At 35.3% G+C, this 72,089-nt stretch overlaps 2 protein-coding genes across 2 annotated transcripts; both read right to left on the reverse strand.

Moving 5' to 3' along the window:
* Positions 1–17,061: 17,061 nt before the first annotated feature.
* Positions 17,062–20,934, reverse strand: LOC131019022 (uncharacterized). The gene is made up of 2 exons (XM_057947709.1): positions 20,400–20,934; positions 17,062–17,153 (listed from the first exon to the last, which is right to left on the reverse strand). The coding sequence occupies exons 1-2, from the start codon at positions 20,932–20,934 to the stop codon at positions 17,062–17,064; spliced, it is 627 nt and encodes a 208-aa protein (XP_057803692.1).
* Positions 20,935–32,475: 11,541 nt separating this feature from the next.
* On the reverse strand, positions 32,476–42,915 carry LOC131014528 (MADS-box protein SOC1-like). Its single transcript, XM_057942521.1, has 8 exons — positions 42,454–42,915; positions 42,170–42,364; positions 37,786–37,864; positions 34,530–34,591; positions 34,282–34,381; positions 34,135–34,176; positions 33,997–34,038; positions 32,476–32,843 (listed from the first exon to the last, which is right to left on the reverse strand). Exons 2-8 carry the CDS (start codon positions 42,349–42,351, stop codon positions 32,715–32,717), a joined length of 636 nt encoding a protein of 211 aa, XP_057798504.1. The 5' UTR covers positions 42,352–42,364; positions 42,454–42,915; the 3' UTR covers positions 32,476–32,714.
* Positions 42,916–72,089: the final 29,174 nt, after the last annotated feature.

Raw genomic sequence — 72,089 nt, forward strand, 5'->3', positions numbered from 1 at the left:
CGTGGTCTATCCTAGGCTTTTAATTATGTGATTTTAATGATGTTTTAGGTTTTTTAAATTTTTATGTATTTTTTTTATGTTTTAAATAGGTTTTTTAAATTTTATGTTTAATCCAGTATTTAAATATGCAATTTAAATTATGCAATAAAATTTAAATGAAAAACATAAAATCAAAACTAATATTATCAAGTAGGCTATCAAGGAACCCCAATGCAGCACTACCTACTCAATAACACAAACACTATCAAGTAGGCTATCAAGGAGGTCCCAATGCGGATGCTATAATATTTCCATAAACAAACTATCGGGCAATGCATTAGATATTTAGATCTACATTATTCATTTAACATCAATCAAGAGTATGAATCAATTTCCAATTAATATACGTAGAATAGTTTCCACAATATTTCATCATTATATAGGGACAAACTTAGGTGAAAAACCCATATTATATAAGCACAATATAATCTAAATTATTAGTTTTATAAAAAAACTCAATCTCATATATTATTAATCTTGTATTATTATATAAACTATAAAAGATTGAAATTGTAAGAATAAATTAATTGTGAGGGATAAAGGTGTTAGAATTATCACTTCTTCCTCTTGTCATTTATTTTTCACCATATTTTCATCTAAAGAAATATCCATAATTATAAACCTTATATATTATTCCCTTCGTGTACGAAAAAATTATCGCAATTTTCTTTTTGGCTTGTATACAAAAAATTTGTCCCTTCTATTTATAGTGTATTGTCCACACAATTCCACCCTTATCCCACTAATAATTTCACTAACATTTTATTAATATTTGTATCGTCCACATTGTAATTTTTTTTTTGGGAAGGGAAGGGGCATGTTTTATTCAAATCACATTAAAATCGAAATAGTTAGAATGTGTTTCGTCAAAAAAAAAAAAAAGTGGGATGGCGAAGATTGTCGTAATTGGAGAATAAATGGTGGCGCAGAGCGGGGATGGTGCCTGAATTAATTGTTGAAAATGAAACAAGAATAAGGTGAGTGCTTATGCTGGACGTATTCCCGACAGTGGTAGCCCTAATATATTAATTACTATATCGAAGAATTCAATCTTACTCAATAGTACATATTGTATGATTTGTGATGGGCCATTCTCTATTTTGTATTTCATGTTACCTTTCCAACCACTTTTATCTAACCACGTGTGGTTAATGTATAGTTCAAATTGAGACCAGAATCATGAAAGTTTAGCTATATACAGAATTAGATACTTTTTAGTTTTCCTGCTTAAATATTCATGTGCTTGTTTTCGAGGAAAAGAAAGTACTTGATCGTCCACTATATAGCCATATATACTAGTATTACATCCATGGGATGCACCGAGTTTACACTTAATTATCAATATATTGAATGTGTTTGATTTGAGTGATAAATAACTAAATATCTATATTTAATCAAGTTTTAACAAAAAATGTTCTAATTAACTGCAACAAATGCACATAAAATATTATAATTAACAAAAAATATATTAGAGTAAGTTTAAATAAAAATAAATTCCAAATATAAATAATTATATTCATGTGCATTTATATACATGAATATACACGATTTTAAAATCAAATGAACAAAAGTATATGCAAGCTTATTATTAAAGAGGTTCTAGTACTACTACCATTGGTGTGATGCACGACAAATCATAATTAAAATACATGGTATTAAATTAATAAATATAAATATTAAATATAATCAAAAGACATAATATTAAATAAAAATAAATAAAAAATTGGATTGCAGTTAATTACACTTTTAAATAACCAGTAACCACCCTCACGATTTTTCTCATTCTATCAACACATACATTTCATTTAAATAAATAATTCTTATATTTACTTAGTGCAACATTACAATTGTTTGCTAAATCAAAAATAACTATTCAGACTTTATGTGATTCGTTCATAATTTAGTTTAATGTGAGAAAGATATATTAGTTATCTGTGTGTATTATATATATATATATATATATATATATATATATATATATATATATATATAGGGAAGGCTAAAATAAGAACGCTTCTTAAAATATAAATTAGGAATCATTTTCAGCCCTTAGATCATCAAGATCTACGGTTGATTCATCACCTTGTTGGATAAATTCATGGTCCTGAGTTCGAATCCTAAAGGTAGCAAAAAATTATTTTTCGCAATTCATGCCTTTATACAGTTTATTCATGCGTGTTATACATAAAATTCATGCATTTTTGCTGGTTCGTAATTCTTAAAATAAGGGTGGTTTATTGAATAACCGCCCCTATATAGTATATATATGGTATAGGCAAAGGTTCAATTGAGAAGGTATAAACGTAGTGAGAAATGAGAATTGAGAAATAATCACAGCCCTTAAGCTTGGAGAATATCACGGCTATTATCATTCAAGATATCTGGCATGCTGAATCAATTTAAATGATACAATGGTAATATCTTATACATGCTAACCGTTAATTACTATAATTATGTGATAAGAAATCTTACTTATTTTAGGCAAATTTCTATCATCTTAATCTTTTGATATTTTGGTTCAAATAATATACATCTTCTTCTTTGTCTGACGCTTTGTGATACCAAATAATATGCATTCTTACATACATTACATATTGCTTTTGAACTTAGTATTTATATTTATCGAACTTATTATTTGAGCATACGTATTTTTTTTTTTTTTTGAGAGGAGAGCATACGTATTTTGATTAGTTCCCTTAAATTGTATTTTATGTGAATTTGATAAACGATGGGAAATATAGGTAATTAAGGGAATATATATAATTTGATAATTTGATACAGAGTAAATGTCATTTTTTGTCCCATCATTTGGCCGAATTATCGATTATGTCCCAATTTTTCGATAATATCTAATTGGTACCCAACCTATCAATATTTTTTTAATTGTGTCCCGTAAAAAATTCCCGGCGTTCGAAAATTGACGTGGAACGCCGGAGTTTGATTACATGGACTTATTAATCCACTTGGAATTGCCAGGTATAGTATATTTTAATAAAAAAAACTTAAAAATTCAAAAAACCTCACATGTCACCCCCTCCCCCCCACACACACCACCTTTCCCCCCCTTCACACCCTCGCCGCCTCCGTCGACCTTTCCCCATCCTCACCTCTGTTGAACCTCCCCCCCCCTTCCCCCACCTCCGTCAGACCCTTTTCGTTCTCTCACCCCCACAGACCCTCCATTTTCCCCAACCAAAGTCGATCCCTAAATCTCCACCGGCGCTGAGTCCATCGGATATGCAGAGGCAGCAATCTTCAGAGAAGATAATCGACGATGGATGCAATCCTCATAGGAGAGACGCAACGGTGAATTCAAGTTTGAAATCAAGGCGGCTCACGACTGAGGGTAAGTGTGTAATGCAGGGATTGGTCGAAGCTGTTGAAATTGGTCGAAATTGATAGAGGGCACAACTGAGGTAGGGATCTAGGGCTCAACAACGAAGGTGGCGATAGAACACCTCTCGAGCGCCGCCGTGTTTGTTGTGATCATGACGGCGAAGTAGTGGTTGGGCTCGAGCATCGGTGGAGGAATGCTCGAGACAGGGATGGAGCCTAAATTAGGGATTTTGAGGTAGTCATTGTTGTGGGGCGGTAGATGAGAGAGAGAGGCCATGAGGGAGAATAATCTGGTAGAGGTGGAAATGGGTGTCTAAATTGGGAGGGAGGCGAGGTGGAGGACTCAGATAAAGATAGGGAGATCGACGGCGGCGGCAGCGAGAGGAAAGAAAGCAAGGGTTGGAGGAGATGGATTGAGTTGGTGATGCGCTCCATTGGATAAAGAAAGGATCGTCGTTGGTGAGTTGGGATTTCTTGTGAGGAAGGAGGTGGAGTTGGAGGCATTTGATGCGTGGGAATATGGCGAAGAAGTTGGAGAGGCAGTCGGATTCTGCTGCACTAACGGTAGGTTCGACGGTGATGATGGTGGCGGTAGCACTGCGGGAGTGGAGGTCAACGGCGAGGCGAAAAAAGGCGATGAGGTGGCCCATTCTGGTGCAGAGGTAGGAAGATCAGAAACCCTAATGGAGGGGTAGGAAGAGAAGAGGAAGGGGATGACGTGGATTATGTTAAGTTATTTTTATTAAAACATGATAAACCTGGCAATTTCAAGTGGATTAATAAGTGCACGTAATCAAACTCCGACGTTCCATGTCAATTTTCGAGTGCTGGAAAATTTTTACGGGATACAATTAAAAAAATATTGATAGGTTGGGTACCAATTAGATATTATCGAAAAGTTGGGACATAATCGATAATTCAGCCAAACGATGGGACATAAAGTGATATTTACCCTTTGATACAATAGGAAATCAGGTTAAATAGCAAATACCGTTAATGTAACGCAAATAAATAATTGTTAGACGTTAATTATATTTTGGACTCTCAAAACCTAATTTGAGTTCGTCCTGTTCATTGAATCACTGATGCTTTTCTGGAAATTTTTTCATGGACTCCATAGGTATGTTATGAACTTCATTAATGTATGAGTATTATGTTACGAACTTCATTGAACTTCCCAGTTTAATTTGATAAATGATTCTATACGAGTATTATGATATGAACTTTATGAACTCAATTAATGAACGTATTATATATTTACGTTGAACTTAATTTCATAATTTGATGAATCTGCAACTTAGAATATTTAGAATGATTCAAATCCTACTTAATATACTCAATATAGTGTCACCTCTGTTGAATTTCCAAAGCCAATTGAATGTTGCTCACCAAAAATTGAGTATGAAATGTCGAAAATGACGGAAACTAATTAGATATGAAATGATGCGGTGCTATAGAAGTTACATGGTTACCCCCAATAAAAGCAAAATTCATTTAAAATGATTTTGTCAAATTTAATTTCACAATTTTTCCTAATTTCATAAATCGTCAGATTAAGCAAAATGAATGAACCAGATTGTTTCTTATTTCTTAATCTTAGAGACCTTTTATGTAGAATTGAACCCTATATATATATATATATATATATATATATATAGGGGTGCGCTCCAGTGAGACCCCTATTTTTCGTGAAACACTGAGGACAATGAATAAGACATATCTACTGATGAACAATGGCCACAAGACAGTATATACTGATGAATAACGAAATTTAAAAAATTGGTAATGAATAAGACATATAAACAGAAGAACAAGGCGTATTACCGATGAACAATGCAGTATATACTGACGAATAACGAAATTTAAAATATTTCACTCCCTCCAGGATTCGAACCCTGAGAAAAAAAATTCTCCCTCTAGATACAATGTCAGCCATAGGATTGATGAAATAAACGCACGAGATCGTGTCTCAGGTCTCACTAAAAATAGGGGATCTCGTTGGAGCGCTCCCATATATATATATACATATATATATATATATATTGTTAGGTCCGGAGGGTCTCGAATAGGTGTATGGGGGGGGAAATACACCTATAGGCTATTTTTGTTCGATGAACCAAAACGAAACTTCAAACACAAACTGACTCAACCTGTTTACTGAAAAGAGTTTTAACCAAAACAGGGTTGACGACTGATACTGAATACTCTTCAGTAAGGAGTTATCAGTTAAGTCAAAGACTTTAACTAATACACGTAAAGCTTCAGTCGAGTTTGATAAACAGAGATATGTTATGAATCTTACTGACTATCAGATGATAGATCAGTTAGACTGATAACACACGCAACGGAAAACTTTTATTTCGTAATAGCCTGTGAGTTAAACACGTTGCCAGTCGTTAGGTTTCTCTTTGCAATTAATCAGTTTTTAGTTCAAAAAGATACGAGCGCAAGTAAGAAGGTAAAAACTGAAAGCTGTAAATAACACAGAGATTTTTACATGGTTCGAAAAACACTTCCTACATCCACGGTCGGTTGATCAGACAAACAACTTCACTGGGCAAGTGCTTACGGGTGCACTGCAAACCGATGCTCGTGCTTGCGGGTGCACACAATCGAGACGACTGAAGATCCAATCTTCAGTACCAACATACCTTGTTGGATTTCTCACTCCTAGCACACACAGGGCACTAGGACCTCACGGAGACAGAACACCTGTCTGAACTCCTTTTCGGCACAAACACTCAATTCGGTTGGTTGAATAGAGGTTTGAAAACTTGCCAACTAAACCACAAAGAACAAGTTCATTGCAGTCAGTTTAACCTAGGCTTTGGATATACAATATTTGCCTAAGGTCTAAGAGAATATTGTATGTAATCAGCAGTGACTGATTTTTGGCTTTGTGATTCTCTTCTTCGATTCAAACTTTGGAGATGCATGCTTGGTTTAGCTGAGTAACAAATTTGGCAGCGTTTCAGCTTATGTTGTTGAATCGGTGAAGATTGAAGTGATCCTCGAGCGCTATTTATAGGAGAAGTCTTGAATAGATCCGTTGGCGAAGATGGTCTTCAAGATTTCTTCCGTTATAGAGTAATTTGAACTTGGGCTGAGGCTTCAATCTTCGAGGTTCCTTATTTGGTGAGAACGGCTTCTTTGAAGAGCAGGAGATGCGACATCTCTGAAAAGGTAATCACCAAAAGGAATGGCCTCTGCAGAGAAAGGACGATCCTGAGATCTCTGCATTTAATGCGGCTGTACTTCTGGAGTGTGTGGCTTCCTTTGAACGTTGGAGGTTCAGTCCGAGGAAGAATGTTTAACTGATACTTGACTTTAGTATCAGTCCGTTGAATCCACGTGGCACACATTAAGTAATCAGTCGAAACTGATCCTTCGACTGATACTTCAGTCGGCATCTTCAATCTTCAGTCTTCAGTCCTTCGTTCTTCAGTGTTCAGTCTTCATAACAACAACTAAACTAGAAAAATAACTCTTAACACTTAGAAACTATTTATCACATGATGCGTCTTATTCTCCACTAACAATACAATTAATTATCATTACTTTTTAAGTGAGATTCTTTCTCCATTATAATAGCTATTTTTATTAAAATCTGTGTCGTCCCTTATTAGAATTATTTTTTGTAGACGAAGAGAGTACATCGCATAAATTTGAATCTCATAAAAAAAATTAAAATATATTAATTTTAACAATTGATACATTATTATTAGAAACAATAGGGCCGAATGGCCCTATTCAACATACAACATCAAATTTTATCAATCATTTGAAAAAACATAAATTTTGGCCATTTTTTGTATGTCATGACTATTCTACCCTTCTCTCTCTCTCTCTCCAGCAGCTACGCTCTCTAATCTCTCTTTCTCATCTCTCTCTCTCTCTCTCTCTCTCTCCTCTCTCTTTCTCATCTCCCTCTTTCTCTCTCCAGCGGCTGCGCGGCAGCGGCGCTGAGCAGAAGTCACCGGAGCTCTCACGGCTTGAGCAGAATTTGTCGGAGTAGAGGATGAGGCGGAAGCGGTGGAGGAGATCCGGTCCTCTGAAATCGGCGGCGTGGAGGAGGGACTGGTCAGGTGGCGGAGGATGAGGCGGCGGCGGCGGCAGATCTGATCTGATGAGGCGGCGGTGGATCTGATTTGAAGAGGCGGCGGCGGTGGATCTGATCTGATCGTTGCGCCGCCTCCTCTATCGGCAGATCTGATCTCCACCTCCTTCGATTCCAGCCATCGACAGATCTGATCTGATTTGATCTGTGCTGCACGTATGGCACTTATGGCACTATTAGTGCCATAAGTGCACACTTCCCCCTAGGGTTTAGATGTTCCATATAGGGTTTAGATTATCCATTTGAGGTTTAGATGTTCCATATAGGGTTTAGATTATCCATTTAGGGTTTAGATGTTCCATTGAGGGTTTAAATGATGTTGTTTCTGTATTTGTGCTGCACGTATGACACTATTAGTGACATAAGTGCCCAAAATGACTATTTTACAGTGCCAACGGAAATCCAAAATAAAACCAAAGTAAAATCTTGGCACTTATGGCACTAATAGTGCCATAAGTGCCTAACTCGACCCGGCGCGCGACCCGCGTGCCTGATCCTACTCGGTCCGCCTCATTAAGGGTAAAAAAGCCCAAATCAATAAAAATGACCAAATTTTGTGTTTTTCCAATGTGTGGCCATAAATTGTATTTTATGCTTCATTTTGATTACAAAATTTTACTCTTATTATTATACGGGCGACTCTTGTAAGCGACAATGACTATCAGGAGTATTATTATACAGGCGATGACCGGGTGCCATGTCACCAATTTTCCTTTCTTTTCTCTCTCTTGTTTGTTGCCTATATCAACAATTTTTTTTCTCTCTCTCTTGTTTGTTGTTTCTTTCATCCCTGCACTTTCTTCAAAACTGGTTCGTTTCTTTTTCTTCACCATCAGAGCAATCGCCCGACATTGAAATGCATTCATAATGTCCTAAAACTCAGAATACTTTAAATTCACATATTATAGTAATGGCCTGAACAAATCAAGTTTGAAAATTATACTACTAATACTATATATCTTGCCGGAATCAAATTTTAATATTACTCCTACATAACTTATTTAAATACAAATATATACTTCAAGGCATGAATAAAACATAAAATCCACATGTTGGAGTCAGAATGAGAAATCAATGACCCAATTCTCAGAACAAATTAAAAAGTTTGAAGCATATAGGTCAAAGTTTCATGTTACGAGGTATGTCCGATTCTGCAACTTCAAAATAAAATCCCAGTTTGGAAAGCAATACTATTGTGTCCCTTGCTTCCTGGTATGAGGCGTTTGTCCGAATGCACCTAACATTACTCACTACTGTTAGAACCGGGTACACGATCGAGATATTACAAAATGAATATTTTGAGATAATACAACTCAAAATAATTGAAAATATTACAAAGAAAATAATTTGAGAAATTACAACTCAAATAATTGTATACAACTGAAATATACTGTATAAATAAATTATACGTATAAAATAAGTCGAGTCGAGATGAATCTCTTCCCGCAAGAAGATTATCGCCCCGGTAGTGCTCTTCGGTTTGGCGTATCTTCCCCAAAGGTAAAACGACTTCGTCTCGTCGGATGTAGCACCACAATCCGACGAGCTCCGGCGAACTGAATAAGGATCGAAAACTGAGCTAGAGGTTGAGGTGGAATGCAGAATATGTTGTGAGTTGTGAGTGTTATTTGTTAATTCTGAAGCTCACAACACACCCATATTTATAGGTGTTAAACCTAGTGTGAACGGAAGGTGTGAACGGAAGGTGTGAACGGCCGGTGTGAACGTAAGGTGTGAACTGCCGGTGTGAACGGACGGCAGTCAACTCCGGCGGCTGCGGTAGGTGGCCGCAATCGTTGAACGCAGAAGTTGAAACTCATTTTCCCTCTTCAACTTCCAAACTTTGACATGCAATATCTCACTCACCGGAAATCGGTTTTGAGACTTCAAGTATATCACGTTGATCTACTCGAGGTGTAGATTAACATCCAATAATTATTTTAATTAAATAATAAATATTTAATTAAATAATAATTTTCAGATATGGCATATAACCATATTTCCAACAATCCCCCACATGAGTGAGAAATCAGTATGCGAAAGTATGCAGACACTTAGCTCAGTTCTCTTAAGAAACAACATTGCATTTGGAAAGGTAGCTTGTGGATTTGAACCTGCCATAGTCAATGTTATCGAGTATACCGGCGGCCTAGTGGATATGGTTCCTTGAACTAGTCCTCCTCGGTGTATACTGAGTCAACAATATTGACACAATATTGCTTCAATCCTTATTCGTTCTCACGTTTGTGTCCATTACAGGCCTTGGAACACCTCTTTGGATTCATAAGTGTTTCAATCGAAGCGGCCCCACTTCACACTTACATAGGTGACTCTTAACTCAAGTATCCTGCTATACTTGTCCTCTTCGAGGAGTTCTAGAGTCATTAAAAGTCAAAGACTTAACCTCACCACGTGCAGGTTTCCGAACACTCACTGTTCTACAAGGAATAGGCAATTCGAGTGTTCAACACACGGATTTTCATAGCTTAGTTGTCCCATTGAACCAAGTTCTTGGGATCCTCCAGTCATCATGGTTGGGTTGCCACTATGATTATCCTTAATTTGTGGACTTCAAACCCATTCCCCCTAACAGTTTATACATCTGATCTCGATGGATACTTTTTGTCAAAGGATCCGCTATGTTATCAATTGATCTTATATAATCAATTGTGATAACTCCACTAGTGATCATATGTCTCACGGTATTATGACGTCGACGAATATGTCTCGACTTACCGTTATACAAATGATTTTGTGCTCGTCCGATAGCAGCTTGACTATCACAATGAATTATCACGGACGACACAGGTTTCGACCAACATGGAATATCCTCGAGGAAATTTTTAAGCCACTCGGCCTCTTCACCAGCTTTATCCAAAGCTATGAATTCTGATTCCATGGTCGATCTAGCAATACATGTTTGCTTCTTGGATTTCCAAGACACAGCACCACCCCCCACAGTGAATACATAACCGCTCGTTGAAAACGAGTCTTTGGCATCAGAAATCCAATTTGCATCACAGTACCCTTCAAGTACAGAGGGTTCCCTAGTATAATGAATCGCATAGTTTTGAGTATATTTCAAATATCTCAAAACCCTTTCAAGAGCTTTCCAATGTTCATTACTAGGGTTAGCTGTAAAGCTGCTCAACTTGTTGACCGAGCATGCTATATCGGGACGAGTGCAATTTGTTAGATACATCAGGCTCCCAATAATCTTCGCATATTCTAACGCGTCAACAGGTTCTCCCTTGTGTACACTCAAATGCACATTAGGTTCCCATGGTGTCTTAGCTATTGGCTTGTCAAAAGCGTTGAATTTCTTTAACACTTTCTCAACGTAGTGAGATTGTGATATAGTAATACCATCAGGGCTTCTTAGAATTTTAATTCCAAGGATAACATCAGCTAAGCCCATATCTTTCATGCTAAAATTTTTACTTAGCATGCCTTTGGTTTCTTGAATCACTCGGGAATTACTTCCCATGATGAGCATGTCATCTACATAAAGACAAACAATAACATATCCGTTATTAGAATTCTTAATGTAGATACATTTATCGCACTCATTGATTCTGAATCCATTTGACAACATTACACTGTCAAATTTTAAATGCCATTGAAGCGGTGCTTGCTTCAACCCATATAAAGACCTTTGAAGTTTGCATACTTTGTGCTCTTGCCCAGGTACTACAAACCCTTCAGGTTGCTTCATATATATTTCATCTTCCAACTCGCCATACAAGAACGCAGTTTTCACATCCATTTGGTGAATCTCGAGATTGTGCAAGGCAGCAATAGCGATAAGTATCCGAATAGATGTTAGTCTAGTCACAGGTGAATAGGTATCGAAGAAATCGTACCCTTCTTTCTGCCTGAAACCTTGAACGACAAGTCGGGCTTTGTACTTATTTATAGTACCATCAGATTTGTACTTCTTCTTTAGGATCCATTTGCATCCTAAAGCTTTAGCACCAGGTGGTAGATCTACTAGCACCCAAGTATGATTCTGCATAATGGAATCAATCTCAATATCGATGGCTTCTTTCCAGAGAGCTGCATCTGAGCCAGACATAGCTTCTTTAATCGTCACCGGTTCGCCATCTAGCATAAAGACAACATAATCCGGTCCATAGACATTAGCTTTTCTAACTCGTTCCCCACGTCTTGGTTCTACATCCATAGGTTTAGACCTTGGTCTTTTCCTATTAGGTGGTACAGGATTAGAACCCGTGGCATCATCTACTTGAGTAGAATTACTAGCTACTTCCATAGGTATAGAATCTGTAGCATCACCATCTACTCCATCATTAGAGTTCGATGTAACTTTATCCTTGTTAGGATAGATATTTTCAAAGAATATAACATTCCTTGATTCTATCATTGTCCCAACATGTATATCAGGTATCTCCGATCTGTGCACTATAAAACGATAGGCACTGCTATTATGTGCATAACCAATGAAGATACAATCCACCGTTTTAGGTCATATTGTAACTTGCTTTGGTAAAGGCACTTCTACCTTGGCTAAACACCCCCACACTTTGAGGTATTTATACGAAGGTTTCCTTCCTTTCCATAGCTCATAGGGAGTTACATCTTTCCCTTTGAGTGGAATCTTGTTCAACATATAGTTGGCCGTCAAGACAGCTTCCCCCCACATGTTCTGGGGTAATCCTGAACTAATCAACAAGGCATTCATCATCTCCTTAAGAGTTCGATTCTTGCGTTCAGCAACGCCGTTAGATTGTGGTGAATAAGGTGCAGTCGTTTGATGTATTATACCACTTTCGTTGCATAATTCAGCAAACGGAGCTACATATTCTCCACCTCTATCACTTCGAACCATCTTAATTCGACATCCAAGTTGATTCTCGGCTTCATTTTTGAAGTTTATAAAAGCTTCAATAGCCTCATCTTTACTTTTCAATAAGTAAAGGTAACAATACTTTGTGCAATCGTCTATAAAGGTGATAAAGTACTTCTTGTCACCTCTAGTTTGCACGAACTTTAAATCACAAACATCTGTGTGAATAAGTTCCAATGGTTGAGTGCTCCTTTCTACCGATTTAAACGGTAACTTAGCCATTTTGGCTTCAACACAAACTTCACATTTTTCTTGTGAGTTGTATTCATCAACTTTTAGTAAATTCATTTTTACTAATCTCTTTATAGCATTTAGATTAACATGTCCAAGTCTACAATGCCATAAATCAAAACACTCAATCAAGTAAACAGAAGAAGTTGATGCATCTGTATTGATTTTAGCCTTGGCAGGCTTACAAGCTCTTACTCCAAGTTTGAAAAGTCCTTCGGAGGCATAGCCTTTCCCTAGGAACTTTCCCCACTTGCGTATTACAACATAGTCAGATTTGAAAAACAATTCAAAATCCTTTTTCGTAAGCCTAAAGCCCGAAATTAAATTCTTTCGGACAGTTGGAACGTGTAATACGTCTTTCAATGTGATCTCCACGCCCGACGTGAGTTGAAGAATCACATCTCCCATGCCAAGGACTTGGGATGTCCGCTCGCTAGCCTCCATTATCGTTTTGTTTTCCACTTCCTTGTAGTTGTGGAACAACTCACGATTTATGCATATATGGACGGTAGCGCCGGTGTCCACGAACCAAGCGTTAGGATTGTCCACATGATTCACCTCGGAGATCATGGCAGCAAAGTCATCGTGGTTCCAATCGTCGAAGTCCTTCTCGACGTTGTTCACGTTGCTCTTTGCCTTCTTCCGCTTTGGCTTGCGGCAATCCTTAGCCATGTGACCTTGTTTGTCACAATTAAAACACACACCATCAAACTTTGATGGTTGATGTCCGCCTTGCTTCCCTTTACCCTTATTATTAGGGTTAGGACGACCACGTTTGTTGGAGGGACCGCCTTTCTCGGTGAGATTGGCCTTTGCCTCCATTGGAGCTTTTCCCTTTTGATCACGACTTCTCACGTGATCCTCCATTTGAAGCTTGGATAATAATATCGGCACGGACATCTCCGAGCGCTCATGCTTCAAAAGGTTTTGAAATTTCCTCCAACTAGGAGGTAATTTCTCTATGATGATTGCAACGAGCAATGCATCCGCCAAGGGCATCCCTTCGGCTTGAACCTCATGTGAAAGATTTTGGAACTCTTCCACTTGGTCCATCAATGGTCGGGAGTCGACCATTTTATATTCCAACCATTTGGCAACGACATACTTGGTAGTATTCGCCTTGTCCACTTGATACTTTAGATCAAGGGCCTCCCACAATTGTTTCGCCATTTCCTGAACCTTGAAAACACGGTAGAGCCGTTCGTCCAGAGACATGAGAACGGTGTTACGGCACAAGTAGTCGCCGCGGCACCAGTTCAAATATCCGGCACGAATTTCTTGGCTCGTCTCCCCTTCACTCGGGGTTGGAGGTTTATCCTCCATCAAGAATCCGGCAAGCCCCACGGTTGTGAGGTAGAATAGCATATTTTCTTGCCAATATTTGAAATTCTTGCCCGAGAACGTTGATGGTTTCTCGGCAAGACCAATAGTTCTAGATGTTTGCAATGGGGTCATGGTTGACGTTGAAGCCCCCATTGATGCAAACGAGGAAAACATTGACGACGTGGTTGAACCGATGGTTGCAGAGGTGGTGGAGCCGTCCATATTGACGTCGGTGTGAGCCATTTCTCGAACGTGTATCAACGGCAGAGAAATAATCTTCTTGCGATTGTTAGAACCGGGTACACGATCGAGATATTACAAAATGAATATTTTGAGATAATACAACTCAAAATAATTGAAAATATTACAAAGAAAATAATTTGAGAAATTACAACTCAAATAATTGTATACAACTGAAATATACTGTATAAATAAATTATACGTATAAAATAAGTCGAGTCGAGATGAATCTCTTCCCGCAAGAAGATTATCGCCCCGGTAGTGCTCTTCGGTTTGGCGTATCTTCCCCAAAGGTAAAACGACTTCGTCTCGTCGGATGTAGCACCACAATCCGACGAGCTCCGGCGAACTGAATAAGGATCGAAAACTGAGCTAGAGGTTGAGGTGGAATGCAGAATATGTTGTGAGTTGTGAGTGTTATTTGTTAATTCTGAAGCTCACAACACACCCATATTTATAGGTGTTAAACCTAGTGTGAACGGAAGGTGTGAACGGAAGGTGTGAACTGCCGGTGTGAACGGACGGCAGTCAACTCCGGCGGCTGCGGTAGGTGGCCGCAATCGTTGAACGCAGAAGTTGAAACTGATTTTCCCTCTTCAACTTCCAAACTTTGACATGCAATATCTCACTCACCGGAAATCGGTTTTGAGACTTCAAGTATATCACGTTGATCTACTCGAGGTGTAGATTAACATCCAATAATTATTTTAATTAAATAATAAATATTTAATTAAATAATAATTTTCAGATATGGCATATAACCATATTTCCAACAACTACCAATTACAAATTCTCAGGGACCACTGCTTCATTAATACTTGGAATTAATTGGACATCCCAAATTTATTTTGAAATATTTTTGGATTTTGGAGTTTGATTTGTGGGAACGATTGGATTGAATATATATACCGCATGTGTTTCGTCAATTCTTTTTAGTCGGGTGATGGGGAATGGAACTCTACACTACTACAAATCCTCACTAACGATCCAATTTAGCAACCAAAAATTTCGGGTGGTTATGAATGTGAAATAAGCGATTGATTAGTAATTGAAATAATATTTTTAATTTATTTAAATTGGAAAAATGTTTACTGTTCCCTCCAAAAAAAAGGAAAAATGTTTACTGTTGCTATTCGATCATTTATATTATTTTTTTATTATTTAAGAATCGGTTATTATTAATTAAAATATTCAACCATCAAATTTTTATGGTATTATCATTAATTAATACGTATTCCATCCGTTCACAAAAAGTATGATATTTTTGCCATTATTAGTGTCCACCAACAGTATGATATTTTTCTTTTCAGAGCATGACCCAATATTTTTTCCTTATCTTTTATCCTTACAAATACTTATTATTTACCAAAAAAAAAAAACTCTTTATTCATATCAACCTCCCATTTCATGCAATAGCGGGACTCTTCTTTATTACATAAAATCACCACCCATTTTATTAAAATGTGTGTCCAAAAATGTCATATTTTTAATGGATGGATGGTGTATATAGCTATATGTGTATATAATTAATTTGATTGAAAAATTTTTATATTTAAATTAGCCACCAATCAATTAACTAAATTTTATTTTTTATATGATAAAATATTATTATAAAATTTAAATATATTTTGTTATCAATACAACATAAAAAGTCTCGATATATCATGAATGGATCTTGGTGAAATACACGTCCATACATATTTGTAAACATAAGAATATTTGTTAATATTTTTTTTATGTACATTAAAATCTTTTAAACATATACATTTTTGTTTTTTCTTCTTGCAATAAAATAATTAATATTTTCTTACAATATATTAACTATTTAAGGAATATGAATTTAAATCTCATTTTTATTTTTATAAATTTAATGAAGTAGTTCTAAAATATTTTTTCAAGTACAAAATTATAAAATATACATTAATTTAATGTATTGATAGAATGCCAAAATTCAATGATGGAATCTTGTTGATGGTCAAAACATGGTTTATGAATATCACAAGTATTCTAAGCTGATGTAGTTTACTAAACAAGTCGAAGGCTATTAGACCCAGCTGAAGATTCAGCTGGAGTCCCAATCTGATGGGAAAATCCCAACCTGAAAGATCAGCAATGCAGCTGAGCTGATTCAGGTTCGTGCCCAGGCCACAGAACACGAGGACTTTGTTGTAACCAATGCTAAGATGATGGAACGAAGCATCAGTTTATAACCTAGCAAACTGACTAAAGGACAACATGCCAACCAGTTCTCATATTCTTTCATGTCACGTCACGTCAACCATTTCGTCAAAAGGCTCAAATCAAAGTCAGCCTCTATTCTCCAAAGCGTATACTTTTTCGAACATTGAATGCTTGTAAATATGCATTAAATGTGAAACTCACTTTTCAGAAGAAAGTAAAAGTATGACTGTTGGATGTTAACATCAAGTACGGATGTGCAGATCTTTCATCTCAGTCACTACAACGAGAAGAATGCAAAGAGAACAACGTATCATAATTTGAAGAAGGCTCTGTCCAACGGCTAAATTCATTATTCGGTCTATATATACATCAGATAATAAACAAACGCGTGGTGGTGATGGTGGTAAACAAGAAATTTCTGTGTATTGATAAAATTCATTAATTCTTAGAAATCAACAACCTCCATGAATAGGAACTAGAACTTTATTATAAATTTCAAGTGAATAACTTGTGATTATATTTGTAGTTCCTAGACTAGACATTTTCAATGTAAACATATATCCTAAGCTTAGCATTGATCTTCAAAAATTGTTCTTCCTTGTAACAATGTGTTCATTTAGTTGGATAAACCCTCTCCCCCACCCCAACCTCTCACAAAGTTGTATAGATAAAGTGAAGAAGTAAGGAGAAGTCGACGAGTAGTAAGCTTCGAGTGATAAGTTTAAAACTAGGCGAGCAACGGGATCGCAACAACGTAAATTGTCAACGGGACTGCAACAGTGAAAATTGCTATGTATGTGATTGCAACCACGGAAATTGCTAAGTCAAGGTTAACGGATTACCCTAAGGTTCAGGATCGTAGATGAAATAGAAGTTGCTTCGAGCCACGTAAAAATATTTGTATCTTGTACCTAAGTTTTCTTTTATTATCATGTTGCATGCATGCTTACCTTGCTAAACTTACTATTGTTAAGTAAATAAGGCTTCGGTAAAAGAAAATCAATTGTGCTTTACAGTCTGAACTTAGGTTTCAAACTTATTTTATTTGCAAAACCTTTCAGGAAGCTGACCTCATACATTATAAACTGCACCTGCATAAATTGTTTATCAAAACCACATCAGATTGACTAAAGTCAATTGATGTGAAAATCTAAGAAAAGATTTTTGAACATAGCGAGTCTCGTAGTCCACCAAAATTCCGCATGATATATTGAACCGGATCTCGCGTTTGTCTAAACTGCTAATAGTTAACTTAGTTGATGCTTTAGTAAGATTGCTATTAGTTAGGAGACTTTTTATTTAGTTACTGACTCATTATCAGCAAATTATTCAATACTCTAAGAAAACGAGAAAACAACGAAAAGTTGATAGCTAGTGTATTCATACCTCCTCCCCCCATACACCAATAATTTTATTACAAATTATAAACTCTAAAATTATTTATATTTATATACTCTCTCCGTCTACAAAAATTTGCCACAATTTCTTTTTCGATTCGTCCACCAAAATTTTTCCACTTAAAGCATCTACAGTGGGAGGCGCCACCATAGCGCATCCCCTCTCAAGTGCATTAACTCTATGAGAGTTGCTATAATCTTCATTTTCATTTTATTCCATTTTTACTCTTCTATTTTAAAATTCAACATTTCATTAAAATTAAATTCCAACATTACATTAATTAAAATAAAATAAAATACAATAATAAAAATTAAAATTACAATAATTTTTTTATGGCTCAATCGAACTAAAAAGAGACCAAATGTGCTCCTTCAAATCAGATTTTTTTTTAAAATTAAATAGTGCGTGCTTCCACGCACAAGCCAAAATCGCTGAACGTGCCGGCACGAGAAAGAGCAAGGCACAAGCTATCACCCATGCGTTGTGGGTGCTCATAGAGCATTTCTAATGGGAGGCTCTAAAAAGTGTCTGTAAGAGGTGGTCATTAACTTAGAGCCTCCACTCTCTATTCCTTGGTTTTAAAATGGGCTCTAATTTCTCCACTTCTATTTTAACTCTTGAATTTTCAATTTCAACATTTTATTAAAATTAAATTTCAACATTACATTAATTAAAATAACATACAATACTTAAAATAAATATTGAACTTTAAAATAATTTTTTTTATTAAACTTAAAGTTTTACAATTAGAATAATTAAAATAAAAAATTAAATTAAAAAGAATTGAAAAAGTTTTAAATTTTAAAATAAAAAAATTAAAATTAAGTAAAAAAATTAAAAGAATTTAAAAAACTAATTTTGTATTGTATCCCACATCGAAAAGTATATATTTCTCTGCAATGTGCAATACACTATAAAAGAAGAAGGTACATGAAATTGATTTTGTATTGTATCCTATGTCGAAAGTGCATGCTTCTCTACAATATGCAATACACTTTTATAAGATAAGGTACATGAAGTTGATTTTCTATTGTATCCCACATCTAAAAACGTAAGTTTTTTTTTATAATATGTAGTACACTATAAAAAATGAAGCTACAATTAATTAAAATTAGAATTATACAAAAAAAAAAGATAGATGAGGCGAATGCATGCACCCCGCATAATTACCTTTGCACCCGGCTCTCCCCTACGGCTCCGCTTTGAATTAGCCGATGCGCTAGCAGTTGTGTGACTAAGCGAGTGGCTCGATCTAATGCTGGATTAATTGTCCACTGAAGATGCTCTTAATAGTAGAGTCTATACAAATTACTTCACTCACATTTAAAATAAGATTTTTAGTTCACTTACAATTTTACTTATTGTATTTATTAAAATCTATATCATTTATAGTGTGACTTTTTTTATGGACTGAAAAAGTATTTTTTTTTTCTTAAATACTATTCCATCTGTCTCATAAAAATATGCATAGTTTTTTTTTTTCGTTCGTCTCATAAAAATATGCATACTTTATTTATACTAATAATTCTTTTATTAAATATCATAATTAATGTGAAATTTTTTCTTCACTTATACTCTATTTTATAGGATTTTTTAAAATTCATGTCATTTTATACTTTGCATATTTTATGGGAGGAATGGAGTATAAATTATTTATCGCGCAAGTTTAATAAGAAAATGATAATAAGTGGACTCATAGCCTACTTTCGCATGACATGGACCCACAAAAAGCTATGATTATTAAAACTATTATTCGTACAAATTGTTAAGTCCAAATCTCACGGAGCTCTATGTCAGTCCTATTATACGAAATAGGCTGCATAATCATTAGTTATATTTAGTCAATTTCAACTCTCTCTCACATTTTCCCCCTTTATTATATAAATTTGATTTTTTAAGCGTAGTGTTGTCAATATACAATTATACATGCATATATAAATGATAAAATTACACTTTAACACCTAAGACGTTTTTATAATACTCCCTCCGTCCCGTTCAAGATGCTACATATTCCTTTTCGGGCCGTCCCAACGAAGATGCTACATTTCTATATTTGGCAAAAATAAGGAATTTTAAACACTTAATTAACACTAATTAAGTATTTCTTTATTATATTCTCTCTCTTACTTTATCACTTTATTACCTTCTCTTTCTTACTTTATCACTTTATTACTTTCTCTCTCCTACTTTATCACTTTATTATTAGAGCATCAACAACCCTTGCACCCACTCCAACAATGGTATTGCACTCACTTGGGTGCAATAAATTTTATTTTATTTTTGATATAGTTTTATTCTAGTTTTCATTTTAAATTTACAATAATTGATAAATTTAAATTTCATTGAATTCAAATTCAAATCCTACATTGATTGAATTAAAGTTGCAATACAAGAAATTAAAATCCTAAATTACTTAAATTAAAACAAACATAAAATAAAAAATCCTAAAAATCTAGTGGATGTTGTTTCGTTGCTTGATCTCCGCCACCTTGCACATGTGAAACGCCAATTCGTCGGGATTCATTTGAGAGGTGTCCCGGCTCATCAACATGCTATCGGCGAGGTCACGTTGAACTTGGGAGAACGTTTCCATTGCAGTCACCATATTCGCCATGTACCCGAGAGCTTTTTGGTTATCCTCCGACGTCTCTTCGGCCTTTTTCTTGCCTTTCCGTTTGTCTCTCTTGGCCGCCTTTTGCCCTTGGGGCCGGGTGGAGATACTCGCGTCGCTAGAAGTCGTTGTGGGAAGACCGTCGGAGCCCTTTAATCGTTTGTCCGAATGGACATCGGAGTGGACATCCTCGCCGAGACTTGCAAATTTCTTGGACTCGCGCAAGATCTTCCATGCATGCGGATACCGGAACGGAACACGGTACTCGGCTAGCCACATTGCCTCTGCTTGCTCCACGATTTGACCATCACTCATGCCTGATTTCCATTGATCGTGACATCTTTTGTGCATGGCCTCAAACCTCTTGGAATCCTTCGCCACCCGTTGAAAGTGAGATTTGATTTGCGAGACGTCGCGTGAAATAGATCCTCGGGGCTTTTCAGCGTTGTATTGGGTGCAGAGGGAGCCCCAAAACTTCGCCCCTTTTTGGTCGACACCCACCACAGAGTCGTGGGTGTGCTCGAGATACAAACGACAAATTAGCACCGTTTCTGGCGGATAATAGTTGCTACGTTTGGTGGCCGCCGGCATAGAAGCAATCTCCTCCACGTCGGGCTCGGGGTCGGCAACGGCGGCAAAGCGGGGGTTCAAATTTGTGGCCGCCGCTTGAAAGGCATTCGATTCTTGCGTGAACGGCGAGAATCCTTGCCTGGAAGCATTTGATTCACCGGGGGATGGATTTTGAGGGTGTTCACGCCAATAGTTGCTCCAATCGTCTTCCATTGCTATTTGTTGAAATAATATAAGTAGAAGATGAAGAAGAAAATGAGGAGAATGATGAATGTTTGAGGTATTTGTTGATATATATATATAGAGGTGCCAAGAATTAAAAAAAAAAAAAGCCAACGGATACAAAAAAACGGATAGAAAAAACGGCTACTGCCGATTTTAATTTTTTTTTTTCAATTTTCCTTTTTTTTTGGTTTGAAAAGGGGCGCGTGTAAACACGCCCCCTCCTTCGCTCCCACAGCAGCCTGGTGCGTTCCATCGCCCCACTCCTTTCGCACCCGGGTGCAGCAACGCCGCTGGGTGCGATAGGCCGGGTTCGATCCGGCCTTCGCACCCAGCGTTGGTGATGCTCTTATGCACTTAAAACATTAATCTACAACTCCTTAAATCCCGTGCCGAAAAGCAAATGTAGCGTCTTGGCCGGGACGGAGGGAGTATATCAATATCATATTTCCTCCATCTCATCCAAAACATTTTATCTATTTTGAGCACTGGTATTTTTTGTTTAATTATAAAGTGAGTTGTTTATAATAAATTTGAAAAAAGAAACTAATTTTGAGGTATTTATATCAAATTAAGTAAGATTGAGAATGTAAAGATTTTTTTTTTTAATCACATATTGTGAAATTTATAAGTTATATTGAGAATATTATTATTATTACTCCCTCCGTCCGCTAAAAGTGGACCACTTTGGCTGGGCACGGAATTTAATAAAATTGGTGATAATTTTGATGTAGTAGAGAAAGGGTCCCACCACTTTATGAGATGTGTGGTTGAGATTGAATTTGGAGTGATTTTTTTGTAAATAAAGAGTGTTTGTAAGGATAAAAGATTAAAGTGAATGGTGAGACAATTTCTATCTTTGCGGACGCCCAATATAGTAAAAGTGGTCCACTTTTGACGGACGAAGGGAGTATTTGTTAAGTGCAGGTCATTTCAAGTGGGATAATCTAAATAGGAAAGTAGGATGTTCTAAGTGGGACCTATGGGATCGGCGAAGTTGTCATTTAATTTTGCGTAAATAAATTTGTAGTCTTATGCCCACAATTTACTTTTAGTTAGCGGTAAGTTCATGGTCAATTTTACAAGACAACAATTGTAACTTCTCTAGTTACAGTGTCACTAAAAAGAGTTTGGATTATACTTACTTTTATGACTATTCTTGTGGACAAAATAATAAATAAAACTAAATTAAAATAGAAAATAACTAATTTATAATTATAGAATATTTAATTTTGAAGGCCACATATTATAAAATAAAATAATAAATTTATAATTATTTATTATTATTATTATTATTATTATTATTATTATTATTATTATTATTATTATAAGGGGGCTATATTGACTAAAACAGGAGCTATGAATAAAGGGAGATTCTATTCATAGCCCTCATTTTACTCTTTATAGCCTCTTATATAAAAAAATAATAAATAATTATAAATTTACTATTTTATCCTTTAATTTATAGCCCTCAATAATTAAATTAAAATAAGCGTCACATTTTCAAAATCCACATGGAAACTTTGGAAAAGTGAAGGTCTTCCAATTCCGGCTCAGTCGTCTGGCTCGGATGAGAGCAGAGACAAACTGGGCTGTAGAATTAAGCCTTTCCCTGCTGGTGATGGCGGCAGAGATCAGATTAACAGTGTTAGGGAAAGATGGAGATGAGAATAAGAGGAAAAAGAGGAGAAAAATTAATAGGAATTTGGAAAAGATCAAACCCGAAATTGTTGTTTCCCCTTATTTTAACAAGAACAAGAATATGTGTTGTGAAGAAAGAAGAGGGGAAAAGTTGGGAATGGTGATCAAGTGAAGAAGGATTCTGGTGGTCTTCCTCTTGTAAACCATGACAGTGAAATTTCTTCAACTTCAAATGGGGGTGCTATGAAATTTCTTCAATTTCAAATGGGGTTATGAAATTGAAGTGATGAATTAATTTAAAATTTAATAAAATTTGGAGGCTACACAACATAGGATAAAATAGTAAATTCTTAATTAATTATAATTAATATTTTAAAAAAGGGCTATAAGGAGTAAAATGGGGGCTATAAATAGAATCACCCAAGAATAAAATCACCCTAATTGATATCTTTACTATGGGTGATTCTATTCATAGCCCATATTTTACTCTCTATAGCCCCCTATTTATAATAAAAATATAAAATAATTTTGAATTTACAATCTTATCTTATAATCACAGCCGTGAATCTCTTCAAATCTCTCACTGAATCCTAAAGTAATACTTAAAATTAAAACTCCTATCAAACTACACACATCAATCTGCAGGATGCCTTCCGCTAATGACCTTGACCTACATCTCAGTCGATAATCGAACATATGAACTCTGGGACTTTGAAATGTTTACTTTGCTTGAGAAATTGGACATAGAAGAATTGGATCGAAACTCAAGCTTTCTAAATTTCGCTATTTGGGAAGAAACTTGTTTTCTGGAGTGAAGTCACAGGATCATATTGATGAAGAAAATGATGGAAAGTGCTATAGCTTAAAAAAGAGATAAGAAAACTAAAACATCCCAAGGAAAAGTTTGAAAGAAAAAGTAAACATCCTTATTATAATAACTCTGATTGTGAAGACCATGAAAGAATTAGGAGTGGGTCTAGAATAAGCGAGAGCGCAAATTAGAAGATGGGAGATGGATGAGTGAAATCTTGCAGTTGTGATGCTATATCCTGATGGAAATTAAAAAACGAATCATGATCTTATTGGAATTGGTTGGGTAATTTCGTCGAACAAGTGGTAGGCATGATTAAATTTACATTTGGAAGATAACAAATACAATGAAGAAGCTTTGTCGTTGATGGAATTAAGTGGGGAAATATATTTTGATAATAGAAAAAGTTGTCGAATACAATGATTAAGAAAGCATATTTAGAAATATCAAAAAATATATCTTGTTCTGACATTGTGTTTTATCATTTTATTGTTATTATTATTATTGAGCATGAATCAAACGAGAGCTTGCTGTCACTTTCTGATTACATGATAGCCAAAATGAAGAATATGATAAAAAGATATAGAAATAGTCAAAAAGGAGAAAAGAAGAAGTGTAAGAGTTTAAGAGCAGACTATTTTCAGAAAATTTTAAGGGCTAAGATCACGTGAAGAAAGAAAGAAAAAATGGGGCTAAGGGGTTAAATAGTCTACTATAAATATTTTTAAGGGATTATAGTCAAAAAATACACGAACTTTGATAAAAGTTGCAATTTTCACCTAAACTTTAAAATTAGCCAAAATTTCACCTGAACTTGCAATGATTGAACTCCGTCGAGATGAAATTTACAACAAAAAATATAAGTTCAGGTATATTTTGGCCAATTTGAAAGTTCAGGTGAAAATTGCAACTTTTATCAAAGTTCGTGTATTTTTTGGCTATAATCCCTATTTTTAATATTATAACAAATAAAAGGCTACAAAGAGTAAATTGTGGGCTACAAATAGAGTCACCCCTTTACTATATGCACGAAATCGTCCACCGGCCCAAAAATATGCCCAATAATAACCAAGCTATTTACCTAGTTTCTTATATATTAACTTAAAATTTTATTAAAAGAGAAAAAGAGAAAACAGAGAACAAAAACCCTTGAAAGCACAGAAAAAGCAGACTAAGGGCCGAGCCTCGTTAAAACCTTAATAAGAAAACCCGAGAGGGAAAACCTTATCAAGGAAAAAAGAGTACTCGTACAAAAAAGATGCAAGGGAGCTGAGATGGAGTTATTTCAGAAGCTCCGGCCGAACCATTGCCCCTAAATAACCCCGGCACCCAAGCATCGAAACAAAAGAACGAAAGCAAAAAGACCCAACAACAGAAAACAGGAGCCGAACTCCAAGCTATACGAGGAGCTGGAAATCAAGAACCAAAAAAGCACGAGAACTCCCCCACCATGCACGCCGCCATGCCTACCCATTCCCACGCAGCTCCCAACCGAGCCTCCAGCACCCTCCACGCACATCAGACCATGCAGCAAACTGACACACGTGGCCCAGCAACCGCCGCCGACCCAAGACCAGATGCCGCAGAGGTCCACGACACAGCAACTCCAAACGCTAAAAATGAGAGACCATACGCACATGGCTATGACAAGACATATCCTGACGAACAGCTGCTTGGATCACCTCAATTTCATGAGGCCACCACCCTTCATGCCGATCATTATTAGCGAGGATATCAGCCACTTTATTCCCTTCCCGGAAGATGTGAGTCACATGAAGCTCGAAACTCTTAAGAAGTAATAACACTCTCTTCCATTGAGCTGCAAACCGCCAAGGAACAGCGCTTGAACGGGATTGTAGCAGTTGAACAATATAAGTTGAATCCGATTCGATCCATAAATGTTTCCAGCTGCGTGAGTGAGCAATTTTAATTGCCGTGATAGCAGCAAGGAGTTCCGCTTCGAAAGCGAAACCGATACCTCCTTTGATATGGAAGCAACCCCGAACCCAGCTAAATTTATCTCTGAACACTCCACCAGCTGAAATCTTACCCGGAGCTCCTAACGCCGAACCATCAGTATTAACTTTAATCCAGTTCTGTGAAGGAGGCCACCAATAAACGTTTACAAACTCAGGAGGCATAGCCGCCCTCGCTTTAATGTCAATTTTCCGAAGAATCATTAACTCCTAACAAGAATTCCGCATGTGCCCCACTTTCCTGAAATTACATTCAGTCTCCAAATAAGCAACCCTTATCGATTTTAAAACACATCTCCAACAGAATTTATCCTCCTCAAAGATGCATGAGTTCCTGTGGCTCCAAATACTCCATAAACAAGTAATGATTCCAACTTTCCAATAGCACGCCAACTGCGTACTCATATCTTTCTGATTTCAGGCAGCAATAAGGAAACCGTGTATGTCAACGCAGCAGAGCAGATGAGTTCGATTAAACCATTCCAGAAAATTGCTCCACACCATTGAACCTTAGAACAGCTCCAGAAAACATGATCCATGGATTCCCCTCCATCCATACAGAGCGCGCAATGATTAGGCATAATGAGCCCATATTTAATGAACCGATCCAACGTCGGCATACGCCCATGAAGGATACGCCAGCAAATAAGAGATCTCCTGATAGGAATATGCTTTTCCCAGATCCAGCTTCCCCATTTAACCTTCGGAAAACGATGGCAATTTTGTTCAAAAGCAAGAGCAGCTGTTACATTACCATTAAGAGATGGCTTCCAAAATCTCATGTCTTCATCATCTCCGATAGGGAGAAGGAGAATATCACAAACAACCTCTGGGAAGGAATCCACAAAAGATTGCGTAAAATGCCAAATCCCATCGTGAAAATAATCCGCCACCGAATGGGAGAGAAACTCATGCACGTAGCGGGGCACACCACATTTATCCGCGACACGATATCCTAACCAATCTTCAGTCCAAAAATTAATGTGAGTTCCAGTACCAATATAACAATAAGAGTCGTGAAGTAACTGACTAATCTCATTACGAAGACCATTCCACACCGAAGAGGGAGCCATCACAACTCTCAACTGTCCAAAAGGCTTTAGATATCTTTCTTTCATCATATTATAACCAAAACCCTGCCCACATAAAATGTTCCAAGCTCCTTTCATAAGAAAGGAACGATTCATAGTCGTGAAGAAACGGATGCCCAGCCCTCCTTCCTCCTTGATAGCGCAAACCCGCGCCCAAGCCACCGTGCAAACTGGGGTTTTATCAGCATCCCCGGTCCATATGAAATTGTGACACTTCGCATCTAACTCCTTAAGCAACGCACGGGGCCATCTATAAATCATCATAGAATGAGTTAAAGACCTTTGGATCACCGATTTAACCAAGCAAATTCTACCCGCCATCGAAAGTTGCTTACCGCGCCATCTAGAGAACTTATTCACAATCTTATCATGAATATTCCGAAGATAGGAAGAACGAACACGCCCCACAAAGAGAGGAACGCCAAGATAAATGCAAGGCAACGAACCAATCTTAAAATCCACCGTAATCCCAATCGCCCGCTTAAGATGAGAAGGCACTTTATCCGAATAGAAGATGTTCGACTTTGCCGGGCTATAAATTTGACCAGAAAGCGAGTCATAAAAGTCGAGGATCTTCTTAATAGTAGACGCATTATCAATAGTTGCCTTGCAGAAGATCAAGATATCATCCGCGTAGAGAAGATGCGTGGGAAAATACGAAGAGCGAGTCATCTTCATAGGGACCAGATGACCCGACGCCACACAATTCGCAAAAAGAGAGCTCAAAACATCCTCTGCAATACCAAATAAGAGAGGAGAAAGCGGGTCCCCTTGCTTAACCCCACGAGAACATACAAAATAACCGTGGGTTTTACCATTGTAAAGAATGGAGAGCCTGACTGACTTAAGAAGAATCTCAATCCAGCGAATAAATTGAGCGTCATAACCAGCCACACGCAACACCTTGAAAATGAAGTCCCACCGAAGCGTATCAAAGGCTTTGGTTATATCAATTTTGCAAGCCATATTCCGACCACCACCAGTTCGCCTCATACAATTAACTCCCTCCGATCCGAGCATGATGCAGTCATGGATAGAGCGGCCGCTAATAAACCCAAACTGATTCATCGTCACAAATTTAGCAGCCACCAAACTAAGACGATTCGCTAAAATCTTGGGGATGATTTTATAGAAAAAGTTGGAAAGAACGATAGGCCTAAGATCCGTGACCGAATTAACCACATCCTTTTTCGGCAACAACACCATGAAGCTGGAATTACATCCATTCGGAAGATAAGCATTCTGGAAGAAAGCTCTAACCGCTCTCCAGATGTCCACCTTTATAATCCCCCAACACGATTGGAAAAATTCCCCGAAAAACCATCGGGGCCAGGTGAGCTAGAACTATCCATAGCGAAGACAGCAGCAGTAATCTCGTCCTCCTCAGGAATTCTAGTTAGGAGTCTATTATGATGCTCATCCACCACATGGTCGATAGACGCCTCTATAGCAACAATGTCAACCTCCTGAGTATTGTTCTCCTGAAACAAAGAAGAGAAATAATCAACAATATGTTGGCTGATTGCACTCTGATCATACACCATTCCATCCGCAATCGTGAGGTGCGAAATAGCATGCGGCTTTTTCTTGTATTTAAGCATCGTGTGAAAGAAGGCAGAATTCCGGTCCCCATCATTCAACCATTTAACCCGAGCTTTCTGCTGCAGTAAACTATTTTTCCTGGACAGAGTTGTGTTGATTTTAGCTTGCATCGAGACCTCTCTCTCAAACAGATCGTCATTGTAACCCACCGAAGCAATTTGATTCTGAACCTCCAGGAGGTCCTCATTCAGATCCTTAAGCCGACAATCCACCTGCCTAAACACGTTCCTGTTCCAGCTCTTCAAGGTCCCACGGAGCCTCTTAAGCTTCATCATCACCGAGAAAATAGGACATCTGCTGTCCACTTCTATAGCCCACGACTCAGCCACCATATCTTGGAAGCCCTCATGCATCGTCCACATATTCAAGAATTTAAAAAACCGAGGCCCAATATTCATAGCTGTCTCACACTTAAGTAAAATCGGAGAATGATCCGAAGTGACTCTAGGCAGAACCTGAGAATGACAAGAATTCAAAGAGGCCGCAAACTCCTCCGAAATCAGAGCTTTATCAATGGTCGACTCCACATGCGAAGGCATAAAGCGCCTTCCAGACCAAGTATACTTAAGACCAACTTGCAAGGAGGACACGGTTGTTATGGAGGATTCTGACAGATCCGTGGATGAGGAGATCATTGCAAATGATCGCGAGGCCGCAAGCTCGGCAACGCGACCACAGAGGGAGGACACGGCCGGGTCTGAGGGTTCTACACTGCAGGACGTTGCGAAGTTTGGGCAGCATAAGGAGGTCATAATACAGTCTGCCGTGGTTCCATCCATGGACATGGTAGATGATTCTGCTTCTCGGTTGGTCATTGAGCCTACACATCCTAATCAGGATGAGTTGGCTAGTCGTATTAGCAAATTAGAGGAGCAGGTTAGTCAGGGGATGCAAATGCTCGTTGACAACCCTAAGCGTCGACCGGGTCGACCTAAAAAGGGTATGGAACGTCCGCAAGATCCACCGAATCCGATTGACAGTATAAAAAGTCGGCTCAGGAATAAGGGCGCCGTTCTTGACACTCCGTTGCCGGTGGAGTTCTTGAATAAAGTGCCAAATGCTCAGTCTGGAGGAGCGCTTATGCACAATTATGTGGTTCGCTCTTCTTCTTCAGACGCAGCTCGAGCTATGTCGGCTGTAGTTTCTAAGAGATGGGGAGATATGCTGGACGACGATGACTCGTTCTACGAGGACGATCAATTTTTCTCTTACTCTTGCTGGCTCGCACTCATGTGTCTTTCAGCATTGCTTTTGCTTTTGGGTTCTGGTTCAGGTTTTTGGAGGCTGGCTATCCTAGGGGCAATGGTTCGGCCGGAGCTTCTGAGGTTGACTTTCCGCCTCCTCCCGTTTCGTTGTTTTGGTTTTTTTCGTTGCTTTGTCGTTTTCTTTCGTTTGTGCTTTCAAGGGATTTGAACTTTTCTTTTTTCAATAAAATTTCTATTTCAGCAACTTTAGGCGGCTCAATAAAACCGGTGGTATCAATAAACTCACGAAATTCCCTGCAAGAACTGGAATTAGGAAGACAAGCACTACTTCTTTCATGGGCACCTTTAACAGCGTTGAAATCCCCAATGAAAACCACCGAGCCCGAAATATGATCCAGCAAATCCAGCCAAAGCCGACGCCGGAGGATATACGTATTCGCACCGTGAACAACAACAGCCTTAAACTTGAAGTTGTTCCAAACACACTCAATTATGATCGCCTGCTCAAAGGAAAAGATCACCTGAGCCACTGCATCAGGATGAACAAAGCACCAAATATTAGAACGCTTGTTAGTCCTAGTATTTTGATGACAGGGAATAAGATTAAGCGACTTCCAAAACGAAGAAGGAATCTTAGAGAACTTAACTTTGGGCTCAATGATACCCAAAATCAAAGGAGAAAACGAGCGACAATGCTCGTTAAGAATCAATTTAGATTCATCCGTGAGCCCCCGGACGTTCCAAACCATCACATTCATGAGAAAAACTAATTCGATGTGGATCGGGCATCCTCCCTCTCCACTTCCTTAGCCCACCTCTTTGCAGAGATATTGTCCATAGTTTGAGCACTCGAGTTTTTCTCTTGCCTGATAACAAAATCCCTTGGACTATGTCCCGCCGCGACAGCCTCAGATAATTTTTTGTTGATAATGATCTCCGACGGTGAAGCTGCTCTGTTTTGTTGCCCCCCTTTTTGTTCAGGTTTCCTCAATCTCACTTTTATACTATCATCAGAAGGGACAATTTTCCGATTTGTAGACCCTGACGGTCTGCCCCGTTTTTTAACCGGGGGCGGAACCAAATCATTCATTTGTTCCGATTGCTCCTGCAGAACCTCCGCTGCCACAACTATCATTTGCGTTTCCTCTACTAATTTTCCTCTCTTAATCGGAACATCTGGCGGCCTCTCCTCCTCCGCTTTCTCCTCTCTGGTCGGGGGACTATCCTCCACCGCATTCTCAACATGCGTTCCCTCCAGCATCCCAGATGGCTCACCCTCCGCCAACTTCTCAAGGGCCATGTTCGACTGCAGTTCCTCCTCAAAAATGGTCTCAACATCAGATTCCCCATTTTCATTAATACTCTTATCCTCCAAAAACTCCTTGTCTTTTTCCATCTGTCTTTCCAAACCCTCCGTATCCACCCTCACAAGGATGTTTTCGAGCAAGTCAGGACCATACAGATCATCAGCGTTTCTACTGTCCACTCCCTTGTCCATCGTTTTAGCTTTCCACTGTTCCAAGACCTTTCCTATTGCCATAGTGTCCTCCCCCGCCTCCCGTTCAACCGGAGACTGTCGAACCCTATTTTCATTTTTTTCACCACGGGATTCTCCTTTCTTGCATCGAGCAATATAATGACCAGTGATTTTACATCGCGTACAATAATGAGGCAACTGCTCATAGCTGAACTCCACATAGAACGGGCCTTCATCGCAGTTAATTCTCAACGAATCACATAATTGAACGGCAAGATCCACTTCAATTAAAACCCTAGCAAAATGTCCGTAGGATCCATGAGCCGAAGCATTATCAATTTTGATAGGAAGCCCTATGTGACTTGCAATCCCCGTAATGATTTCAGGATGCCAACATTCCACCGGAAGATTATAAATCCTAACCTAAACTTGACATAACGAAGACACCTCACGATAGGGATCAAAAACTTTTTCCCATGCACGAATTCTAATCGTGCCAGATGCCAACTCCCAAAAGTTACGTTGCTTCACCCGTAATTTGTCTTCTTCGTTTCCAAATTTCAAAGTAAAAAATCCCTTACCCATCGGAATCAATTGCCAATCATTCTGTATATTCCAGATGCTATTCAACTCAGACTTTATTTCCAGCGTCGGCTTTGGTTTCTGGCCTTTTTTCATAAGAAGCCGACCAATGAGAGCAAACTTGAATTCCGCCACCTGTTTTTGGTACAGCGCCGAAGGTATGTTAAGAGAAAACTCATCTCCTTGCTTAGTAGGTTTTAACGCAAAAAAAGAATGGGCAGGGATATCCGGTTTGCGTGGTGGCTTCGGACCCATCACCGCGGCATAGGTAGGTTTTGGCAATTGCTGTGGGATAGCAATATTTTCATTCATGAGGGATTTCGATGGTGAGCCCCGTGAAACCGCAGTCTTCGGAGAGCCCCTAGGCGACGCAGTCCTAGGCAGATCAAACGATGGGGCAGCCGTAACTTGACCTCGTGGAAGCGGATCGAAGTTAGTCGAGACTTTGGGGAAACTCTGTGGCATGCTGGAGCCGGTGACAGTGCCCAACTCCGACGAATTCATAGAGACGGCAACTAGGGTTTCGTGAGGAAACCCTAGCGAGGAGACATGCTTTTCTTTATATATACACGTTGGAACTATATATTGTTTCTTATATATACACCTTAATTACAAAACAATAATTAATTTACATATGACACTTAAAAATGACAAACAATTCTAAACGAGAACCACGTAGTATAATCAGTATATAAATATATTGCTATTACAATATTATTGAATGACATTTACAATAACATAATTACTCCCAATTAAATTAAATTAAATTATTGACGCTGCAACCATATATAACTCTAGAATATGCGCAAAGCAAAAACTACTCATTTTTCTTTTCCTTTTTTTTATTTGCCTTTAATTCGAAAGTCATCGACATATTCAGTTAAACAAAGACCAAAAAGGAAAAGGTGTCAAACATATTATATATACATCCAAGATTCAGAGAAAGAGTGAGAAATTATGAAATAGGTAAAAGTCTAATTCGATTGATCTGAATTGAATAACCCGACAAAATAATAGCTCTAGCTCGAGTTTAGTAAGTTGACCTTAGTTGAGGCAAACTCAAGCTAGATAATTTATTAGGGAGCTAATATTTGACTAATTATTAATTGGACTTATTTGTTAAGACGTAACTATCTAGAAATAATTGTTATTAATTGTATGGGTAATGTAAACCTGATCGGCATCGGTAATTAATTAATTCCTGCAGGGCGTTGGGAGGCCAATAAACAATTCCGTCGTCACCGCCTCCGATCTCACTACGCTTCTACCGTAACTCCCAATTCCTTTCTGCATTTCTGCTGCATGCTGTAGCTTCAATCCAATCTGCAGCCAATCATTTAGTCTTTCTTTTCCCCCCATATTTATCATAAATATTGCATGCATGACTGAAATATTACAATAGTATACACAAATTTTGAAATGTCTAAAAAATATATATACGTATCAATCGTCAATCATGAAAGGAGACCTATATCTAAAATTGCATGTTACTAATATCTAAATGATCAAAATGATAAAAAGGCCAGGCCATTTCAAATCCAGTTTAGATTTAGGGTACGTTCTCTTTGATTTTAAATTTATCATGAAAAAAATAAAGAATAATCAAAATTTCACCCTTTAAATCCTTCATTTCTTTTTCCTTATTTCCTATTTGACCCTTACTCATTTACCATTTTCACTACAAATGAGGGATAATATTATTACACCATTTTTTGAGGGATAATATTATCACTCCTTTGTAGTGAAAATGAGAAATGAATAAGGGTCAAGTAGGAAATGAGAGGGTAAAAAAGGAATAATTTAAAGGGTGAAATTTTATTTATCCCTCATTTTCCTATGATAAATTTACAATAAAAAATAACGCACCCTACATTAATACAACATATATAAAACTATAACGACCCAACTACCATTGCAATAAAATTGACTAGTAGTGACACTAAGAGATGTCACAAAATTTGTTATATCTTTAAGTCTAACAAAGTTGAGCTACACCACACATTATGCCATATACTTTTGTTACACATAAAAATATTAGTAAATTTTGTCAGATTTAAAAATGTAACAAATTTTATGACATATATCCATATAACTAAATTTGCTATTAAAGCTATTACAAAATATTTTTATTACACATAGATGTCACAATATAGTTCTCACACATACACTCACAAATTTTATTATATTACTTTAATTATTAAAAGACTACTTTTTTTCAAAAACTAATTATAAATAGTCATAAAAAATAATTACGCTTTCACATGTCACAAAAATAACTACACCTTTACATGTCACAAAATTAGTTGCATTCTTAAATGTCATTAAACTCTGTGACATGCATGGTTTTATTTTTGTACGTACTCATCTCAAAATATGACAATATTATTTGTAGTAATATTTATAAATCACAATACTTCAAAAATTGTCACTACTAAAACATTTTGCTGCAACCTAACAACAACAATAAACATGTTACCTTTTGCAGGAGGTTTTGGTTCTCATCTAATAGAAACTTCTCCTGAAATTAATACAGAAACTGATGAAGCATGCATGAACTATATATCAAGGGAAAAGAAGAGTAGAAAAAAAAAAAAAAAGGTAAGAGTCATCACACCTTTTTTATCAATTTTTCTGTTTCCTCATTGAATAATTGAACCTGGAATATATATTTAAGGACGAGCATATATATAAGAATTTATTTGAGCCTGTATAGATATCTAAGTTGGTGAAATTTTGAAGATAACATATTATGTGCATCTACCTTTTGGGCCCTTATGCTCTTAAGACTTCTTTCGAGCCGGTTCTCGATTTCTTCAAGTTCATCCATGGAGCACCACCCCAGATTATGCCCTAAAAGCATCCTGACGACGTTGGGGTGATAATATGTAAGATTGAGAGTACTTAATAAGGATATTAGTGAATCGAAATAATCCATCAAAGTAAGTGATGGATCACCCAAAACAAACAGCTGTTCAAGAGAATAAATGTGAGCTAAAGAAGAGAAGCTACCGTTGGGAATTCTCGAGTAGCTCTATCTTCTTCGCCATGAATGCTGCTTCATTCTTTATGCGCTGCAGTAATGTTGATGCATACAAATGAGAACTTAGCAGCAATTAACAAGAGTGAGAGGACTGCATAGCAAATTGTTATAACAGCTTTTAGATGCCGTTGGAACTGGATGCAGGGTGCTTTGCTGCATGTATATATTTGTTATCTTTCTTAATCTGCAGTTAGTTAGATAATCTTGTTTTGTGTGTGAGTAGCAGATATCTGGACTTGGTGATAGAGTCAGCCGTTTTCTTTTAAATTAACTAATTAAGAAATTAAGTCAAAATTCATAAGCACTATATATATATATATATTCATTTTGTTGTGAGTGTACATGAACATAATATATGCTACATCTGTACAATATTTCCATGAAGGCCATAGGAAAAGAAGTGCTAAAATCTATATGTTGAGGATAATAACTAGCAGTCCCGTTCACCTACCCACCGTGGGCACGTGTTAATGTGCCCACAGATGACGTGGCAATGCCACATAAGAAAGAGAATTAATCATATTCAACTACAATTAAGATTACCTTTAATAATGTATTCATTATATAGAAATTTTTTATTTTTAGTCTCATTACCATAAATAAGAATTAACTTAACAATTATAATATAATTAAGCTTAACAACTACAATAATTTGTAATGAGAATTAAATCAAGTTAGCTTGTCCATCATTCTGCAAAACCCCCAAGATACAAAACCCCATCAAATTAGAATTCAAAACACCACACACACACAGAAAACCCGAACCTGCCGATCATAAAATAAGCCTCAACCATAATAACTTGTGTTGTTAACAATCTACTGCTCTGTAACCAATTTATCAATGTATGCATCAGCTGAAGTTGATAGAAAGCTATGTTAATAATTGACAAAATGAAATACAAGGAAATAGTAGTGAGATATTTCCAGTGCCATATTCCCATGAGTTTTTAAACTTCCCCTCAAATGTTTCTTTTCTCTACGAATCTTTGTTTTTTGAAGGGATAAACCATCAATCTCATCAAGATTATTTGGAAGGAGCCGATAAAGTTTGAAGTGAAAGACTTTCTGCTGGTACGTCAACAATTAGATGAAGACAAGGTTCTCTTCACCGGCTTATCTTCTTCTCCAATCAATTTTGGGTACTCGTCAATGCCGTCATTCTGTGGTATAACATTCTCCCATTTTTATGAAGCAATATTCTTATTACGAATTATTGTATTGTTAAGCTTAATTATATTATAATAGTTAAGTTAATTCGTATTTATGGTAATGAGACTAAAAATAAAAAAATTCTATATAATGAATACATTATTAAAGGTAATCTTAATTGTAGTTGAATATGATTAATTCTCTTTCTTATGTGGCATTGCCACATCATCTGTGAGCACGTTAATGCGTGCCCACGGTGGGTAGGTGAACGGAACTGTAATAACTAGCATGACCAAACTTGACATAATCCCTTACATGGAAACATGAGTGTATATTCGAGTATCAGATAGATTTCTTAAGAAAATTTTATATACGTGGGACAATGTCCTAATTTGGACACCGATCGATACGTGAGTATATGTCAAACACAAAATGAATAAAAAGTATTTTCATTAAAATAACTTTAAAAGTTTGAGCAGAACATCGAAGGAAATTTTAACGTTTGAATGCTTTGATAATTAATGTCACCGTGATTATATTTTTAGCCCTCATTTTATTCTCTATAGTTTCTTACTTAATAAAATACTAAAAGTATGTATATATAGAATATTTTATTCCTTAGACCCATATCTTTTCTTTTTTGACGTTCCTTAGCACAAAAATTCTGGCTAATAATTTCCTATTCAATTCTTAAACTTCTTCTTTGACCTATTTCTACATTTTTTTTGGGGCTCAGGTTCTTTCCTTTCGAGCCCACATAATCTTTTTGTCAAATTACTTCATAAATATATAAATAACTATGTCATTCCTTTAAACATATAAACATAGTAATATATAAATAATAGGAGTAATCAAATAGTATAAAAATTTAGAAAGGAAAAATCGCACCAGCAATTTTTATATGAATATGATGGACTTAGTATGTCCATGATTAATACATACAACGCAAATACAAAATTATAATTCATCAGTTAAAACTATTAATTATAATAAAACAAAAAATTGAAGGTATAAAACATATTTAAAAACTTTAAAGAAATTACTTTGATCTAGAATTAAAAGTCTGCTGAAAAAAAATTAGAAAAGAGAGTATAAAAGAAAGAAATTTTAGAAAAGGAAAGCAGAGGTGTCTGGTTTGAAAAGATTATAAAACTAATTTAATAGAAAAACCACTGGACCTACAACAGATAAAAAAATGATGGGCTTCAATGGACAAAAAAATCGCTGGACCTAAATTCTAAACCAAAAATTTACTGGGCCTACTGCTGAGAGAAATCGATTATAGATCAAGATTTTATAAATGATGACCCTGTTGCGCTATATTAAATGATTCAATAGTCTTAAAGGTTTTAATTATTATGTATATATTTATATGGATCTATATATTCTAATTGACCATCCCGTGCAGAGCCCAGAATCGCCCATCTTTTTAATTAATGTCTTGTCTGAGATTTCACTAAAGAAAACTAATTGTTTTGACCTATAATATCTGAAGGGGTTAATGGTGAATTATATCAATTTCGATACTACAAAGACAAATATACCTACACAAAAAGTAATATATAATATAGAGTAATCGTATGTAAGTAAGCGAAATATATCTAAATTTTGATTTTTAATTCATATTATTTTTTAGTCAATTATTATATAAACTTTCAAATTTTGGAAACTGGCCGGAATCAAAATTTCAACAATTATTCTTATGTAGACGCCGAAATTTTATTATGTAGCATTTCGGCCAATAATTAAAGCGTCGTGTTTCACATGATATATAAGTGACATTGTTTATCCTCAAGGAGACACCAAGCGGTGCGAACTCCTGTCTACGAACAGTGAGATTCATGGTTCAAACCCAACCGCTCCCCCCTCCTCCAAAGTAAAAAAAATAAATAAATAATAAGTGACATTGTTTTATTCATCTTACATGATATGTTGCAAGCAATAAGATTCGAATAACGTAATTTTAAAGGAAGAAAATGACAACATTTTTATGTTATACTACTATAAAACACAACGTTTTAATCATAAGATGAAATACCACGTACGAAGATATTTTGGGAGGAAGTGAGGTCAAACCTGCATGTTCTGTTCCATTTCCACGCCTGAAATACGATCTTTTGTAACTTCCATATATCTCTCAATTGATTTCTGCATGCTGAATAATGCGTAGATGAGCAGCTATTAGCCTATTAATTATATAGATTCAAAGTAACACAATATTCCACAGATGATTCACAAGTTAAAATAAATATTCTCTCCGTCTCTTGTATTCATGCATATATTTTCTTTTTGGTATGTTCCTCAAATTTATACATACTCTATTTTTAAACATTAACTCGCACATAATTTTACTTTTTTAACTTACACTATTTACCCAAAATCTATTTAACAATACGGGACACTTTCACCAAAATCCGTATCGTGGTCAATTATGTCTATTTACCCTTTTACCCAAAATCTATTTATCCTTCTAATATATGGGACCCTTTCACCATTATCAATATTTTAAATAACTTTTTATTAAAATTCGTATCGTGGTCAATTATGTCTATTTATTAAAACCCAGCTTTTAGTATCTATCTTTCTAGTTTAGTCTGTCTCATATTTTGGTATATATCTACTCCCTTCATCCCATGACATTAGTCCCTTCTTATTCTATTTTGGGATGTCCCAAAAAGATAGTCCACTTTTTTAATTAATATTATATAAAAATATTATTTTACTAAACTAACCTTCTCTAATGTTTCACTTAAATGTGAAAATGATGTGTGAAAATAATAAATAAAAGTATAAGAAATAAAAACATAAAAAATAGTATTTTTTTAAAAATAAGATTAAATGCATTTTCTTAATATGTGTGAAAAGTGAAAGGGGACTAAATTAGTGGGACGGATGGAGTATTTCTATTTTTAATAAAAGTATGTGAGATTATTACTCCACTTTAATCACTTTAACACTCTCATAAATGTGAGACCTTTATTCCACTAACAACATTTAACCACTTTATTAAAACACGTGTCATTTTTAAATAGATACTAAAATATGAGGCGAGTGGAGTATGTGTTCGTGTGTGTGCACATTTATCTATTGAAACCAATCATTTTTCTAATCTTTATACATTCATATGAGACTAAAAATTAGTACATCCTTCATATGTAGCTGAAATACAAAGGAAAACCTTGATCCATGAACAGATTTTACTGCAAAGTATCAATCATATATCTCAAATGCAACGAAGATGGACTTTGAAGGACAGCCATAATCTCTAGGATAAATGCAAAAAGATTAGCACAATCAAAACATAATGCAGTTAAGTCCATCAAGTCGTCATTCCATAACAAACCCAAGCTGATGTGTGAAAATAAATAGCAGACAGACTTTCAAATTCATATACTCTTATGTTCTAGTAAAAAACCCCCAAAAAAATCGATAACCTTAGAATTTGAAGACCTCAATATTATCACATAAGTAGAGCTAACGTTAATTGCATTTGGAATACTACTTTAATCTTTAATGAGGACACAGTGATGCATGAAGCAGCTTTACTTCGCCGGAGATATACAGCTTTTCGTACATTTGCATAATCATAGCATAAACATTGATTGAATGATAGCGTCATTGTAAAATATATGCAGACACACACACACATATAGAGAGAGATGATTAATTGAAAATTCACAGATAATGTAAAAATTGAGAATTAGTCTTAACAGTAGTGAACAAGTCATTTCATTTTGATGAATAAATCAAAAAATAAAGTGGTGGATTTGAACTTTCTCGCCAAAATGAATGCTTAAATTTTTGTTTAGTATTATTTTTTTTCCATAAAACGCTGCCCAAATTAAGAGTCTTTCATTTTCTATAATTTTTTAAGACCCGAATCATTTCATATCTGTATTAATTAAAAGACGATTATATATATATATAAAGAAAAGAAAAATAACCTAGAAAGAACCCTTGAAAGCACATATGCAAACTAAGGGTTGAGACTCATTAAAACCTATCTTTTCATATCTCTATATTATTTCAAACTCTTTCTTTTTAACTCACTCATGCATGTTTTAATATTAATACATTTAAAATTTAATAGATGTGTAAAATTAATTATACAATTTTAAAATTTTCTTATAATATACTAATTTAAAAATATAAAAATAAAATATGTGTATATATAAATAATATATGCGTACCATTTCAAATAGCACTACATGAATACATAATGAAAATTCTCAATTGTAGTTCTACTTTAAAAGTTGTATATAATGAAATCTATTTTTCTAATATCACATTTATTTTTAGATCACACGATATAAATCTATTAATTAATAGTATAAGATATGTAATTAGTTTTGTATAAAAAGAAAAAATGTGTAGATTTGCATAAATACAAATAATAAACATTAAACGATAAAAAATATTAGGGGGGTGTATTGGATTGAGATTCTATAGGATTTTAAAGGATTTCAAAAGTTTGGGTGTATTCAATCCAGACTTTTAAAAGTCTTTTAAAATCCAGAGGTATTCAATCCAGATTTTTTAAAATCCAAAGGTATTGAAACCAGATTTTTTAAAGTCTTTTAAAATCAGGTGGTATTCAACATTTCATCGATTTTGACAATCCAAGGATTCTGATGGATTTGTAAATAAAAAAATAAAAAAAATACAAAGGACGAAATCCGAGCTTTAGACTTGAGATTTCGATGGATTCCTCTAAACTCCACGCGACTCCAGGCGTAGTCTATGAATTTCGAAAGTCCTTTAAAATCCATGGACTTTTTAAAGTCCTTTAAAATCCTACAGAATCCCAATCCATTATTTTTAGATTTATATAAAAAAAATAACTATAATATGCAATTCCACAAGCAAGGCAGCGCACAACTAGTTTTACCTGCAAAGTAAATATATTATTCCCTACGTCCCCCAAATAAGTTCACAACTTTTTTTTTGGATTGTCCCAAAAAAAACTTTTTTTTTTTTAGACTATACCCAATTATAATATCTAATTTATTCTTACTTTTCATATTGTCACCATGTACCTTAATTTTTTCTCATTTTCACTTTTTCGTCTTAAAACCTGTGCTCATCCCTCCTAGAAAGTTATTGGGGGATGGAGTATAAGTAATGAAAATGACTAAAACTATCTAGCTAGTACTACCTTCGGCCACGAAAGAGAATCCTACCTACCTTTTTCCCACAAAAAGTTTCATTTCACCTTTTGAACTATCACATAATACATTCTCTCTTTTATTTAACTATCAATTGTACCTTTATTCTATTTTTTTAATTAATAATGTATTTTTACTCTAATTTTTTGTACTAACAATATCCCTACATATTGTATCTTTATTCTACTTACAACAACTTTATTAAAATTTGTGTTCACCCTGAAACAGAACTATTTTTTATGGACGGAAGGAGTATTTCAAAATGGCTAATCTACATTAATGGATGGATTCATATAGCAAATAACACTTTCATGTCTCTTTTGTCATTTTAGTTTGCCCTCAATTTTATGTATCTTTCTATTTTTAGTAAAAATATTCCAAATAACACCATAAAAGGGGGGACATTTAATCCACTTTAATCACTTTAACACTCTCATAAAGATGAAACTCTTGTTCCATTTACAACACTATCAATAACTTTACTAAAACCCGTATCACTCTCATAAGGGCATGAAATTGAGGGACGGAGGGAGTATATATATAACACTCTTTTTGTCCCCTAAAAATATGCATTATTTCCTTTTTGATACGTTCCTCAAATATATGCACTTTCTATTTTTGGACATTACCCCACATATAATTTAGACAATTTTACCCTTACAAAAGTGTCTTATTAGAGTTTGAATATGTGTTCCCAATGTGCGGAGTCTACATGAAAGATTTTATATATGATAATAGATTATGTGTACAAAGGAGGATCTTTTGAAAGAAAAAAAAAAGTGAGATTGAATCTTTTAAAAAACTTGGAAGTTAATTAATCAACTTATTCCTTCATTAAAAGGCAAATAGTACATGATGTAAATTGAAGGCAAAGTATGCACAGCTATGAATGTATTTTCTCTCAACATAAAGTAATTCAGTTATAAACGATATCCAGGTTTCCGGATACTGCAATGCAAATTTGTTTGGATTAGAATATAATTGTACAATTTTTTTTACATAGTCATGCGTCGAGGGCAACAAAAGAAGTAGGGTTCTAGTAGCACATAAAATGCTAGTAACGGAAGTGTGTGTCTCGATAACATATAGGCAAATTAATCTAAGTGAATTCTTGAATAAATATATATCCGAGCAGTCGGCACAGACTCTGACAGCACAAAACCCTTGAATAAAAGATTTATATGTTACCGATGCAATTCGTACTCTAATTAGTTTTTAATATTCATCAAGCACAATATAATAGTGCATCCCAATATACCAAGGCATAGATATAAAGAAAATCGAAAGGAACTTACTTGGAGCTGGAGAATTCATAGAGCCTTCCTTTAGAAGAGAAGATGATTAAAGCGACGTCGGCGTCGCAAAGAACGGAGAGCTCATACGCCTTCTTCAACAGCCCGTTTCGACGCTTCGAGAAGGTCACCTGCCGGCTTGATGCATTCTCGATTCGTTTCATTTGAACCTTCCCCCTCACCATTTCTATTTATGTACTGCACAATAAGTAATTCTTTTTTTTGTTAAATATTGAACAACAAAAATACAAGATATGAGTCAGTGTCACTGCAACTCCAAATCTCACCGGAGAAACAGTAAGATCTTGAAATGGAGGAAGCCCTTTAAATAAAATTATAGAGGCACAAGAGAAGAGAGTGGTTAATTAGTGTAAACACACACCCCGCTCTAGAAACCCTAGTAATTAAAAGTACTTATTCAATCCCTCCATTAAAGCAAGAGAAGAAGCTATATACAGCCTAGCTAGCTATCTATATATATTCTGTTGAGCAAACTCTCTCTCTCTCTCTCTAACTATATGGTCAACCAAAAATCATAGATAAGAGAAAGCTGAAAATCAAATGTTACTGTGTGATTATATATATATTCTCCCAATAACATACATTAATAAGCACGTACGAATTAGCTGAAAATGGTACATGGAAAAGGGAATGGGAATTTACACTCCAGTGGCAAAAAAAAATGAATGAGCATCACAGAGACAGCAAGGATCTTAAATTTTTTTACCCAAAACTCTGAAGGCAATTGACAAAGAAATCTCTTTATTTTGAGACCACATAACCCATTCTTTCCGTATTCATCCATAAATCTGTTATTCTCCTTGTCTCTCTCTCTCTCTCCCCCTCAAGTCTTACCCACAAAAAAGGAAATGCCCACAAAAATAAAAAGAAGAAAAAGGAAAAAAGGAATCATTTTTCTAGCAATATCTTGTTTTAGCAAATGGTAAAGAATGATGAGCGTGGGAAAAAGTTATTTTTACAGCTATTTTATGGAAATGCTTGAAGCTTGATAAATCCCAGTTTACATATTAAAGTAAAAGTTGTGGGTTTTTTTAGTTTGTTAATTAAAGAAAGAGTAATGCTAAATAGCCACATTGTGGCCACCCACACACTAGTATAATAAGAAAAATCTTGATTTATTTAATTTATTTTTTAAAATAAAAATAAGATTTAGTTATTTTATCATATTCTCTACATTGTAATTATTTTTTTGTAATTTTTTGGTAACTTTCTTATTTTTATTAAAAATAAATTAAAAATAAAAAATGCAAAAAAAAATTAAAAAAAATAAGTACAATGTAGAGAATATAGGAAAATAACTAAATCCTATTTTTATTTTAAAAAATAAATTAAATAAATTAAGATTTTCCTTATTATACTAGTGTATGGGTGGCCACAATGTGGCTGAATAGATTTATTGTTAAAGAAAAGGGATTCAAAACTCAGAAGTCGACATCATCGTACTATGATATAATGAGTCATCGAATAGGCTGTAGACAGCTCAAGCTGTTCACAGTGATCATCTATGACTATATGGCTCCACAATATTTTAATGCGTACGATGTTACTGTTGCCTTATTTATTCATTTATTTATTTACCTGTAATGATTTAAACGAGGTTTCGACTTTCCCGAATGGAATGGAAAATATGGAATTAAAAGAAATTTTCATCATTAAAAGACTTTTGTACTTCTCAAAGTTCCGTTTAAACAATTAAGTTGCCAAAAACAATCCATGTGTCAAGCAGTCTCATATATATAGATGCTTCTTCATAAATGTTTTGTTAGTAGAGTCCTGAACCCTACAAAATAGTAGCTAACTTGCTTCTTGAAATATTGAATACAAAAGGATCCTTGGTAATTAATTAAAAAATAAATCTAGTCATTTTTTTGTGTGTGTGAATAGATAATTTTATCCTTTTAAGTGAGTTTTTACCCCTTACTTAATCATTTTTAAAGTATTTTAATATAAAATAAATGTCACATATTTGTACATAATAATTTCCCAACTATATCACCTTCTCCCTCTTAACTTAAAAAAAAAAAAAAAAGGAAAACTCTCTTCTCAAATTTTAATTTTCTTTATCTATTCCATTCTAAAATTAGTTTTTTATTGTTGAGTTGATTTTTTTCTTTGAGTTAATTGTATATAAATTACTCGAATTTAAACAAATTTTCATTTTGCACACGACCTTTATAATTGTTATTAAATTTTGCCAACCTTGATGATCAGCCTCGTGGATCGCCAACCTAGACGGTCAACTCTGCTAACCTTAGTGATCCACTCCAAAGTAGAAATTGTTATAACGAGGCAGGCTTGACATAGTTAATTACCTTGATAAATGAGCCTTGATATTAGGTTTAATTGATTTGTAACTTATAAATAGACCTCCCAAAAATTGAACCTGACCAACCCAACAATCTGAATGGCTCAACTCGAATAGCCCAATAATATTTGAGCTACAATTTTTCAACCCCTAATTCTCTAATTTTATCGGTCTATTCGAACCGATCCACAAATTTTGGTTTGAATAGATCTCATATTATCAATTCTTATTCGTTTAGTTTGTACTGTTATATTTTTTAGGTTAACTCCCCTAAAAGAATAAAATGTAATATTTAGACGGTAATTAAATTAGTCATTAGCCTTAGCCTAGAATTGATTTGGCTATAGGACTATGGGAATATCTAGAATTCTAGATGTACTTTAAATTTCAACTGAACGACTTGCTACATAATATCCCATTCGATTGTGAAAAAAAATGACGAATCTGATGGGTGAATCCAATTTTGAGTTTCATTATTATGTTTGGTTGAAGAATTTTAATTTGTATAAGAAAAGTACAATTAATTACCTGGGTTATTGTTCGAAGGTGTAGAAGTCGAGCTACGAGATAGGAAATATAATGTACTAGCTAGTTAAGTGGAGTATCTATCGACCCTGTACGGAAAATTAATTACCTAGTTTGCGTCGTGCATTAACGTAGCATGCTTTTGTCATTTAATATATCCAAATATGAATGTATATACATTTTTTTAAATATGAATGTATACACAAACTGAAAAAAATCGGAATCGTGTAAATCTTTTAATTGTTTCATGCAAAATTTAATGTATCTGTGTTAATGAAATGATTATAAGGTTAATTAAGTATCTCAAATAACGTTTTCTTGTTCTAATTTGTGATCATTATATATACAACACTATTTCTAACTAGATTCGATTTTATATTTTCTTGTCAAAATAATTTGTTACGTCTATCTAATTCTAGTCCACTAAAATAAAGAATCTGGAGGTCGTCTATCAAACTACACCGTATGACCGGATCCCATTCATTTCTATTTATTAATTATATTCTATTAAATTAATCCTTAATCAGAATGTGCGTTTATTTTATCAATCTTATGGTTGTTATTGTACCTAGAGGGCGAATTTTTTTCTCAGGGTTTGAATCCTGAAGGGAGCGAAATATTTTAAATTTCGTTATTCATCAATATATATTGCATTGATCATTATATAATGCCTTGTTCATCAGTATATATGTCTTATTCATTACCAATTTTTTAAATATCATTATTCATCAGTATATATTGTATTGTTCATCAATATATATGTCTTATTCATTGAAAAATAAGGGTGTGGGTCTCAGTGTCTCACGAAAAATATATATAGGGGTGCGCTCCAATGAGACCCTTATTTTTCGTGAGACACTGAGACCCTTATTTTTTAATGAATAAGACATATATACTAATGAACAAGATGGTATATACTGATGAATAATGAAATTTAAAAAATTGGTAATGAATAAGACATATATACTGATTAATAAGGCAGTATATACTGATGAATAACGAAATTTAAAATATTTCTCTCCCTTTAGGATTCGAACCCTGAGAAAAAAAATTGTCCTCTAGGTACAATATTAGCCATAGGATTGATAAAATAAACGCACGAGATCGTGTCTAAGATTTCACTAAAAATATGGGATCTCATTGGAGCGTTCTCCTATATATGAACCTAGCTTGAAAGGCAACGTGTATAACGCATGTGCCGCATGCGCCTAATAAAAAAATCAATTTTTAAATCAAAGAGTCGTTCCAATATTTTTGCTCATCCAAAAAAATGGATCATAATTTTTAACAATTGGTTTACCAACTAATGGGTAATCGCCACGATCTCCTCCCCCTCTCGATTTTTTGTCGTTTTCTTCATCAACAAATACGTTCAATTCTGAAGGACTTGAGAATATCAATTTGAACGAAACACAAACCGGCGGAGATGATGAAGTCGCCGGAATTCCGAGCCTCCGAAGACGCCGACGAGATGCGCCGACTACACCTCTTAAAAAACCAAGGTCATTTGCATCCTATAGGCCGAGGTGACCCTCAATTCTATCAAAGGTTCCGATTAAATGGTGCATGTCTATTGGGGTATGATAAACATGCATTTTTACCTCTTGGTGTATCATTTTTTATGCTTAGTTGTGAGGATTTTGTGTGTTTGATGGTCTATTTGAGCTTATATTCGTTTATGGTCAAGAACTTGTTACTTGCTTGTGTTTGAACGAATTTTCAGAAATAATGAAGCAGAATTTTGAATAATTGGCTGAAATACAAGTTGTATCTCGTCTCGATAGGAGTTCGTGAGCGCAAACGGATCATAAATCGGAGTTCGGAAGAGGGAGAACGAGCCAAAACAAAATTACTGCGCAAAGCTGTCAGAAGTTCTGTTTCGTCACGCGGTCCAAGCATGCGGCCGCGCGACGTGGCTGCGCGAGTCGCCGTATTTCCGCCCAAAATTCGTTTTTTTAGCGATTTTGGGTATTTTTGAGAGCTACAAGACCTAGGGCATATAAATACTCCCCAAGAACTTATTCTCTGCAACCTTTTATCACTTTGTATCATATTTTACTTTTCCTGAGAGCTGAGAGAGACGGAGGACGGAGTCAGAGCAAGAATTGAAGATTCTCGATTCTACTACGGTTTCATTGTTGAATGTTTTACAGTTTTATTGAGATATTGATTTTTAGTCATATGTCTATGTGTGGCTGAAATCCCTTTTTCCCAGGGTTTAGGGAGTAGACATAATTTGAATTTCTGACTGTTTGATTTAATTAATTGAGATTGTTATTCCTTTTTATGTTCTTGTTATAATTGTTTGCTTTATTGATTGGCCACCAATTTAGCATAATCATAGGTTTTAATTTGAGATCGGGAGATGATAATTATTACCTGAATTAAGAATATAGAACACATTTACTTTAATTCTAAAGGGAATTGATATTTGTGAGGGCGTTAATCCTTGGAACTTTTAGGAGTTACATGTTAGAAGTGCGATCCAGGGATGGTAGCCTTGCATGTAATCAACGGTTTGTATGCCACGGGAGTGGGTATGAACTAGCTTAGAGATTGCCTTAGGAATCATCTTATTAATTGACTTGAACATGTTAGCTAGGAGAATATGTTGAAACCTTTGCCTTGGGAAATCTTCTCTTATTTGTTTCTCTGTTTCGCAGCTTGCTTTATTTTCTTTCCTGCTGTTTATTTATTTTGTTTTTTACAACAAAACACTCAATTTCGTTTGTCCAGATAGAGTAGAATAATTTAGGATAGGAATTGGTTAATTCAGTCTCTGTGGAATACGACCTTGCTTGCTACTGTACACAATTGCACCCGTACACTTGCGGCGTGTTAAATAAAATAGCGAACAGGGTAAAATCATGAAGCGATTCAATGATATGTGTCCTCCTAATACGTTAGCGCGCGACGAAAAATAAATCAAATCGCACTTCCAATGCGTTCGACAAGAGGTGAAGACTTGGGAGACGATCCACGACAAGTGCAAAAGCAATTGGGGGAGTGACATGAGCGACGATTAAATCACCCAACAAGCTCAGGAAATATTTCAAACAAACAACAACGTCCAATTCAAATATTTCTTAGCTCGGCAAATCCTCCACGAATCTCAACGATTCACTTTCGTCAACGAAGATGTTTATTCTTCTAAAAGAGCGAAGTACACCTCGGAGGGGGGTACACGATGACGTCTTCCAAACCGAGCATCATGACTAGGCCTACTGACCAAAAAGCGACAAAGAAGAACAACAAAGGAAAATGAAAGAAAGGTGAGCCATCGTTGGCCCCAGACAAGTGGAAAAGCACGTTGGAAAGGTTGTTGACCACCTCGGTATTTTACAACAAGTGAAGCATTCTACCTCGATCACCAAATTTTAAACACCAACACTTCACGAATTGGGGCTCGGAATTAGCCATACATAACCGAATGGTGGAGGAGATCGCGAGATATCGAGGATGAGATATCTAGTTTAATTTTCAAGATATGTTTTAAATTAATATAATCTAAAATTTCATTTTTATTGTAATTTCTAAATGTAAATTTAGTGAAATTTTTTAATTTTAAATTTTATTTAAAATTCAATTTTTCAAAATGGAATGAAAAATTCAATTCCGTACAATTTATTTTTATGTCCAAATAGAATCTTAATACGCTTATAGGATTAGAAATCAGTCACTTACTGTAATAAATAGTTGTTAGCATTTCATTAATTCAACAACAAGTACATTGAAAGCATGTAGAAGCATACCTCTATGTTTTTTTTAAAAAATATATTTCATCTTTTGAAACAACAAACTAATTTTTATTATTAATTGTTCATGATGCAGCCCAAACAGAGCCAAGCTCGCGCCAAAGCAGAGCTGAATCCCGCGCCAGACCAGAGCCAAGGATGCCAGAGGAATCGTCCCGCCAGAGGAATCGTCCCGAGTAGAGGAATCGTCCCGCCAGAGGAATCGTCCTGAGCAGAGAAATCAAAATGCCAGAGCAGCGAAGTCAAAATGCCAGATAAATCAAAATGCCCGAGCAGCGAAGTCAAAATATCAGAGAAATCAAAATGCCAGAGCAGCGAAGTCAAAATGGCAGAGAATTCCCAGAGCGGGCTTTCCAGAGCAGATGAGCGGAATTGCCAGAGCAGAGCGGAATTCCCAGAGTAGAGGAGCGGACGTGCAGAGCAGAGCGTACAGAGCTGGATTTCTCGCTAGGGTTATTTTAGCTTGCTGAGCAAGTTTATTTGTTTCCTTTGTTTTCGTTATTTCCTTCTTTAAATTAGGGTTTTATTTTGCCTATATATATGGCTGCTGTATGGAGAACTTTTAACATATATCTTTTATCAATCAAATTTGTGAGATTATTCTCTCTTGAGGACTTCGAGTTCTTCCTGAATTTTGCCCAAGCAAATTCAACCTATCGACGTATCGGCGAGTTCATCATACCTCGTCGTGTGTCATTCAACGTCTCCGAGTTGCTGCATCAATCGTATGTTGGGGTTAGGGATCCGCTCTCTAGAAACGGCGTAGATTAGATTCAGGGGTTTTGGGACTAACTTCCACCCTTTATCTTTATGTTATTTCTCATTTCAAGTCTTCCGCGCGTATTTAATTGTTCATTCCGGTGAAGTTCAAGAGATTTATCATATGAGTTCATAACTATAAAACGGTGGCTCATGAATTTGTCACTGGCTGTGGGGGTGATTATATATAGAGGTGGTTCTCCGGGTGATTATATATAGAGGTGGCTCTCCAAAAAGTCCTACTATTGGAAGAGTGTTATAAACTAGATATGAGAGGAGAAGAAAAAAGAATAGCATGGAGGAAATAAATAAGCAGGACTGTATTATTGTGAGAACAAAAGCCTCTATTTGTAATTGTACAAGACTAGGGTTTTTAGGGTTATGTCGTCACACTATATAAGGAATGGTGTATTATCCTATATTTACAACACTCCCCCTTGAATGGCTACCCTAAAAATGTGTTGTCTTATTAATCCTTGTCAAAAAAATTCAATGGGGCCAAATCCCAATTGAAGAAAAAAAATAGTCAGTTGTTCCCCCTGAAAATAATTTTTGTAGATCTTTAAGTCAACATGACGATTTTGTATTACCATATTTGAGTCAATGATCATAAGTCCGCCAAATTATCATGTAAAGAAAAACGACGAGAAAATTACGATGAACACAAAGGAATTACGTGGTTCGAGTTGAAACCCTACATCCACGGGACCAAGAACACGGAGCTTCTGTTATTGATTCACAAACTGAGAAATTACAAAGTGTTACAAGTGTTAGAGTATGAGACACTCGATTGCTCGTTTTATAGCAAACTTAGAATACAATGAACGAAAACAGACTTCAAAAAATAGCTCTGCTAATGAGCTCTAACTTCAGCTCTGCAAGTGAATTTTGACTCTAACTTTGTGAGCGAACTCTGCCTTGGCTACTCTGACTCTGAACTCTGTAAGCTAACTCTGAAATGTGAACTCTGTGAATTAACTCTGACTCTGGTTCTGAAGTTAGCTAGACTCTGTCGACTGAACTCTGACTCTGATATCAGACGACAGAAATCCTTCTTCTCCACCAGAGTAAATCAACACTTTTCATTAGAGTATACAAACTTGATTATGAGCTTATGAAATCATAAACAACAAATCTCCACCTGATTTCTAAGCCAATAATCGACAACAACACCAAACTCCAGTCCTTCCTTCGAAACACTTTAATTCTGTATCAAACCTCAAATCAGCAGATTCACCAACTCAAGGCAATGCTCAAACTTAGCAGTAGGCAAAGCTTTAGTCAGTGCATCAGCTGCATTCTCCTCTGTCCCAACTTTCTCCATCTTCACCAATCCTTGATCCACTATATCTCTTATAAAATGCATTCTGACATCAATATGCTTAGATATCTCATGAAATGTTTGGTGTTTCATAAGATATAAAGCACTCTGACTGTCACACTTCAAAATTATAGAGCTTTCCTCAATGCCAAAATCATGCACTAAACCTTTGAGCCACACAGCTTCCTTGACAACTTCTGTTGCAGCCATGTACTCTGCTTCAGTGGTTGATAATGCAACTACAGACTGTAGTGAGGACTTCCAACTAACAGCTGACCCAAAGAGTGTGAAGATGTAACCAGATTGAGATCTCATGTTATCTAAATTAGCAGCATAATCAGAGTCAGTATATCCCATCAGAAAAGGCTTACTGATATCTTCATTCCTCTGGAACAATATAGCTCTGTCTGCCCTGCCTTTTAGATACCTCAGCACCTTCTTGAGAGCTTCCCAATGCTCTCTTCTAGGATCCACCATATACCTACTTATTACACTTACAGCTTGTGCAATGTCTGGCCTAGTGCAAACCATTTTGTACATCAAGCTTCCCACCAGATTTAAGTAAGGTATTTTCTCCATTCGGTGTCTCGTTGCATCATTCTTTGGTTTCTGGTTATCTAAGAGTTGAAGATGAACAGCTAGGGGCACTGTGACAGCCTTTGACTCATGCATATTGAATTTCCTTAACATCTTCAATATGTAATCCTTTTGACATAGCCACAGTTTTTCAGCCTTCCTGTCTCTCATGATATCCATTCCAAGAATACTTTTAGCTGCACCAAGATCTTTCATTTCAAACTCTTGATTCAAACCATCTTTGATTGCTTTGATTTCAGCCTTATCTCTGCTAGCTATTAGCATATCATCTACATATAGTAGCAAGTATGCAACAGTGATTTCATTCATCTTCTTCAGATATACGCAGCTATCATATGCAGATTTTGTAAATCCCATCAATTCCATATGTTCATCAAACCTTTTGTGCCATTGCCTCGAACTTTGTTTGAGACCATATAAACTTTTCCAGAAGTAAACACATCTTATTGCTTGTCTCTGGATGTATAAACCCCTCTGGCTGAACCATACAGATCTTTTCCTCTGATTCTCCATGTAGAAAAGCAGTTTTAACATCCATCTGTTCAAGCTCCATGTCAAATTGAGCTACAACTGACAGCATAACTCTGATGGAAGTATGCTTAACCACGGGTGAGAAAACTTCATTATAATCAATTCCCTCCTTTTGAGTGAAACCTCTTGCCACCAATCTTGCTTTGTACCTTGTCTGCTCTTTCTCAATAACCTCAATATTTTTCTTGAAAATCCATTTGCAGCTTACTAGTTTCTTGTTCAATGGCTTTGAAACTAGTATCCATGTACCATTCATTTTAAGAGAATTCATCTCCTCCTTCATGGCTAAGAGCCATTGCTCTCTCTCTGGTCCCTTCATGGCCTCTGCATAAGACTTGGGCTCCTGATATTCCAGCTCATCTGCAATGCTCAGAGCAAAGTATATCATTTCAGCTTGATTGTATCTCTGAGGTGGCTTGATCTGCCTCCTTTCTCGGTCCCTTGCTAGTTGATATGAACTCAGATTATCAGAGCTACTCCCAACATTTTCACCATCTGCAACTTGTTGAGAGACTTCAGTTGCTCCACCTGATTCATTATCTGCAAAGTTTCTATCAAGCAATTCATCCAACAGAATCAGACCATCTTCATTTTCTTTCTCTGAATCAGATCCTACTTTATAAGGCATGAGAGCTTCATCAAAGACTACATCTCTGCTGATGTACACTCTCTCCATTCCAGGTTCAGTGCACCACAACTTGTACCCCTTTACACCCTTGGGGTAGCCCAACGTTACATCACACATTTTAAGGCTCTTGGTTCAAGTTTCTCTTGTCTGACATGTATGTATGCTCTGCACCCAAAAGTTTTTAAGTGTGAATAGTTGGATGTGGAGCCATACCAGAGCTCATCTGGGATTCCGAAATCAATTGCGGATGAAGGAGATTTGTTGATCAAATCAGCTGCAGTAACAGCAGCCTCTGCCCAGAATCTCTTGGGCAACCCTGAATCAAACAACATGCACCTTATCCTTTCAAGGATAGTCATGTTCATCCTCTCAACAACCCCATTCTGCTGTGGAGTACCTGGGACTGTCTTGTGTCTTTGGATTTCCTTTCCAGAGCAGAAATCATTGAACTCCTTTGACACAAATTCCAAACCATTATCAGTCCTTAAACACTTCACCTTGGTTGACTTTTCAGTCTCCACCTCATTACACCACACTTTGAATTTCTCTAATGCTTCAGTTTTATCTTTTAAGATAAAAATCCACAGTTTCCTCGAGTAATCATCTATTATGGACATATAATATCTCCATTTTCCAAGACTCTCAGTTTGTGTTGGTCCCCACAAATCAGAGTAAACATAATCCAGAGGAGCTTTAGATGTATGTTTACCTGTATCAAATGGGAGTCTCTTGTTTTTGCTTAGAATGCACTGTTCACACATGTCCACCTTGAATGGAATTGGATTGCTGATCTTGTTCTGTTTCAACAAATGGTTGAGCCCTTTTTCTCCAACGTGAGCCAATCTCTTATGCCACAAGATTGATTCATCCTTCTTCATGGAGTCAGACTGTCTTGTAGCTTCTAAGTAATACAAACCATTCCTCCTTATCCCTTTCAAAATAACTTTGTTGTCTTTGGTGACAAGAACTCCACCTTTTACAGATTTCCATTCATACCCCTTCGTTTCAAGAGATCCAAGGGATATCAGATTCCTTTTCAGACTGAGAATGTATCTTACTTCCACCAATGTTCTGATGGTGCCATCATGCAACCTGACCCTTATGCTCCCATTTCCTTTGATTTCACAGGTCTGGTTATTTCCAAGAATAATTGTCCCTTCCGATTGATAATGTAAATCAGTAAACCAACTGTTAACTGGGCACATGTGGAAAGAGCAACCTGAATCCAGTATCTATTGGTTATCCAAATCACCTTGCATCACATTCAAAGCCTCTGCAGTGTCACACTATTTTTGCTCTGTGGGCTCCTGCTTCTTAGTAGTATTGGACTGCTTTTGGCTCCTTTTCCAAATATTGCAGTCTCTTTTCCAATGGCCCAGCTTCTTGCAGTGATAGCAAGTTTGAACATCATCATCAGAGTTCTTGTTGCCCTTCTCCGGTTTCCCCTTCTTGAAATCCTTCTTGGGTTTCTTGGGTTTTTCACCCTTCTGATTTACAGCCAAACCCTCACCAACAACCTCTTTTTTGTGAGATGACGTTGATGATGCCTTCTGCAATTCCTTGGATTTCAGAGCAGACTGAACCTCCTTCACAGTGATGTCACTTTCTCTCCCATACAACATCGCATCCTTGAGTTGATCATATGAACTTGGGAGAGCATTGAGTAGGATAATAGCTTGATCCTCATCTATTATTCGCACATAAACATTCTCAAGATCATCAATAGGTTTTCCATCTAAGATTCTATAGGAGTACAGTCTTTGCTTCAAGAACAACCGATTCGCAAGCGATTTTGTCATATAAATCGCCTCCAACTTTGCCCAGACCGCCAATGCAGATTTCTCCCTTGCCACCTCTCTCAAAACTTATCACCAAGGCATAGTATGATTAGGTTGTGGGCTCTCTCACGCATCTCTACTTTCTTGAGTTCTGCATCCGCAGCTACCGCGATCTTCTCCCTTGAATCGAAATCCTTTGCAACCGATGATGAAGATTTATCATCCTCTCTCAGAGCCGCCGCCAAACCTTGCTGGGTCAGCAATGCGCGCATCTTGATGCGACATAACCCAAAATCATTTTTCCCCGTAAACTTCTCGGTCTCAATCCATGGCATCGACATTTCTGCGTCGGTTGTGGATCAAAATTTTCACAGACGACGCCACTTGTAAAGAAAAATGACGAGAAAATTGCGATGAACACAAAGGAATTACGTGGTTCGGGTTGAAACCCTACATCCACGGGACCAAGAACACGGAGCTTCTGTTATTGATTCACAAACTGAGAAATTACAAAGTGTTACAAGTGTTAGAGTATGAGACACTCGATTGCTCGTTTTATAGCAAACTTAGAATACAACGAACGAAAACAGACTTCAAAAAATAGCTCTGCTAATGAGCTCTGACTTCAGCTCTGCAAGTGAATTTTGACTCTGACTTTGTGAGCGAACTCTGCCTTGGCTACTCTGACTCTGACTCTGCCTTGGCTACTCTGACTTTGAACTCTGACTCTGGAGTGTGACCTCTGTTAGCTAACTCTGAAATGTGAACTCTGTGAATTAACTCTGACTCTGGTTCTGAAGTTAGCTCTGACTCTATCGATTGAACTTTGACTCTGATATCAGACGAAAGAAATCCTTCTTCTCCACCAGAGTAAATCAACACTCTTCATCAGAGTATACAAACTTGATTATGAGCTTATGGAAATCATAAACAACATATCACTTGAGCGAATATGTTGGATTTTGATGTCGCCAACATAGTTGGGTTGTTCTTTGGTGAAACCAATCTGCACAGCTTCATAAAAACTTTCCCTTGGACTTTATTTTTTTAATATTAATGCCCGTTAAAAATCTCTCATTTATAATTAGTGTGTGATTAAAATACCTCCAGAAGAGGATTTCTCATATGATAGTTCTCTTATCACTACCAAAATGTACCTACGTGAGCTCTAGAAAAAAAATATACATACACCCTGTCAAAATGACATATGTGGAGCCAACAATTGAGAATTAATTATTGATCGGTATTTTAATTTAATAATCGAACTAAAAAACAAATTCTGACATTAGGGGAAGATATGAATGATGAATTTTACAATGCCATAAATTTCTCGTTCGATTAATCTATTTAATATATTAAAGGATTACATGTTGAAGAGCTCACAATCATTCTCTATCCTAGGTGGCACTCTAGAATGCTTGTATTTCTAATTTTCTAAATCCTTCATATTTCATGCCTCTTAAATCCAAAAAATCCAAAAAAAATATAAACAAAATACAATCATAACCGTTACTTTTTATACATTTAATATCAATAATTATTTTCTTCAAATTTATCATAGAAAGTCAAATGTTTATATAATGCAATACTTTTTATACATTTAATATCAATAACTATTTTCTTCAAATTTATCATAGAAAGTCAAATGTTTACATAATGCAATGTAATTAATGGTTGGAATAAAAAGTAAACTACACCATATACTATTTTCAAAAATCTCTATTCTCCTTCATTCTCATTTTTTCATAAGTCATAGTATCTCTTATCCACATTAATTTTTAATCAAACTCCATCATGACTAAAGACTATATAAATACTTGTGTAATATCTCATCCTTTATATATTTGCACCATCAATTTAATTTGATCAATTAGTCAAATTAGATTAAAATTTTGATTAAAAAAAACTATTTATTTGGCCAACTAATTAATTAATTAGTCAAATTGTCTTATTGTAAAGAAGATGTTTAGTTGGCCAATAAATAGTTATATTTAAAATAGATCAAATAATTAAGTTTTGTTATTTATTATACAATCAAATCAACCAACTACAACACGAATTAATTATTATTACTTTTTTTAGATCTAAGTATGTTACTTTGTTTAACTAGATTAACCAATAACCGGATTGAAAAATTCAATTATTTGAAGTAGGTTCGAGTGAAATTTAGTTTGACTTAAATGTGAAAACTCTAAATGTTAGTTATCTAATTCAATTTTAAAAGAATGACAAGTTTACCACAGTACTAGCATTGAGAAACCTGAAAATTCTAATTGTCTCTTAAACATAAGATGATTTTCTGCATACTAATATTAATATATAAAATAAATTAAAATATAGTAAAATTTTTCTTAATATAGTTAAAACTAATTTATCTTAATATGCCTGCATAAGTTTTTTATTTATTCAACGTTGCAAAATTATCTTTTGTATTAAATTAATGACAATATAAATTGACCAATTGATTTGTAAGCATTTCCACTAGGTATATAATTTTTTATAGCTGTAGACGAGATGAGTCTCAAAATTAACTTTTGATCTTTCAAACTCTAGATGAGATAATCTTAAAAAGTCATAGGTGAATGTGATCTATCAAACTTCATACGAGATGTACTTATAAGTCGATTTTTCTCCAAACAATGTGATGCTCATAAGTTAGAAGTGGTTCGCGAAACTCCAAACAAGATAATACTTATAACTAAATTTCGTTCCTTTAAGCTTCAAATGAGATACTCAGCTACGGTCTTCAAACTCCAAATGAGTGATGCTTATAACTCAATTCCGATCTATCAAACTATAGACAAGATGATGGTTACAAGTCTGTTATAGTTTTTCAAGCTCCACACGAGATGATGCTCACAAGTCAGGTTTTATCTTTCAAGTTGAAGATGAGATGATACTCATAAGCCAAATCTCATATAACAAGCTTCAGATAAGATAATAATTATAAGTTCGACGTACAAAAGTCAAATGTGATATTTCAAGTTACAGACAAGATAACGCTCAAAAGTTTTGTAAGGTTCGAATGAGACGATGTTCGTATATAAGATGGTTTTCCTATATCTGATTAACAATAAATAGATGTGTCAATCCTTCATCATATTCTATGTTAAATTTACCTAAATATTTTTTTATTTTTCTAAAATCTCCAACCTCAATTTTTATGTTATTTCATCACATAAAAATTTATATAAAAAGACAATCTGTTTTAATTCTCAACAAAAAATTAACATATAACTGACAAAAATTGTTAAGATTATTATAGTTTGAACAGTACTAACAATTTATTTTAGTTAAATAAAAATAAAATTTAAAAATAATTAATATAAAGACTATTTTATATGCTATAATGAAAAATAATGTACAAAGTTTCCCGTCGAAATTCGACGGGTTACACACTAGTTATGTTAGATTCACATATTATAAACTAGAAGTTCAACAAATTATTATTGACTGCCAAATGAGTGAAATCTCATATAGACGTCACATTGCAGGACAAATAATTGAAGTCCTTGATGGACGGAATTAATTTAAGAATTAGTTAATGTTTATTGACGCCAGAAGCGGGAGAGATCCTATTGGTACTCAAGATAAATTTTTCACAAATTATAAAATCAAATAAAGAAATCACATCACTCCAAATACCTCCCGAAGAATATCGTCTTCGAGATTATAATTCTAATACATTTTCACGTGCTCTAAATTATCATAATATTGGGATTACGGAACAATCAGATCAAATACTATGAAAAATGATGAAATTCTGCTTTTACTAAAGTTGCCATGAACTGTGTGAATACGTGAGAATCATATAATAGAAAAAATATAGTTGTCGACAACACTTTTGCCTCAACAAATTGATAGTCTAATTTGAAGATTATTTGGATAATAAGCAATGAGATATAGCCTAACTCGCTAAATGAGAACAATATGTTGGTTAATCGAGATTAGTAGCTCAAGGATTTGAGCCCCAAACCAATCAAACATATTATCATGTTATAGATGAAATTGCATTCCATTATTAATATCTACGTGAAAGTCTCAAATTAACTCTTAAATTTTCAACATGTATTGTATGAAGTCATAAACATCACTATATAATTTAAAATAATCAAATGGTACAACCGACTAAGTATTGTCACAATTCGAAGATCGAGAATCTCCATAATGGAGTATTTCAAACCAATCGACCTAATTGAAGAATGTTTTTAAAGAGATCTTATATTATTATATTGCATCCACTTAACTGCCTAATGGTATTTTAGGAACAGATTGAGACATTGAGACCTAAAGAAGATAACAAAAATCAAATAACGATATTATCTTGAAGTAGATAAGGACACATTAAGACATGAAGATAATGATATTTTAGGAATAGAAGTTCCTTACCTATGTGCCATTTAGGCACTGCTTTATCACGTCTGATATAAAACTAAAATTACTTGCTAGCAAGTTTTAATGTTTCTCCAAGAAGGAGAGTTTGAAATGATATTGACAATATTATTGGTTATCTTCATAGCAAAATATGAATGGTCTATTTCATGAGATAATAATCAAGATATTGTATTGTTAGATTATTTGGATGCTAGTTATTTAGTTGATCTCATAATGCTTAGATTAGTTATGTGAATAGTGGCATATAAGATATCCCTAGCTATGATTGTTTATGAGATAACACAACTTGTTTTGCACATAATTGTGTGTTTTGTACATAATTATCAATATGCGCTCTAAGGTAGTGATAGAATTATGATAAAATTAATGATAATCTAGTAGAGTTATTCACTAAGTTGCTCCATACATATACATATTTTTGGAAAATATGTTTATTGGAATATAATACAAAGATTTAGATTATTTTCATCTCGAGGGGGAGCGATAACTTCTATGTAATCTCGATGATTATACCCTAGAAGTAAAATGATCCTGAAGGCCAAATAATTGTATTTTTTTCTTACTAAGTTTTTTCCCACAAGGTTTTTTTTAGTTAGGGCTAGTTTGATTAGTTGGTTAAGGGCATGTTACTTAGATACAAGTCGTCTACTCGGTGTTTGGTACTTAAGCTTCCGTAAAGCAGCAGCCCACTAATTGACTTTGGGCCCAGTCGAAAACACTGTTCAATAGTTGAAACAGAAGCAGGGTAGACTCTCGGTTACATTTCCTTCATGCTACAACGACTCTTGTTTAAAAAATTCATTTCCAAATTGACTCGCCCTTCTCATTAGATAATATTCAAAACAAATTACTTCAGCCGCTCATTTCTTCATCTTCGCCTTCAAGAAATCGAAGATTACGAGTCGCCGCCGAATCCATGTAGGTTCGTTAACGGCGACGGATCATTTAATACGTGGTTGTACTTTTCCACATTTTCGTCGCAACATATTTTCATGAGGCATTGGATTTTTTTCATTTCACTTGTCCCCTACAAATTTCTCCCAAATTAGTTTTGCATTTCTCTTCTCCTATGCGTTTCACTTGTCCCCCTGCACTTAGCCCCCATTTTGTCTAATTCATGCATTTTTTTGTGTAAGCCTGGTTGATTACGGTGCAATTAGAGGGAACCTTGCTAGTGTTTGGGAAGAACATGTTCAATTTCGGTGTGGAAAACACTAGACTTTGCGATTTTCGGTTTGGGTTAAACGAAGGGTAAGTTCAGTTTTGTGTTGAATTTTATGTTTTATTGTCGCTGTCATTTTTGAAAATCTCCAACTTGTCTTTATACATGTATGTGCATTACATTTTTGAACTTTTTTCATTTCTATGAAGTGTAAGTGGAATTGGTTTGACTAGGTGTATTCTGAAATCTTACTGCGTTTTATTTTGTGTAATTTGATGGCATCTGGTGCGAAAGTATAAATTTGTTGGGTCTCGGAGGGTCACTGAAAAGGTGTATGGGGAGGGGGGAATACACCTGTAGGCTATTTTCGCAAAATTCTTTTGTAAAAGACTGAATGAGTATCGACTGATACTGAAAAGGTTGGCTGAAGTTAATCAATCAAAGATATCTTCAATTAACAAAGGGTTGTAGATTGATACTGAAATAACTCCAGTATTTTGATTTCAGTTAGGCTCAAAGCTTTAATTGATAATCCATGTAAGGCTTTCAGTCTAGATTTTGAAAACAGAGAAGTGTTATGAATCTTACTGATTATCAAAAGATTTATCAGTTAGACTAATAACACCAGCAACGGAAAATAAACTTAAGAAATAGCCTTTATGATTAACACGTTATCAGATTAAAGTTTCACTTTGCAATTTATCAGTTTCAGTTCAGTAGGAGGTTTGTGCATAGATAAGAAAGATAAAGCTGAAAACGATAAACAACAAGGAGATTTTTACGTGGTTCGGAATAAGTTTCTACGTCCATGGTCAGTTAAACACACTGACAATCACTCTGGGCTTGAGCTTACGGGTGCACAGTAAACCTTCAATTGAAACAAAGTTTCAGTGCCAATACACTGGATTGGACTTCTCGTCTCCTTCTCAGCTCGCAGTTGCAATGATTGCACTTGTCTTGCTTGCAGGGGCTAAGAACTCTCTCTATCTCTCTCTCTCTCTCTCAAATCTCTTCTCGCTCAGTAGAAAAGGGTTCGAAATACCAACTAGATTACAGAGAACATCCTCTCTGTAATCGGGAACTTAGGCTTTGAATAATACAAGGATTTGCCTAAGAAAATAAGAGAATGTAAGTAATTAGTGAACTGATTTTGGCTATGAGTATTCTCTTTTTCGATTCAAACTTTGAAGGCAGTGAAATGGCTGAGTTGCGATTTTGGCAGAGGTTCAGCTTGTGCGTTTGAATCAGTGAAGATTGCAGATGTTCCTTGAGCTCTATTTATAGGTGAAGTCTTGAATAGATCCATTGGCAAGATAGTCTTCAAGAATTTGTCTGTTGTAAGAGAGATTTGAATTTGGCTGAGGCTTCAATCTTTGAGGTTCCTAAATTGGTGAGGAACGGTGTCTCTAGGTGCAGGAGCATGGCGCCTTTGAAAAGTTAGCACCAAAAAGGAATGCTCTGCAGGAAAGGACGATCTTCAATATCTCTGCATTTAATGCGGCTGTACTTGATGTGTACGTGGCTTCCTTTTAACTTAAAATCATCAGTCCGAGGAAGAATGTCAACTGATACTTGACTTGAGTATCAGCCCGCTAATTCAACGTGGCCAACATTAGTTAATCAGTCATAACTGATTCTTCAGTGAGATCTTCATCCAGTTAATACATCAGTATTTGACTTGGTCTTTTCATATGCTATATATCTTCAGTCGAGTAGTCCTCAGTCCGCCGGTCTTCAGTCTAACTAGAAAACATGAACTCTAACACTTGAGTTCGAAAAGTTCTAGTCTACTAAAAGAAAATCTAAAAGTTTTGGTATCATCAAAACTAGGGGTTAGAATATTTCATTAATTTCCCAACAGAATTTGTGAGGTGTGTATACATACAGATGTCGATGCACATACAAGGACATAATAGTCAATGCACATATTTAATTGGGCTTTAGGGTTGCTTATCAAACTGGAATTTAAGGATTTTGCACTTTATACAATGGACTACCAAACACATGAATGCAAGTCGCCGGCGGCCCAACTCTGGCTTCATTTGCTTGGGTTTATTACTCTCAACAAAGCTTGAACAACTTATCAAACATAGCTTTGAGGTTTTTAACAAGACAACCAATGTAACATATTAATAAATATATGTCATGTACTCTTTTTCTCTACATAATTTTTCAATTCCTATAGTATTTGATCTGATTGTTCCATAATCTCCATGTCATGATAAGTTAGTGCATGTGAAAATGTATGGGGATTAGATCTCCAAGAGGATCATCTTCAGGAGATTTTCGGAGTGATGTGATTTCTTTATTTGATTTTGTAATCTACGAAAATTTTTATCTTGAGTACCAATAAGGTCTCTCACGAATCTTGCGTCAATAAGCATTAACTAATTCATAAATCAATTTCGTCCATCAGGGGCTTCAATTATTTGTGGTGCAATGTGACATATATATGAGATTTCACTCATTTGACAGTTAATAATAATTTGTTGAACTTCCAGTTCATAATGCGTGAATCTAACATAATTAATTCAACAAGAAATTTACGGCATTGTACAATTCATCATTCATATCTCCCCCTAATGCAGAAAAAAGTTTTGAGTTGGATTATTAAATTAAAGTACCAATCTATGAATTGATTCTCAATTATTGGCTTTACATATATGTCATTTTGATGGAGTATATATATAATTTTTTGTAGAGCCCGCATAGGTACGTTTTGGTGGTGATAAAAGAACTATCATATGAGAAATCCTCTTTTGAAGGTATTTTAATCGTACACTACTTATAAAGGGGATGAGCCAAACACCTCACACGTTTGCTAATTTAAGAATAATTTGGGTATTTAAATTTGTATGCATCTCAACATGATTTTTGGATAAAATAATAAATAATGTATAATTATATGATACTTATGTGGAGATCAATGAAGCTCTTCTGGATACCACACAAAAATATTAGTACTCCCTCCGTCCCGTTAATCAAGTCCCCTTTCTTTTGGGCACGGGTATTTAGGAGAGTAGTATTAAGAAAAAAGTTGTATGGGGGTTTGTTAATTAAATTTTAAGCATTGTTAACAATCTCTTCCATTTGTTGTTGCCGGTGGTGGGCAAGCAGCCGGAATAGTGAATGCCGCCGGTGCGAGTCGCCGGAACAGTGAACAGGGAAGAGAGCTGGAACACCAAAACACAAATCAAAAAATCTTTCAATTATGAACACCAAAACACAAATCACCATAGCTTCTGAACACCAAAACACCATAATTTCGAAACAGTGAAACAGAGGAGAGAAATCTTTCAATTATGAACACCAAAACACAAATCAAAAAATGGAAATCTTTTAATTTCTGAAATTAAAACAACAAAATTGAAAGCAAATATAGGGGAAAGATGTGGGCCGACGGCGAGAGGTGGTGGGCGAGAGCCGGAGGCGGAGGGCAGCGACAGTTGCGGCGGCGCAAGGGTGGAGGCGAGCCCTAATTTCTGGAAAAAAAAAAGTAGGAGAGAGGAAGCAGCCGAGGGCGAGAGGTGGTGGGCGAGAGCCGGAGGCGGAGGACAGCGGCGGCGCAAGGGTGGAGGCGAGGCTAATTTCCGGCGAGCCCTAATTTCTGGAAAAGAAAAAAAAAAGAGTTGGAGAGAGGAGGCGCTGATGCGAAGTGAGAAGAGGGGTGGTGGGCGCTCTACGCCGCCGCTGCAACGAGCTCGCGAGGGTGGCAGGGGCGACGCAAGGGTGGAGGCGAGAGGGCGGCAGATGCAGGGGTGGGCGCTCTTCAGATGCAGATGCAGAGGGCGGCGCAAGGGTGGAGGCGAGAGGGCGCAAGGGTGGAAGTGGGAGGGCGGCGAGGTGGCGCGATGGTGGAGGTGGGTGGGCGGCGCGATTGAGAGTGAAGAGAGGAGAGAGAGAGTGGCTGAATCGGTGGGTGTGGGTGGGTAGGGTTTCTAAGAGTATTTAAATATAAAGGGTTAATTAAATGTGCTAATTGTATCTTAATTATAGCCAAAAAAGGAAAGGGGACTTGTTACATGGGACGGCCCAAAAAGGAATAGGGGACTTGAATATTGGGACGGAGGGAGTATCAATTTTCAATTGTATTACCCTTATTCTCAATAAGAATTTAAAAAATAAATGAATTGAGAATAACAATTGCTCTTCAAGAGCTTGTAATATTCAGATTATCATGTAGTACAATGTTTTGAACAAACATATATGAGTTGCTTCAAGAGCATGTGATATTATTTAAGAATATTAATTGTGATACTTCAGAAGCAACAATATATGTCAAACAGCTAAAGTAAATTAATAATTAAATGAAATACTTAATAATAATGAATACCGAAATAAATCTTAACATAAAAATACAATTTAAATATTTTAATATTCTCCCAAAATATTAATTTTATCTCATACATGTGCTCATCGAGAACACATTATATTTAAAATGAAGATATATCGTTGTGTTTCATCGAGAACTTCAACGATTAATTGTCAGTTGCACATTCGTGTTTTTCGGGAGAAACTATTATCAATGTATTTTCATCAAGAATTGATGTCGATCCATCAAGAATTATAAAAGTTTGACTTAAATATGTAGCCGTGCAAAATAGGACATTTTGAAATAAAGTAATATGAAGAATACAACAAAGTCGAGAGAATTACTCCAGAAACCAAGAATCTATTAGATGCTACACGAAAGAAGAAGAATATACTAGTATACTACTAATCGGAGAAATTTTTGAAGAGCTTGAATTAAGTATATAAATAAAAGTATTCTCACCCACACTTTCTGAACCAACACTAATATGCATAATAGATTTATCCCAATATTTTGATGCACTTAGATCATGAACTCAACAAATTTAATTACATGATGCATCTCGCCAATCAATTACAAAAGTACTTTCACAAATTCAAATAGTAAAGTAAAGCACTGAGGTTAACAAATTTTGCACTCTTGATAAACAAAATAAATTAAATACCAATTATATATATTTGTCATCTCATCGAAAGGGTGCACAAAAATATTGAGATTAAATCTATAGGCATTACAGACGATCATCAAAACAAGAAATCATCAACACAATTATTCAATTATGTGTTTAAGATATTACTTTGTAGGAAAGACCCGATTTTTTTATAGGGCATATCGCCAAATTTTACTCAATTGGTTAAAGACTCGTGCTAATAACGTGTTATAAATTAAAAATAAAAAGAGAAGAAAGGAGAATAGCATTAAAAGAATAAATCTGCAGGAAGCATATTATTATGAGGACAAAAGTTTATATTTATAATAATATAAAATTAGGTTGTAGGATTACGTCATCACACTAAATAAGAAATGATGGAGTATTATTATTATTTTATTTTTTTTGAAAATGATGGAGTATGATTCTATATTTACAACAAAGAGCATTATAGTAGTATTAATTAGTTGATTGAAATTCAATATTCTAGACTTCGCTTTTTAATAATGTTCCTTGGGTTTCAATCAGATAGCATAAATAATGTCGACGAATTAGGCTGAAGCCGTAAATGAACTAGACGGTCTAGGGGGAAAAAAAGGACAAATGTTGACAATTACTCCCTCCGTCCACCAATTCAAGGCCTAGGGCAAGTGTAATTTACACTTGCCCTAGGCCTTGAATTGGTGGACGGAGGGAGTATATTCAAAGATAGTAGTACTAATTATGAGCGTAAAGTGGCATTAAATCAGTAAAGAGGCAGCATACTGTAATTAAGGAAAGCTGAGGCCTTTTCTGAACTTTATTTTCCTCGTAAGAATAGTGAACTTGTCTACCACAAAAGGAAGGTAAGCTGGTGCCTGGTGGCCGGTGGGTATGCATAGGAATAGGATGTTCTGTTTCATTACAATTGAATAGCATCCGTGCTATGTATACACTAGTAGGTATAGTTAAAAAAAAAAAGAAAAAAAAAATATATATATATATAGGGAGAGGTTCAAGAAAGAACCATAAATAAAAGAAGTCAGCCATTTGATCATCAAGATCTACGGTGGATGCATCATCTTGTTGGATGAATGCAGATCCTGGGTTCGAATCCTGAAGGGAGCGTTTTTTTTAATTGTTTTAGTGCATTAATTTTAATAGCGAATGCATTAATTTTTACAGTGGATACATTAGATTTGATGGTTCTCCCGTTCTCACAAATAATGTAGTTCTCTCTAGAACCACATTATATATATATATATATATATTGATTTAATATTTTAAAAAGAAATTAATAGATAATATGTTATTATTCTACAGTGGTTATTCCTATCAATACTTTTTTATACTCCCTCCTCCCTTTAATATGGCTTAAATTTTTTGGACATTTATATTAAGAAAATATCGTTGAAAGCTATAGAAGAAAAGAATTTTTACTCGCTTTAAGGCATTAAGTAAGGTTTAAGTCATTATTAATGGGACACCATAAAGTGATGTTTGGATCATTATTAATTTGGATTATTATTAATGGGATAGGGGAAATATAAAATAAGTAGAAATACAAATATTAAAAAATTAAAAGATTATTAGCATGTAAATACACAAACTTTGTTTATTTTCTGAAATTTAACATGATTTTTATTTTCTGCCTATACATACATGAACTTAGCATTTTTACTGATTTTTAACATCGACGGGGAAAAACTCTAATTTAGTGTTGACGTAAAGGCCAGAATAAACGTCATGTTAAATTTCAGAAAGTAAACAAAGTTTGTGTATTTACAAGCTAATAACCCAAAATTAAATATTAAAATTAATAAAATTTTAAAATATTTAAAAGAAGGTTTCTAGTTTCAAGAAAAATATTATTACTTAAAAATATAAACTATATAATACGTTAAAACTTAAATTATTATAACTTGTTCATTTTAAATTCAATTTTTTTTACATATTATATATTCCATCCGTCCTTATAAAAAATATTCATTTCTAAATAGCACGGGTTTTAATAAAATAGTTGAATGAATTGTGAGCTGAGTAATGCATGGTCCCATTTTATTGTGAGTGGAAAGCTTACAAAAAATAAATTGGATACATTTTATGAGGACGGACAAAAATGACAAATTGGACACATTTTATGAGGACGGAGGGAGTATCAAATTAAAGGTCTTCAAGACGCATATTACATATTTTATCCAAACATATTTACATGAAAATAAAAGAAATGTGCTCTATTTACAAAATGAGAAAACAAAATTTAAATATTAATGGCAGCTAATTGAGGGGCTAAGAGCATCAGCAGTGGGGATGACCTGATAGCTGACCTGATAGAGGGGGGACCACATTGGGTCAATAAGGCTGCAGTGGGATGACATGATAGCTGACCTGATTATTTTAGTTTTGGTTATTGTATTTTTCATTTAAATTTAATTGCACAAATTTAAATAACACAATTTACTTAAAATTAAACTTCATTAATTTTAAAATCCTAAAAATTAGTATTGAAAAAAACCTAGAGACATATTTTAAAAATGCTTAATTAAAATAACATAATTATTTAAAATAAAAATCGCATTAATTTAAATCATATAACATTTTTAGTTTTTCTTTTGCTATTCATTTAAAATAGAAGCCCACATATTCATTTAAAATAGAAGCCAACATTTTTAGCCCAATTATAAGTTATAACTTTAAAACACTAAACTAAAATATAACCTAAACCTACCCTCTGTTCCAGCATTCCATCTTGTTTAGATTTTTTTTTAATAGCGCGTGTAACACACGCGAGCGAAAATTCGAAAATCAGGGCAAGCCTAATAGATTGGGGCAGCCTCGTGTCCCTTGTGGCTGCAGTGGGCGACCCGATCTCGGGGTGACTCGAGTCCCCCCTATCGGGTCCCCACTGCGGATGCTCTAATGGATGATTAATTTAATTTTTATGTGTATATTTTGATTTTAATTTTACTTCCTTAATAACCAAAAAATCATATACTGGTGTAAGGTTATAATTTTAATTGATTTAAAATTAAATTATTCTCAAACTATAATTAGAAATTTGAACTCGTGGAGACTTTTTGCCTAGATTTAAAAAAATTACAATTATAAGTTGTAATGTTTTGGTTCTCGAATCGAATTATTTTTTATTATCGAACTCCAAATTTGCCATAATTTCAATAATCGAACTCGAATCGAATTGTATTAAAATTCGATTATCCAATACTTGATTCCGTTATACCGAGTAATTGAAAAAAAAAACTTTTTTTTAATTTAATTGCTTAAATCCTAGAAGTAACCATAATGAGCACAATTTTAGTTTGTTTCGTCGTAAATCTAAATATGTCGGTGTTTTACTTCAATCCAACACTTCTTAAGTTTTATATTTATTTATTTTTTCACTAACAAAGATAACAAAAGTTGCACGAATAAAAAAAAAGTAATTAAGAAATTGTACCAAATCTAAATTCTGAATCGAACATTCGGACTTGTCCCATGCCTAATTATTTGCTGCTTATATCTTTAATTCACTGAAGAAAGCAGACATCGAGCTTCGACTTTTGATTTATTACCTGTTACGTTAACAAAAACTATAAAATCAACTCATATAAAATTAATTAATTAACTAAATTAAGCTTAACTTATACTCCCAGTAGTGAAATAAAATCCCAACCCATCTTTGTAAGCAAAGGCCCAATATAAAGCCCACCCATCTTAAAAACCCATCTCTTCTCATATATATAAGTTTTGTTACCTATATATATATATATGGTCGCATTCAATGGAGACAACTCTCTTAGATAAAAAATAAAGACCAAATCAAGGCCATTCATCTTGCTCCAATCAACGGTTCATATAATTTTCTGATTTGATTTTTCATATAATTAAATATTGGTTAATTATATTTATTTAATCCGAAAAGGACAAATATGTCTAGGGGTGGAGCAAAATACCGAAAAATCGGTATACCGCACTTACCGTACCAAAAAAATACCGAAAATATCGAAATTTCGGTATACCGAAAATTTCAGTAAGGTATTATACCGTACCGAAGATTTTCGGTACGGCAACGGTATCATTTTCCTCATACAGCAGTATACCGATATATACCGATACCGCGGTATATGCCGAAAAACCGGTATATATCGTTGTTTAGGTATATACCACCGGTATATACCGGTAGTATATACCGAAAAAATCCGTATGCCGTCGGAATTAATTATATATATATATATATATATTATTAGTGGTAAATTATTTTTTTCTTTGTTGAAGATGTGGAGTTTAATTGTTAGAAAGTTATTTGTATTTGTTTAATGAAATTTCAATATGTACAAATATACGGTATATCTTAATGGTTTGGCAATTTAGGCATGAAACGATATAACAATAATTTCGGTAATACCGTAAGGTATGGTATACCGACTTTCGGTATGGTATACCGCACTATCGGTATGACAACGGTATGAAAATTCTCATACCGAAATTTTCGGTATACCGAAAAGTACGGTACGGCAATGGTATGTAAATTCTCATACCGCAATTTACGGTATGGTATATGGTATGACGAAAAATTTTCGATATACCGTACCGATCCACCCCTAAATATGTCCACTCAAATCCACTAAATTCTGGGATCACGTTGAACAAATCCCGAAAATTCCTCAATTCCCATTCTAGGACCTGATCCGTCAATGAACATAATAGGCGAACATTAGAATGTTCATTTGTTTTCCTACGAACATATCGACGAACGTTAGTATGTTCATTTGTTTTTCGACGAACATTAGTATGTTCATTAGTATTTTCTACGAACACTACAGATCTGCAGATCCGGCGGCGGCCCAACGGTCGCCACCATGAGCATCCACGTGACTGCCCTGGACGGCCTGGTGAACGTGAACTCCCTCTTCACCATCGCCGTCTTTGTCAGCCGCTCCTTGGCGACGCCGACGTCAACAGATTGGGGAGATTGGAGAGGGAGGCGAGGGAAGGGGGAATGGAGGGGACAACAGCGGTCTCAGAGGGGACGACGGATGAGATAGAGGAAGATATGGAGCCGAGGAGCAGCAAGAGGAGGAGGCAGCGCCATACTGCTGCCGACGGCTTCGCCGAAAAAGAACAGTGTGGGAGAGAGAGCGTGAGTTAGGAGAAGAAAATACAAAATGACAAACCTAACCTTTATTATATAAAATAAATGAAATAAAATCATAATGAAAGGTTAAATTATCACCCTTAGATTAAGCAAGATCGACGCACAAGATTTGGTCTTTATTCTTTATCTAAGGGAGTGGTCTCCATTGAACTCTCCCCTATATGTATATATATATATATAATATATATATATATATATATATATATATATATATAGGGAGAGGTTCAGGAAAGAACCATAAATAAAAGAAGACCGGAGAACCATTTTCAGTCATTCGATCATCAAGATCTACGGTGGATGCATCATCTTGTTGGATGGATGCAGATCCTGGGTTCGAATCCTGAAGGGAGCATTTTTTTTTTTTTTGAGTGCATTAATTTTAACAGCGGATGCATTAATTTTTACAATGAATGCATTAGATTTGATGGTTCTCCGGTTCTCACAAATAATGTAGTTCTCTCTAGAACCACACCCTATATATATATATATATATATATATATATATAGGAATTGGTTCAATTGAGAAGCTCAAATATGTTGAGAAGTTGAGAAGCAATGTAATAGATGAACATGTTAGTACATTTTGATGAACATGGTAATTAGACACTATATAAATAAATTCTTTGAACATACCAAATACAACTGACGAACATACGAATCTATTTAATTTGTTAAAAAGTACGTCACCGTCAATGATCGAACCCCAGATCAAACTCGTGTTCATAAAAACTAATTGGCATGTTCATCTATTAAATTGCTTCTCAACTTCTCAACACATTTGAGCTTCTCAATATAACCTAACCCTATATATATATATATATATATATATATATATATATATATATATATATATATATGGGGTGAGGCTACCATGAAAACACCCTTAAGTGTATAAAATGTGAACAAAATCCTACCATCCATCTAACTCAAATCAACGAACAAGATCGAATTTTAATAAATTAGACGGTTCTTAAGATGTGATTGTCTAATTCGTAACCAAAACCTCCCAAAGGGTAAAAATGTAACGTGCTTATGTTGACTTTCCGATTCTCTTAGGAATGGATATGGAAATTTTTTATTCCATATCAAAATTAATTTGTATGGAATGAATTGAATATAAAATTAATTACTAGCAAACACATCCCTCCATTGAATCAGCCATTTTTAGTTTGACGATAGGAATGAGAATTTTATTATGAACTGGGTGGTGGTTGCACGAATTTTATTTATTATGTTACGAATTAAAATGTGAGAAAGTTTGCACGAATTTTATTAGTTATGTTACGAATTAAAATATGAGGAAATTTGTACGAATGTTAATATAGTCACGAATTATAAGTAATGCTATTACGAATTTCAGAGGTGCAAAGTTGATAATTTTATTATAATTCATGGAAAATTTTCATTCTATGCACAAATCTGAAGTTCTTTTGTTACAAATTATATTTAGTACTTTGCGAATTTAATTTATGCTCGAACTGAAAGTAATGTTGTAACTTGGAAAAAAATTTATTTAGTCAAAGAATTATAAGTAATGCTGTTACGAATTTCAGAGTATTGTTTAAGTAATGCTTTGAAGAAATAGAATGATGAATCCAGAATTATTAATTTGCTTCCGTTAATTTTACACGTTTGATGATAAAGACTCTGTGTTTTACGTTTCAGAAAATATTGTGTTTAGGTTAGAATGATTTTAATAGGTGTAAGACGTGTGTTAAATAAATATTTGATATATGGAAATAAAGATTTGATATATTAAACAAATCTACTAATTCAAAATCAAATTGAGCAATTACATACTTAACCTTTTTCCAATTAGGCGTGAATATGTCTAGATTAGATTAGGCAAATCTCAAGCCATTAGATCAAACAATATTTAATGGACAAGATTTATCCATATTTTATACACTTAAAAGTGTTTTTATTATAGCCCTCCCCTATATATATATATATATATATATATATATATATATATATATATATATATATTGTAGGGTTGGGTTCTACAATAAAAGGAGCTTAAATAAGAAAATGAGAAACATTGAACATATCAG

Source organism: Salvia miltiorrhiza, chromosome 3 (genome assembly GCF_028751815.1).
Source record: "Salvia miltiorrhiza cultivar Shanhuang (shh) chromosome 3, IMPLAD_Smil_shh, whole genome shotgun sequence".
Classification (NCBI taxonomy): domain Eukaryota; kingdom Viridiplantae; phylum Streptophyta; class Magnoliopsida; order Lamiales; family Lamiaceae; genus Salvia; species Salvia miltiorrhiza.

Coding starts and splice junctions, on each gene's coding strand:
- LOC131019022 (XM_057947709.1), bottom strand. CDS start 20,934: ATGCCGGCGGCCACCAAACGTAGCAACTATTATCCGCCAGAAACGGTG. Junction 17,154..20,399: donor CAAGAGAGACAAACGGAAAG/GCAAGAAAAAGG, acceptor ACCTTGACTTAG/CAATTTCCGTGGTTGCAATC.
- LOC131014528 (XM_057942521.1), bottom strand. CDS start 42,351: ATGGTGAGGGGGAAGGTTCAAATGAAACGAATCGAGAATGCATCAAGC. Junction 37,865..42,169: donor TATGAATTCTCCAGCTCCAA/GTAAGTTCCTTT, acceptor CGCATTATTCAG/CATGCAGAAATCAATTGAGA. Junction 34,382..34,529: donor CTACTCGAGAATTCCCAACG/GTAGCTTCTCTT, acceptor CAACGTCGTCAG/GATGCTTTTAGGGCATAATC.